Source organism: Phragmites australis, chromosome 1 (genome assembly GCF_958298935.1).
Source record: "Phragmites australis chromosome 1, lpPhrAust1.1, whole genome shotgun sequence".
Lineage (NCBI taxonomy): Eukaryota > Viridiplantae > Streptophyta > Magnoliopsida > Poales > Poaceae > Phragmites > Phragmites australis.
This window is the reverse complement of record NC_084921.1, coordinates 26,553,847-26,625,935: the sequence shown is the minus strand read 5'-3', so window position 1 is coordinate 26,625,935 and position 72,089 is coordinate 26,553,847. Positions and strand designations below refer to the sequence as shown.

At 40.2% G+C, this 72,089-nt stretch overlaps 1 protein-coding gene, 2 long non-coding RNA genes and 1 pseudogene across 7 annotated transcripts; 3 read left to right on the top strand and 1 right to left on the bottom strand.

Annotated features, from left to right (window-relative positions):
- Positions 1 to 41,738: 41,738 nt before the first annotated feature.
- On the top strand, positions 41,739 to 45,410 carry LOC133913504 (bidirectional sugar transporter SWEET2a-like). Of its 3 annotated transcripts, none has more exons than XM_062356673.1 (7): positions 41,739 to 41,930; positions 42,241 to 42,277; positions 42,406 to 42,622; positions 42,711 to 42,869; positions 43,059 to 43,178; positions 43,281 to 43,411; positions 45,086 to 45,410. In XM_062356673.1, exons 1-6 carry the CDS (start codon positions 41,846 to 41,848, stop codon positions 43,392 to 43,394), a joined length of 732 nt encoding a protein of 243 aa, XP_062212657.1. In that variant the 5' UTR covers positions 41,739 to 41,845; the 3' UTR covers positions 43,395 to 43,411; positions 45,086 to 45,410. The 3 variants fall into 3 exon arrangements, with proteins under 3 accessions (XP_062212657.1, XP_062212671.1, XP_062212665.1); XM_062356687.1 differs by having other exon boundaries at positions 45,058 to 45,410; XM_062356681.1 differs by having other exon boundaries at positions 45,028 to 45,410.
- Positions 45,411 to 46,076: 666 nt separating this feature from the next.
- Positions 46,077 to 54,047, top strand: LOC133913484 (uncharacterized). 3 transcript variants are annotated; one of them, XR_009909041.1, is made up of 8 exons: positions 46,077 to 47,383; positions 48,812 to 48,863; positions 48,979 to 49,032; positions 49,114 to 49,221; positions 49,322 to 49,393; positions 53,190 to 53,311; positions 53,459 to 53,607; positions 53,779 to 54,047. It is a non-coding gene; the product is annotated as an uncharacterized LOC133913484 (long non-coding RNA). The 3 variants fall into 3 exon arrangements; XR_009909042.1 differs by lacking the exon at positions 48,812 to 48,863; XR_009909043.1 differs by lacking the exon at positions 53,190 to 53,311 and having other exon boundaries at positions 46,078 to 47,383.
- Positions 54,048 to 55,486, top strand: LOC133913497 (uncharacterized). The gene is made up of 6 exons (XR_009909045.1): positions 54,048 to 54,084; positions 54,189 to 54,319; positions 54,399 to 54,480; positions 54,593 to 54,725; positions 54,881 to 55,032; positions 55,134 to 55,486. It is a non-coding gene; the product is annotated as an uncharacterized LOC133913497 (long non-coding RNA).
- A 429-nt stretch (positions 55,487 to 55,915) lies between these two features.
- LOC133913474 (protein kinase and PP2C-like domain-containing protein) lies at positions 55,916 to 66,425 on the bottom strand (annotated as a pseudogene).
- Positions 66,426 to 72,089: the final 5,664 nt, after the last annotated feature.

Below are 72,089 nucleotides of genomic sequence, written 5' to 3'. Positions count from 1 at the left end.
TACCAAGGCAAGGTCTCACCACTAGCCTCTGTTCTGGTTCCTTGTCACCGTGATCACTTCAGAGCTTGACCCACCAAGGCAAGGGTTTCTGTGTCCCTGCACAATCGCCTTGTCGTCGCTCCACATCAAATCGGAGAGTCAACAAGCTTGCCGATGAGTCACCAAGACTCTAAGGTGCCGACGTACCACTTGGTACAAGGTTGGATCATTCCTTGATCCACTCTCTAGGCAGCAATCACCTAGCAACACTCTCTCTAGGCCTACAAGCACTAATCTTATGCTTAATCACCTTGGATAATCACATTAAGCACTTCGGTGGCTTGGATGTCTTCTCAGATGTACATGAACTTCTCTGAACTCCAGCATCATGCCACAGCTTTAAATGATTGAGTGGGGGGGTATTTATAGTCTCAAACCCACGCACTAGCCATTAACCCAACGACTCAGAAAATTTGTTAACAACAGATGATCTAGTGAGAGCAATAGTACTAACACTGGATCATCTGGTAGTACACTCTTACAAACTAGCCATTGGAACCCCACTCAAGCCTTTGTGAATACCGGACACTCTGGTGTATACTTCATCTCCATCACCGGACTATCTAGTGAGTTATCTAAGCCATCCGAGCTTTTTTTTCTTCTCTGTGTAAATTACTCTGGTGTAAGCATCTGGTGCACATCACTTCATCATTGGACTATCCGGTGATTTGACTTCAGCCAACCGAGCCAATGCAACCCTCTTTATAAATAATGCTCCGGTGTGCATAGCCTTCATCACCAGACCATCCGATGCGTTGAACTTCGTTCTTCATCTTTGCACTGTTCATTGTCCGGTGTGTGCAACACATTGATCATCGGACTATCTGGTGTTTTGATCTTCAACTTCAATGGCTGCAACCTTCTCCAGACAAAAAGCTCCAGTGTATATCTTCTTTGATCACCGGACCTTCCAGTGAGGTCTTCAGGCCTCTCTCCCCTTTGCCAAATATGCTCTGGTGAGTTCAACATCCAGAGCACCGGACCATCTGGTGAGGCAAATCCTGGGACTTCTTCAATTCAGTCCAACTTTGTCCCAGATGCGGTGGTTTCTTCATGTATTGCATCCATGAGACCTACTAACATATATTCTTGACAAACATGTTAGTCATATTGACTATGTTATCATTAATCGCCAAAATCACAATCATGTTCTAATAAGACCATTTTTGCTACACCCTGGTGTCTAGAGGATGCCCAAATGATCGATGGCACATATGAGGATCGAGACAGCTTCGAACCTTGAGACCAAATGATTGTTCTTCCATTCATGAGTTTTGGATCATGCACTACTAGAATCAACAGTTACCCTAGTGTTTAAATTGTTCCCTAGCATTTTACAAGCCACCTAGGGAAACTATTATTTATGAAACAACAACCAATATATCATATCTGAAGAAGATACTCTTTGGAGGAATATATTGGCTTCGTCATTGAGTTTACTACACCAAGAAGAAGAAAGGGAACATGTATACAGAGCGTGCCAAAGACTAGAGGCTGTTGCATTGGATATCTTCACTAAGAATAGGTGACGTTTTAGATGATTTCACATTTATTACATTACTAAATAATATGTTTGAGTGAGCAACTTGATTGTAATATCAACTAAGGTTGTGTGCATTGTATGATGCAAAAGCCAAAAACCTTCCTAAGAGCATCTCCAACAAATCATCCATCCCACCTGCTATTTTATCCGCATGCTAAAATTCTCTAAATCCTGTCTCCAACATACTCTCTATCGCAATCGCCATTTTAGACCAGCCACCATTCCCAACCTCCCGCACGCCAAATCTGGCGTGCCTATCTCCCCACGCCATCCCCAACTGCCTTCTCCACCCATGCACTCATGCCACCATCCAGAACCCTCGCGATGGGGCGAACAGGCACCGACACGGCTCCGAGGGGGGGGGGGGAGCACGGCGCTGCAGACGCGCTTCTACGACTGCATCCGGGTCTTCTTGTTGCTGTCCGTGCTGATTCTCGTTGTCGAGGTGGCAGCCTACCTCCAGGGATGGCACCTCGATGTGGAGATGCTGGGGCTCCTCGCCGTGGATAGGTAAGGCAAAGCAGGGCAGCAAAAATTCGATCTTTATCAACTGGATTCCTCTTCTCTCCCCCCCCCCCCCCGCTTCTGTTGTGCTTCGTTGTTGAGACCCACTTGCCTTTCTTTCTCTCTCATCCCCCTTCCAACTCCTCCTGGTCCCTGGAAAAAAGATCTTTTGGTGCAAGATTTGATATGATGTTATCGCCTTGCTGCGAAGAGATTTGCTCCTTTCTTGGTCTGTTTCTTGGCCGGTTTAGCTTGGTTGGTTCTTGGCTGGTGTGGGCAGTTCTTGATCCATGCTCTGATTGAGTGGTGAATGCTTGTTCCAAGGTCGAGGTTGCTATTTTTGGGGTGATCCTTGGTGGCTTCTAGTGGCGGTGGCCTCCGTTGATCCGTTCATCTGGGAGATTTTGGTTGATGTGGCGGTTTTGCCAGAGCTCAGTTCCCCAGTCCACCATTTTGATGAGTTCTTCCCACTGTGAGAGCAACTGCGCTCCCCCTTGTGCTACCTCCCCTACCTCCCCAAATCCAAAGTGTGTTCATGCTCCGGTGTGTGTGCCCCCTGCCACTGTGGAAGCTTGTCGGTGCTTCGGGGACCTTTGCCGTTGAGTTGTTTTGACTTTTCCCCGGCCGTGCGTGCCTCCATCATCGTGCGCGCACGTCGATCGCTCTTCTGGCCGCTGAGTTATTCGCCTTTGTGTTGACTGATTAGTTACTGCCGCCGGCTGGTGAGCCGTGTCGCCGAATGGCTAGGTTGGTGAATGGCTAGGTTGGTTGCGCTGCCGGCATGCGTGCTGCTGTTGTCAGATTCGGTACGCCGGTGCATCTCTTATTGTCGAGGTGCTACGCGTGTATGCTGAGCCTGATCTCCACATGCGTGAGTAGCCGCCGCCAATGAAGTGTGTTCGCGTTGAGACATTGGTGTGTATTGTTAGTCATAGAATATTATTAAAAAATGAGAGAGAATATGGATGGTAAAATATGGATGTACTGTTAGAGCGGTGGAGCAATATGAAAGAGAAATCTTTATAGATGGTAATTCATACGAGGATATAAAGAATGAAATATGAATATACTGTTAAAGTTGCTCTATCGGCCATCTGTGGTCCTCTTTAGCGGCTCAAAACGTGGCCATCTGGAATTGCCATCAGTAAATGGTCATAATGTACTGTACAAATATTGTTGCCTTCCAACACCTAGCTAGGCAGCCACGGCGCGAACATCGACGACGGTCGGGCGAACCAGTGCGAGGTAGCCATATATAGCACATGCTAGTAAAAGGTTTAGGTGGAGAGTGTACAAAACTGGCGATTTATTTAATGCCATCCTTCCTTGTCGATCTGGGATCATCCCTAGATGGATCTTGCATGCGCCACTGTTCAAAGTAGTCGATGCTTCAAGGAATACATAAGTACTGGCCAGCTACTTAAGAAAACACTGACTTTATTGGAAAAGGTCGATGGAAGCAACATTGAAGACACGCCTTCAAACGAATTGACTATTCATGCATTAGATTTATATATCCTAGGTTTTTGTCTGTTACGCAAACGACGGCTACGAAAGCCAATTGGGAAACGTACGTGATGCTGATCAAGCTACTGACTGACCTGAGAGACGTGGATGTTTGAACCCGACAAAAATCATGGAATATGCTCGGGCGAAAAAGGCGACGAGGCGCGTGGCATCCACAGGCAGAGCGAGCCGTAGGAGAAAAAGGATGGAAAATGCCGGCAAAAGCAGAGCGTCCACGTGTGCACGAGGAGCAGGATCACTACGACGCAGAAGCGGCGACTCGGCCGCTAGGCGACACGGGGGCAGGGAGTGCGCTTCTTCGTCATCCGTCCGTCCTAGTCACCGCAACGCCTCCAGCCGTTCACGACACCGGCCACCATGCCTCCACATGTCGCGTCATGCTGCTGCTTCGCATCCATGCATGCGTACCCATGTTTCGCTCCAGCACAGGCATTCTCGGCATATATAGCTCTAATTAAAAAAAATAAGCGTTAAATTTAGTTTTAAGAAATTTTGGATCGAAAGCTATAAATAAATTGAGAGTATTTAGTTGAATCATTTGATTTTCATTTTTAATTAAAAATACTTTATTTTATTATAAAATTTCAAATCTAATATAGATCTCGGAGTTAAAACTATACCAAATATGCCCATCTTCCAAGACTTGTTCGTGGATGGCATATTCCCAGCATTTTGTTTCTTGAAAACTCACAGCTAATGATTTTACTTCGTCAGATCTTCAGTTTAATTGGCCTTTGTAACAGTTGATCCATCACCTGCAATTGACAAGCTATGGGCAAAACAGGTGCCAAGTCTTGCGTAGCCGAGAAATAATTCACCTTCACGACGACCTTCCACTAAGTACCCTGGAAGGCTGCAAACAAATTGCCCTTCTTATTTTCCAAAGCACACATATGACAGTAGCCCAAAACATATTCTGGACACCATGCTTCAGGACTTTGGCACAAGCTGTGAGAGAATCACCATCGGTTCACCATCACCGATGGGTTTAGAGGGAGTCAGGGGTTGGCGACCGGCCAAGCGATGGGTGGCGGTGGTAACCGTCGATTGTGAGTAGGCAGGAGGGTAGTGGATAGGGTTGGAGGGCAGTACTGCGATGGTGGTGATGACTTAGTGAAGGGCAGAGTGGACGGGTTGGTGAGTGGAAAAATGATGGCATGGTGAGGTAGTGAGCTAGATGCCAACCACGGGTGGTGGAAGAGGGAGGTGGTAGCGAGGTGGGCAGCCACGGCGCATTGGCAGCAATGGTGGCCGCGTAGGGAGGAGGGGCCGTCAAGCGTGCTTGGGAGAGCCACTAGTACATGCGCGTGGAGCTCACCAACTTGGTCGTCGTGGGCAGAAATGGAGGTGAGATGAGGTGAGGCGAGGGAGGAAGAGATAAAGAAGAATGGAAGGAGAAAGACATGTGGGACATGGAGAGGTGCTTCACTAGATCCCCATCCGGTGAAGTTGTACTGCATAAGAGACCCCATGATGAGGGTCAAGCATCCAAGTTTTTGTTAGATTGTTTGCAGCTCTTTTCGTCAGCTTTGAAGTTATGCGCTAGTGTACAAAGGATTCCAATGCTTACAAAGTTGATATTTGGAAATGGCATCAAGTCTAATTTCCAACAGATCAAATAACATAAGAGTTGGGGCTTTCTACCATGGGTTATGGCACTTACATTGCATAGGCGCAATTCTCTACAATGGCAACGGGTGAATACATAGAGATTCGCCGAGTTCCACTTTCTATCTCGAAAGATTAAAGAGGTGTGATTCCCAGCAATGTCAGTGGGTGTACACCTACGATTCACCAAGTATTTTTAGTAATCCTACGTCGAGAAGATCGGACCGTTCTCCGTCTCATATGGTATCAAATTGCTGGGTTGACTCGGTTGGATCTTGCAAACTTGTTCTGCATTTGCATTTTAATTTTAAATTGATGTTGGTCATACACCAATGGTTTAGGATAGGGTTAGATGAGTTCTGAACAATTGTTTATTCTCATAAGGTTCTACTGATTGTGAGCAACCAAGTTGAAATATGTCTTGATTTACTTGTGATGAGTGATTGACGTTGGTATTTATTTGGTTTGGTGATCTTCGGTTTTGCATGAGCTTTGATGTGATTTAAATTGATTTGGGATTTCATTTGAGCATATTGATTATGGACTAATTGGAATTGGAGTTGGAGTTATGTGTTTGCTTGTCTCATGGTGTGCAGGTGATAGATGTAACTTGGTGATTGATGGCGGGATGATCGGGGCCAAGCGGAGTGCTTGGTGCCAGACGATCAAGGAGATCGGATGGAGTCAAGGGTTATCCTAGCTGAATACGTGGAGGTCAAGCAAAGTATAGAAGACAGATGGAGACGGCGTGTTGATAAAGTCAAGCGAAGGGGATGCCGATGCAAGTTACAAGGCGGCCTGAGGGATCAAGAATGGGGAGAGACTTGCCGACGGTCAGGATCGTAAGACGGAGTACACGCGTCAACATCAGAGCGCTTGCATAAGGTGTAAGCAAGTGAGGATTCACGCTTTGAGAAGAGTCCTAAGGTTTTGTAGTTTTGCCTCAAAACCGTGGGAGGAATGGAGTAGTACGTGGCACCATCACAAAGCTTGCGTCAAGGTGAAACTAAGTCGTGAAGGCGCCGCATCTGTCCGATGAATCGAGAAGAAAATAGACCAAAATACCCTCAGTGGTAGGTAAGAGTGTACTACAAGGAATGAGTATTTTGGTAATAAGGTAGGAAACTTAGGGTTTAAGTTTGCTGGACCTATAAATAGAGGGGCAGGGCTATGGGAGGAGATGAATCAGCTATTTTGAGCCCCTTGTGCCATCCATATGAGAGCCTTGTGCTAGAGTTTTAGAGGAGAGGAAGAGAAATGCTTAGCCTATGTATTAGGTGAGCTTTGTGAAGAAAAATCTTTATAATTTTTTAAATTTAGAACTGACCTCTACTGCAATGAAGTTTATTTTTCTTCATGTTATTGTGTTTACCTCTTTCTAGTTTTCCTCTATTGGTTCCCTTACAAGTTTTCAAGTTTTTCGGTTTCTAAATTTGATTTTCGCTTTGATTTTTGGGCTGAAATTTCAGCACATTGTGAGGTCATTCTTCTAGTTGCTAGATGCATAAAATTCGCATACAAACGCTTATGTAATGGGGTCTTAAATTCTGTTACCTCTAGACAATCAACTTAGAGAGTTTCATTGCTCGGTGTTCATCTTTTCTTATTTCGTTGCAAGTTGTAATCTTTCGAGTGCTAGGACACATGGATTGATCTTAAATGGAACATATGGTTCATATACTATCTGTGAATTCGTGTTGCCTCGATTTTCTCTTGTTAAAACTTCTCTCTATTTTTGCTTGTGCTTGAGTTTTGAGGTGCGTTGGGTGATCCAAATAGGAGAAGGCTATAGATTTCGCAAAAAATTTGTTGAGACGCCTATTCACCCTCCCTATAGTCGCCAATCTCATTGCTACAGATTGTTTGTGTTCATTGTTATTAGATGGATTTATGTCCAAATTATAAATTAAGTTTGTAATTATCAGTTGTATCGTAGAGTTTGTAACTTTTTTGGTTATGTGTGGTGAAAGGACAATGATATCACCTAGAGGGTAGGTGAATATGCGTTTTAACAAAATTTTGACCCATTTTACTATTTAGCCTAAACTTGTAGTGAAAATAAACTAACAGATTTTTCACACTCAACTAGCGAACAATTACCCTAAATAGGTGTGAAAGCTACAATCCTAGGGTGACAAAGATTATTCAAATCTAGCAAAAAATATGCAAGAAAACTCTAATTGAAAATCCTAAAAGCACTGGTCACCGGAAGTTCCAAAATTACTATTCACCAAAAATTCCGGGTTCAATCCAGAACTTCTGAGTTCAGACAGAGAAAGAACTCGAAACTAAAATTAAAGTACGCCTAATGAGTTCTAGCTCAAACCAAATAAAGTCATGTGTTTCAAATGATGATTCTAAGTAGATCCACAGAGAACCTACAAACAATTTCACACGAATAAGTAGATCAAGCAAATATACACAAATGGAAAGAAAGAACTAAAAAACTAGGAAACAAGATAGGAGACACAAGATTTATTTCCAGAAGTTCGCACACCTCCTCTAGAGGTTCCTATGTCTTCGTTGAGGGGCTCGGTCACACTTGGGCCGGATCTTTCTTAACCCTTTTCCTCATCAAGCTCGGTCACCCTTGATCTTGGGTTTACACTCTTGATTTCTTCCCTTCTATAGGCGAAATCGAAGTCTTCACAAACTTCTCACAGCACACCACAACGTTAGGTGCTCGCGCGACGACGCCTGGCTGCCTAAGAGCTTCAAGCTCAAAGGTGTAACAAACGCGATAACAAACTTCTTGCCAATGACTCAAGTGCTCAATAATAGAGTTTAGCTCACTAGCACTCAATCTTCCAATCTCTCAACCCAACTCACTTTTCTTCTCAAATCTCACACTAAATCAGAGTGGGAAGGAGTTGTTTTGGCTCTAGAATGTTTTTTCTTTTGTGCACCAAACAGCAGCCCCCTCAAATGGAGTGAGGGGGTATTTATACCCAGCCCCCTAAAACTAGCCATTATGTTCAAAAGTCAGTATAATCCAGAACTTCCGAATTAAAACTTCAAACCACGACAGAAAACCCTAACCCAGAACTTCCGGGTTCAATCCGGAACTTCCGGATTGTAGCTTCAAACCACAACCGAGAACCCAACATGGAATTCACCCAGAACTTCTGGGCAATCTGGAACTTCTGAGTTAACTCTGAACTTCCGGATTCAGCACAGCTGACCCTCTAAAAAATGACGATAAACTATAGATCCCGATGTTTGATTTCGACAATTTTGGACTCTATGGAAAGCTTATTCAGAGGTCCACACATCTCAACTAAAATCATGATCTCAAATACATTTGATTAAGACTAGGAACACTCCAAAACCTAATTCAGACACTTTCATTACCGAACTCCTAAAGCGAACTCTTAAGTTAGCACTACCCGGTGTTCGTGGGTGTTCACTTTAGGTTAGTTAGATACTATTGAGCATTGAGAGATGACAAATAGCTCTATGTTGCATCCTTTTTAATAGTGTGACAAACCTATAATCAAATTCAAAGATAAAACTTGTTTGAACCACTTTGAGCCTTTGAATACTTTCAAGTACCACTTCTTCAAACTTAGAGAGTTGCCAACTTTTATATCATCTTCACTCCATCTCTTCTTGATTCTTCATATGATTGATGTGAATCACTCGTAGCTTCACATGGCCTCACACAGTGTTGGCGCAAAGGCTTAACTCGCTCTTCACCACCGTATTGGTCATTCGGTGCCAAGCCATTTGCTTGCCCTTCAGCACCAGATGGTCTATCGTAGTCGAGTCTTACTTGCCCTTTACTATCTTGCCATAGAAAATAACTTTGTATCTGACATCTTCAATGAATTCACTTTATCAAATATGGAGTCCAATCTTTATTCTTCACTCTTGGCATATATGATTTCAATTCAACTAATGCCTTTTTATGGATTCTAACTCCCAATTCACCCTCAAGCATAAAGCACATAGGTCAGTATCTAAAACATAATGGATGACTTTATACCTTAAGTTACTTGATCTTCACAAGTAACTTAGCCTTCATTCTTATAGTCATTCTTCGCATGGAACCTAACTCCACTCATTTTCATGAACATAGGGTTAGTACATAAAACTCTATTGACAATGGCATACCTTTAGTTACTTGATCTTCACAAGTAACTTAGTCTTCATTCTTCAACTTCTTCTTCTTCTTATAAGCATCACTAAGATTTCAATGACTTTGATAAAATTCTTTGAACTCATGGTGTTTCTTAACTATTTCATGCTTCATTATTTATGCTTCTCCTATGAAATAATGTAATAACAATTATCAACATAATTGTTAGTCCATAGATATTGTCATTGACTTACCTGAGCATCACTTAGAGCCCATTCATCTTGATGCATATCTCTTCTTCATGCATCACCTATAAAACAACATACTAACAATTATCAACATAATTATTAGTCTATATGTATTATCATTAATTACCAAAACCATACATAAGGGCTAGATGTACTTTCAATCTCACTCATTTTAGTAATTGATGACAATCCCACTAGATGATTATATTTGAAATTTTTTTAAAGTTATAAATATACATATAATCCGAAGAACAAGTTTTGGAAACTTCAAACATAACAAAGATATTTGAGGTTACCAAAATTAGTTTTACTAGCATCAAACACTACAAAGGTTTTGATGCTAGTAAAAACCAATATATATATATAGTAAACTCCCCCACAATCTATATATGTGTGAATGAATCTTAAATATCATTGCATATATTGTCTATCTCAAATTTTGGAAGTAGTTTCCGTTGTGAAGAAAAACTTCTCAAAAAAAGAGTTGCATGGTTTTGCTTTTAAAACTCCCCCAATTGACATCCACTTTACAAAACATAACATCTATTATAAATTCTCCCCCATAAGTAAAATCCTCTTACAAAATATAACATCTAGTCCAAATTCTCCCTCAATTGACATCAATACCAAAATAGAATCATTGAAACAAATTCTCCCCTAATTTACGTCAAATTGGCAAGAAATTTGGAGGTTTTTACAAAAGAGAAATTTTCCAACAAAGCACATTAGCTCTATCCCACAAAAGGAATCATTGAAAGCTAATGCGTGACCAAATATAGTATAAACTCCTCATGATATGTGTATTTCTCATAATTTAAGTGAAATCAAATACACTTATCCAATTATGAACTATGTGAAGGGATCATGCTATACAATGGAATAAAGGGGTTTAAAAAGAGATGCCAAAAGAGATTTCAAAAGGATACAAATATACCAATTGAAGATATATAGCAATTAAAATATTCAAAAGATATCAATTGGATGCCTACAAGAAATACCAATTGAGAATCCAAGGCATATTAATAAAGAGATATCGATTGAAAATATATGTCAATTGAAACAAATTCAAGTTGAAGGCAAGTCAAGCATTAGTCCGAAATAATTATCCAAAATACAAGTGTAATGGATTAAGCTCAAAAGGTGAACATAGCAATATTCTTGACATTATGACAAATTATTCATTTATAACAAAGAGTCAACATCTCATAAGCTTACATGTTCAATAGAGACAATTTCAAGCGGACTAAAAACTTCAAGCAAAAGATTTTCCCATTTTCATCAATATTGTATATAGGAGCAACTCAAACATTTGATATGAATTATTTTGTATATTTGGGATTAGATTAATCGTAAACATAATTATAGAGTTCCCACAAAACTATGTTATATCAAATTGATTATATTTGCAATAGAAAGGTTTTTAAAGTACTTGCATGAAAAACAAATTTTCACAAGTCTTTTTAATGCTATGATGCAATCTACACAAGATTAAATCTTTGGCATTAAATACATGAATTAAGAACAAGTTACCAAAAATAACATTGGATTGATGTGGTAGATCACTATTTATCCATGCTTGGCTTTACTTTGATATGTTCCTTCTTTTAATTCTAATTGAGGTTGAAGGAGAAGATCTTCTTTATGAATACCAATTGAAAGATAAAGACAATCTTTATGAATCACAATTGAAATGATCTTCTTTTCGGAAAGACTTTCATTATGATTAATCCAAGCATCCTTATTTAAGTACAACTTGGTTTTTAAACTCATTAGGTCCTAAGAGATTAGCAAAACCCACCACATAGAGCAAACTCTCCAATAAACGTGTGCATATGAAATATATACCAATTGAAGAATTAAAAGAATATATCCCAATTGAAAGTCAAATGAACACTCTATGCACATTTTATCCAATAAAAGCTCTTTAGAGAGGTTTACTCCATATGTTGAATTAAAGAAAGCAAACATGCTATAGATATTAACATTTAAGTCAGACAAGTATGCTCGTCATTTTCAAGATCCAATAAAGATATAATTTAGACAAAATAGCTTATAAACCATAAAGATACCAATAAGAAGCAAATATAAAAAATGATGTCCAACTTATATATAAGATAAAAGATCAACAAAATGATCAATCACAAAGTTCAATAAATGAACTAAGCAATGATTGAGCACATAAATAAATGAATTGCATACATGCTCAAAAGCTTATCTCACGTAAGAATATCGAAAATGGTTCAAGTATTGAGATAGCAAGATTTCATAAACTCTATAAGGAAAGTTTTCTTGAAAAAACCAATTTTCCTAACATAGGAGATAAAGGAAATCTTTCACAAAGAAAGAAATCACTTAGAAGCAAAAATTAAAACAAAGATGATTAACAAGAATTACCATTTGTATTACTCCCAATTGTAAGAAAAAAATTTGGTATATAGAGATATCACAAGTAGGTAATTTCAACAAGGCATATGTCAACTTTCTTTCAAAGAAGCATGTGAAGAAGGTTTAGAAACTAAGCACCATGATTCAGATGCATTCTTCACAAAATCAACTATTGCAAGTAAACACATAAAACCATAGTTGATTTGATCCGAATGAGAAAAATGATTCAAATTAAAATCTTGAGATTAAATAGATCACTAGAGAAGCACCAAGAATCTCAACTTTCAATTTAAAATAAAATAAGGATCAATTAATGGAATTTGCGAGATAAAGCTTTATATGAGCTTGACATACCACATAGATGCTAGATAAACAATTATATCAATTCTAAATGGTATTGCTCAAATATTCACACTTTGTGGGTATTTAAGATTCACAAAGTATAATACTCCCCCACAACGTGATAATCCATTAGTATCTCCAAAAGAGCCAAAAAGAATTCAATGAAATGAATAGGATAAAAAACCACACAATCAACAAATAAATGTCCAATACATCCTATACATACTAGTTATATGACTTAGACATACTAGTCGACAAGGAAAGTTAGATGCGTTAGAAATAAATTTATAGCACACTTAGCAAGCAATCAAGACATGTTAGGATATGAAATAAGATCATGTCAAGAATGCAATAAAGTCTACACATGCTAGGATAAGTATAAACTCTAGACAAGCATAGATACAAAACCTACACATGCAAGGAGCTAGGAACTTTCAGATCTAATCTGGAACTTCTGGTTTCTGTCAGCATCCGAAACTTCCGAGTTAAACTCGGAGTATTCCGAATACTGTAAATTCCAAAAAACTGTGTAGAACAATAAATCTATCACAAAGATAAAAACTATGAATTTAAGGATATTATGATAGAATGTTACTTTCATAGAGTGTCATTAGATAGATAATAAATATAATTCCACATAACTTGGCTCTTTAATCACTTAGATAAATCTTCAAATAGTTTAGACAAGTCTCCAACACCCTCCATTTCACCAAGAGACTAAACACAAATTTCACTTGAAGAAAGATTAGTCTCAAAGTACAAAACATAGGATGAGCTCCCCCTAAATATGTTCATCCAAGTACTTGGACTACTTATAATATGCACTTAGTTCATTCAAGAATATAGAGGAGCTTACCCTATATTTTGAGTTAAGGCACAAAAGAAAATTACAAAGGAAATACTCGTGCCAAGAATGAACTTACTGAATGTACTAGATGTCGTCTGGAGGGGGTGAATAGGCGTTTCTTGAAAAATAAAACTTCACAGCAGATTAACAGAATCATGATACTCCGGGTTCAATCCGGAATTTCCAGGTTCTAGATGTTTCGAGCTCAACCCGGATAGTCCAGCTGGAACACGAAATTGAAACTAAGAACACCTAAGCAAGTCTAGTTGGTTCTAAACGTTACCACAGGTTCCAAAGGTTTCCTAGAGGCTTTTCCACCAAATACCTGCAGTCACAAACTCACAAACACTTAGATCGGAGCAAATCGCCTAAAATACCAACTAGAATAAGTATGAACTTGAGAAAGTAAAGGACACACAAATTTGTTTCCCAAAGTTCGGATCCAACGATCCTATATCTCCGCTGAGGTGCTCACAAAGAGCTAGTTCTCTTTCAACCATATTTCTCACCAAGCGACCACAAAGATCAATCTTGGGATTACTCAAGTGATCCTATTCCCTTGCGGAGGTGAGGATGACCTTCACAAACTTCCCGGGGCGCTCCACAGGTGATGCCTAGCCGTCTAGGAGCTCCAAGCTCTAAGAGCAACGAACGCGAATTCGACAGCTTGATGATGAACTCAAATGCTCAAGATTAAATTTGGCTCGCTTGCACTCAATCTCTTGCTCTCACACCCAACTCTTAAATCCTTGCAAGAATTAAAGCACTAGAGGAGTGGGGAGAGCTATTGAAGGGCTATCAATGCTTTTGTCTCAAGGTAGTTCAGTAGCCCAAAATATTTGGGTAGAGACAAAGACTTAGAACTTCCCGATGTTCATAGGGGTGATTTGTGTCTCTCATCTTTGGTCTAAACGGGTACTTTGAGCACTGAGACATCTTCATGTCAATCTAAATGCATCATTCTTTATAGTATGGTACACCTATACTTAAATTTAAAGATAAAATGAATTTAAATCTATTAAGTAACTACATGCCACTTCTCTTTTTTTTTTGAGGGACGCAACGCCTTTTAATATCTTCAATGGGACTAATGCCTATTCATATTCTCATTAAACTCACTAGTCCCTTAATCGTTTGTCATCAATTATCCAAAACAGACTTAGGGAGCCTAGATGTACTTTCAATCTTCACCTTTTTGGTGATTGATGACAACACGATTAAAGCTTATAAAAGATAATTGAATTAAAGATTTTGAATTATAATATATATGGTGAGCTTTCCCTAAACGTGTGCATTGATTGAAATTTGATTTTGACATCAAATGCACATATTTAATTTTTTTGTGAGAGCTCCCCCTATATCTTAGAATTTGTGGAGTGCAAAGAGTGTGAGTGAACATGAGAAACGTGATGCGTATGGCATAATATATCACATAAAGAAAGAGGTGAACAAACATTACACCATAGAATGTCATAAAGTCCTCACACTAACAACTTAAGTTTTTATAAATTTAAAGTTCGACATCAAGCACATCACACATAGCCCATCACACATTACAATAGGTCTTACATATCCAATAATGGAAACAATAAGGGTTTAAAATGATAAAGGAGACAGATTATGCCTACATAACCTGGAACCTCTAGGTCAACCCAGAGACTCCGGGTTCAGGAAGAACAGACAGCTGACACAAATATATCTCTCCCCCTTTGGCATCAAGTCACCAAAAAGAAAGAAAAGCAGAAGGAGATAGATCTAGTCACTACCCACGTAGTCCTCATCTCCATCTCCATTGACATCACTTCCATCATCATCATCATCCTGAGAGCTTTCCTTAGCACCTCCCAAGTCTTCTTCTTCTTCCTCAGTCTCTTCCTCAATGTCTTGAGCATGAGTGGATGGTCTGGTATCCCTTGCAGCAGCTTGGGCTTCATCATACCAAGCCTAAGGGTTCTCAAAAGCTTTGGGCTCACTCACTTCTTCTTTGAAGGCAACCGGAGAACATAGAGGCTCAATTCCCAAATGAGTATGAATCGCTTTTTGCCTCTCCTCAATCTTTCTCACCTCAAATTTATCTTGTCCTTGTGCTCCTTTATCTTCACGGTATTTTGAGTGCATACATTGAATATTGCCTTGAGAGCACTCTTGATAAAGGAAGGTGAGTCACGAGAGGAAGAACTTCGCCTCGGTGCTACTCTTTGTGTTGCGCTAGGTGCTATCCTTGGAGGGGAAGGTGGCATAGAAGGAGTTGATTTTGGGCTTACCAACCTTACCCTACAAGGCTCATGCTTTACTTTTTTGAAGAAATTCTTCTTTGTGACTTTCTCGATCATAAACATGATATATGGAGCATATGCACAACTTTTGCTAGGTGTGTGAGATGTAGTGTGTATTTCTTCCCAAAGAAAATCCATAACACTAAAAAGATCATTCTCCTTGGACATCCTTGTGATCCCTTGAACAGTAGTGGAATTACACTTTTGGGAGCTAAGGTAGCACGGAACAAGAAGTTGAGATATTTGTAGAACGGCTTCATGCCTTTAGCTATGCCAAAAGTCACTTCACCACGATTCTCATACATAAAGTCCATTTCGTCAGAGGAGAGTTGTTGCTCACCATGGATCTTGGTCTTGCTAGTGTCAGAGACATCGAATCCAAACAAGCGACTAAAATTTGTATACTTAATCTTGTATCTTTCTCCTTCAATCATCTAGTGCATTGTTTGGTTTTCCTCGTGATTATAGTTGAGTGTGGCATAGAATTGGGTTATCACCTCATCACTCCATTCACATTTCAAACCCATGACATTCTTGATTCTTTTTTCCTCACAATCATCTAGTGCATTGTTTGGTTTTCCTCATGATTATAGTTGAGTGTGGCATAGAATTGGGTTATCACCTCATCACTCCATTCACATTTCAAACCCATGACATTCTTGATTCTTTTTTCCTCACAAGCTGCTATGACCTCATTGAAGGTAGGATCATTTTTGTTGGTCATATAGTCCCAATCGATCCATTTCATAGGAGTGATTGGCTTATTCTTTTTTAGGATCACGCTTTCATAGAAATTTGCTTGAAAATCATTCCAAAAGTGATGATCTGCCACATTTTCTCATATTCCAAAGGATCTTCATATCTTTTCTTTTTGATCTTGCTGGACTTGTTCATGTAGTCTATCACTCTTCTACCTTATGTACTGAATCCCGTACAATTCTAGGGCTTGTGAAGCTTCAAAGGTTACACACTAGTTCTTTCTTCTTCTTGCCCCACATCCTCATCAATCTCATCATCATTTGCTCTTGATCCAGAAGCCACAGCCTTGCATTTGCCTTTTCCTGCTGCCATCTGTGTTCTTCTAGGTGGAAAAGTAGTCCCACGGGGCACATTAGTAGTTTAGCCTATCTCATCAATCCGAATCCCACCCGACCGAGATAAGCGAACCTTGCGAACAGCCGTGCGCTACGACCAACACTGTCGTTGCCGCTGCCCTCAGATTTAGCTTGCTATGAAGGAACACCGCTTTGAGCTTGCGGATCTAATCGAGCCTTTCATCCTCCTTTAATAGGTTTGGGTGTCACCCTTCTCACGACCCATCTAAAAAATTCCTAAGAAAACATGGATGATATACTTGAGATACGAGAAAGATTGCGCAAGAATTTAAAATGAGGAACATGTTCTAAAAAACTAGTGCTGGACAACCCAGACTATTCGGGTTCAACCCGGACCTTCTGGGTTGCCCGTTCCCGTGTAAGAACTCTAGGGTATGAAAGATATATCCAATGCATTTGCAAACCCTAATGAGATATGATCTAGGAGGGATATATAGCATCTTCACCAAAGGGAATCAACTCTAGAGGTAGGCATTGGGAGATCGGGAAGAAACAGTCTTTAGGTATACCTTGAGATCAACCAAAGCACCTAGAGTCAATTGGGAGGGATGGCTAGAGAATCCGACCAAGAGATGAGTTCACTTGATGAGGAACTTGGAAATCCGACGGTGAATCCTCTAGATCGCTGGAGGGGAGTCTCCACGGTGAGAGGATGAAAGGGGAGATGAATAGATAGGAATGAAGTAGTAACTCCTCGGATTGGGGTATAAGACTGGATAACCTAGAACATCCTGGTGTAACCCAGAGATTCCGGGTTCAGGCATAAATCGAAACCGCGAGGCGTCACCTTGAGGGAAACCCAGAACCTCCGGGTTGAGTGATAGAATCCGGAACATCCGAGTGGACCCGGAGACTCCGGGTTCTGTCAACTCGATAGAGACAGCCAGGGTCTGAGGACTTCCAGAATTTGGAACCTCCAGGTTAGGTTGAACCTTCCAAGTCCTGGAGGATGGTAGAACTTGGATTTGGAGATGAGATTTGATTTGGATCCAAGAGAGATTGAAAAGTTGGACATATAAGATATTTTTACCACTTGTGATTAGCCAACAAACAACAATACATAACAATGATCACAAGTAGAAAAATATGATCATAAGATCAAAGAATCAAATGTTTTAAAAAAATAGCACTAAAAAGATACTTTCACAAACTTTTAGCTACCAAAGCTAAAGACTAGAACAATCAATTGTACGCAACATATCAAGCCACATTGAGAGAATCTAGTATATTTAGCTCACTTCTCAACTTGCAAAACCTTTGCTCATCTAGTGGCTTAGTGAGGATATCGGCTAGTTATTTTTCAGTTCTCACATAGCAAATATCAATATCCCCTTTGGTTGAGTGGTCTCTCAAGAAATGGTGATGGATGTCTATATGTTTGGTTCTTGAGTGTTGCACGGAATTATTGACTATTTTGATGGCACTCTCATTGTCATACAGAAGTGACACTTTGGTCATGTTGTAGCCATAGTCTCTCAAGTTTTCTTTATCCAAGTAGTTAAGCACAACAAGCATCCGTGGCAACATACTCGGCTTTGGCGGTGGATAGTGCTACGGAATTTTGTTTATTTAAGGACTAAGACACCAATGACCTACCCAAGGATTGGCAAATCCCTGAGATACTCTTCCTATCTACTTTGCAAACGACATAATTAGAGTCCGGATAGCCGATAAGGTCAAAGTTTGAACCTTTAGGATACCATAAGCCAAGGTAAGGGGTATGAACCAAATATCTAAGAATTCTCTTAACAGTCACTAAATGGCACTCTTTTGGAGCGATTTGAAATCTTTCACACATGCTACACTAAGCATTATATTAGACCTAGATGCACAAAGGTAAAGTAATAAATCAATCATGGAGTGATATACCTTTTGATCCATGGCCTTTCCATCTTTGTTAAGACCGAGATGTCAATTTGTTTGCATAGGAGTCTTGATGGGTTTGGCATTCTCCATGTCAAACTGCTTGAGCATACCCTTGATGTACTTAGTTTGACATATGAATGTTCATTCCTTGAGTTGTTTAATTTGAAATCCTAGAAAGAACTTCATCTCCCTCATCATTTACATCTCAAACCTCTTGGTCATAATCCTACTAAATTCTTCACAAAAGAGTTGATTAGTAGAACCAAATGTAATGTCATCGACATATATTTGGCAAACAAATAAATCATTATCAATTTTTTTAGTGAAAAAGAGTAGTATCGGCTTTGCTTATTTCAAAGCCCTTTTTTAACGACAAAATCCCAAAGGCATTCATATCATGCTCTAGGTGCTTGCTTAAGCCTATAAAGCGCTTTAGTTTGTACACATGATGAGGATAATTGGGATCTTCAAATCTGGGTGGTTGCTCCACAAATACCAATTTGGAAATTGGTCCATTTAAAAATGCGTTATTCACATCCATTTGATATAGTTTAAAATCATGGTGAGTAGCATAGGCAAGTAATATACAAATTGACTCCATCCTAGCTACACAAGCATAAGTCTCACCAAAATCTAAACCTTCTATTTATGTGAAGCCTTGAGCAACCAACATTGCCTTATTTCTCGTCACTATCTTGTTCTCATCTTGTTTGTTGCGGAAGACCCATTTGGCACCAATCACATTTTGATTGGGTCTTTCCACCAAGGACCAGTCTTCATTCCTCTTGAAGTTGTTAAGCTCTTCTTACATGGCCATCGCTCAATCCGGATCTCCATGTGCATCATCTACCTTCAAAGGTTTCAAAGAGGAAACAAAAGAACAATATTCACAAAAATTTGTAATTCTAGAACGAGTGGTTACCCCATTTTATATATCACCAAGGATATTATCAACCGGGTGATCTATTTGGATGCTTTGATAAACCCTTGGATGTGATACTTGGGACTGGGGTTGAATGTCTTCCACTTCATTGTAATCAAGGAATTTGTTGGAGTCATCATGAGCTTGATCTTGATCTTGACTTTGGTCTTGATCTTGAGTTGATGTAGGTGGCTCCACTTGAGTTGATGGAGATGGATGCACTTGATCATTATTGGTCACTTGTTGCTCTTAGGGCTCTTGAGGTTTGATTTCACCTATTGCCATCTTCTTTATTGCCTCGATTGAAATTTCTTTATCACCTAAAACGTTAGGATCAACTTGCTCCACTTTGGAGCTGTTAGATTAATCAAATATCACATCATGCACGATTTCAACATAACCGGTAGTTTTGTTGAAAACACGGTAGGTATGGACAGTTGATCCATAAACAAGCAAGAAACCTTCATCTACCTTAGGTGAAAACTTAGAGTTTTTGGTTTCTTACTCAGAATGTAACACTTACTACCAAAAACTCTAAAGTAAGATACATTTTGGATTGTTACTGGTTAGGAGCTCGTAGACGATCTTCTTTAAGATCTTGTGGAGATATAACCGGTTAATGGCATGACATGCGATGTTGACGGCCTCTACCCAAAATTGATCCAAAATCTTGTACTCATCAAGTATGGTCCTTGCCGACTCTATGAGAGTCCTATTCTTCCTCTCGACAACTCCGTTTTGTTGAGGGGAGTAGGGTGCCGAGAATTCATACTTGATCCCTTCTTCATCAAGAAACTCTTCAATTTGTGTATTCTTGAATTCGCTTTTGTTGTCGCTTCTCACCCTTTTGATCTTCGCATCACATTCATTTTGAGCTCTTCTAAAAAAATTCTTGAATATGGCTTGTGTTTCACTTTTATCATGCAAAAAGAGTACCCAAGTGAAACAAGAATAATCATCAACAATAACCAAACTATATTTGTTACCACAATGCTTATGTAGAAGATTGGTCCAAATAAATCCATGTGAAGAAGCTCCAATGGCCTTGTTGTCGTCATCACATTCTTGGCAGGGTAAGGAACTCCAACTTGCTTTTTCCGCTTGACATGCACTAAAAATTCTTTTTTTTAAAGGAAATATTTTTTAGTCCTAGGATGTGCTCCATCTTTAGAAGTTTAGACAAATTACTCATGCCAACATGAGCTACTCGGTGATGCCATAGTCAACCCATGCTAGACTTAGCAATCAAACAAGTCTTAGACCTCACTTCATCCGTTGAAAAATCAACAAGATAAAGTTTTCCCTTCAAACGATCGGTGAAAGCTATTAAGCAGTCTTTCCTTGTAGAGATAGTCACACCCTCATTAGTAAAAACTCAATTGTATCCCATTTCATAAAGTTGTGATGTAGACAACGAATTGTAGCTAAGAGATTTGACTAACAACACATTTGAGATAGAATGATCATTTGATATAGCAATTTTATCTAAACCAATTACCTCTCCTTTCCCATCATCACAAAAAATGATATTTTCATGAGATCCTCTATTTTCTTCAAATGATGAGAACATTCTTTTCTCTCCGGTCATATGATTTGTCAATCCACTATCAAGCATCTAACTTGATCCACTAGAGAAGTATGCCTACAAAATAAGTTAAGCTTTTATTTTAGGTACCTAAAATTGTTTGGGTCATATCATGTTAGTCACAAGCATTTTTTATACCCACATATTACTTTTGACAACTCGATCCTTTGTGCGGGTATCAACATATAGAACAACCACTTTACCATGGTGATTTCTCTTAAAAATATAAGATGCATAAAAAGTTTATTGAAGTGTATGGCCCTTAGGTTTCTTAGCTTGTGTGGTGGGATCAACTTGCTTGTCTCCTTTGATAAACTTGAGGCACTTCTTGCTATTTATCACCACACGTTCACTTGGCTTGCGTGTATGCATATCAAACCCAAGGCTCTCTTTTGCTTATTATCCTTGGCCTCAATAGTCTTGTATAATGCATCCTTTGATTTGTATGTCTTGATGCATCCATACTTAACCAACACATTTAGCCTCTTATTCTCCTTTTGTAATGCTTGCAAGGATTGAATATTAGTAGCACAAGCATTTACATCAACATTATAGCAACGAGAGCAACCTTGACTTATGGAAGCATTAGAGAGTAAGTTGCATCATTAGAGGTGGTGCTATTCTTAAGGGCATCAATTTGCACTATAAGAATTTTATGAGTTTTATCCAAACATTTGTAATTCTCTAGAATTGTGGCGTTGCTACCCTCAAGACTAGCAATAGAGATATTGGCCAAATCAAGATCTTTGGTCAATTTCTCAACTCTCTCCTTTTCTTTAGCAAGGAGCTCCTCGAGTTCAAGGTTTCTCTTCCTTTCAAGGACGACCAAGTCCTCTTGCTTCTCTAGAATCTCCTCTTGGATCTCTATTATTTCCATGAGCTCTTTTATCTTAGACATGGCATTTTTACTTAAACCTTTAAGCAAAGATTCACAACCACTATCGCTATCGCTATCGCTATCTAGGAGCTTGGATTATGATTTTACTTGCTCCCTTTTGCCATGAAACACTTGAGAGTGTCATCGTCGCTCATGTCACCAAAAAGTACTTTTTCGGTGTAGAGGAGCGGATGGCGATGGTGGCGATCCCTTCATCAACGGAGTCAGAGTCAAAGTTGGAGTCCCACTCCTCACGATGTGTGCTTGACCCGGATATTTCTTCTTGTAGGTCTTATACTTGTCCTTCTTGAAAGGCTTGTTCTTCTATTCTTCCTTGTGTTTGCTCCTCTTGTTAGGACACTTGGCGATGAAGTGACCAACTTTGCCACTGATAGCAAGCTCTCTTGGATGTTCTTCGTTTGGGCTTGTCCCTCTTGTACTTGCTATAGCCACCCTTCCTCATGAATTTCTTAAATTTCCTTACAAAGAAAGCAATCTCTTCATCATCGGAGCTCTCATCTTCACTTAAGCTCGATTCTTCAACTTGATTGCTCTTGCTTGCATTGAATGCTACTTCTTTGTTCTTGAATATTAAACTTTGCTTGACAAGGTCCTTGACTTCATTGGCTTTCTCCTCCATGAGCTCAGGAGCAAGAATTCTACCAAGCACATCACTTGGTGTAAGCCTCTTGTAGTCTCTTCTTTCTCAGATGAGAGTGACCAATGTGGGATTTCTTGGCGCAAAAGCTCTTAGAAATCTTCTCACCACTTTGTGATCATCTAGCTCTTCACTTCTAACACCTCTAATCTTGTTTACTAGCATCATCATGCGGTCATACATTGTTTGAGGGGTTTCATCGTCTTCCATCACAAATCTTCCCAATTTCCCTTCAAACAACTCTATCTTGGATTCTCTCACGCTTGTGGTTCCTTCATGTGCAACTTGGAGTGTCCCATATCACTTTAGCCTCCTCAAGCCCATCCACCTTGTTGAACTCTTCGGGACTTAAAGTACCAAGCAATACACTTGCGGCTTGTGTATTGTGGTGGAGATTTTGCTCTTGTTCAAGAATGAGCTCTTTGTCTTCATCCGGTAGCTTAAAACTTGTACACACAATCTTTCAAATACTTAGATGAAGAGAAATTAAATGCAATTTTATTTTGTACCTCCAAGCAACATAGTGTGTGCCATCAAAATATGGCGCACACCCGGACGACACGGAAATATAAGAGTTGGAAGCATTCAATTTATCATAATTGAATTTGATTGCAACTCCCTTGCCTTTACCGTCACCCGACTTCGAAGCATCATCTTTAGGACTCTTCGGGTGTCCCGGACCTTTCAGACTTTTCTCCCCTGATGTCGACATCTTCAATTCTCCAAGCGGTGAAGCCTTGTAGGAGATTAGGCTCTGATTCCAATTGAATGTACTAGATGTCGCCTAGAGGGGGGTGAATAGGTATTTCCCAAAAAATAAAACTTCGCAATGGATTAACGGAATCCGGATACTCCGGATTCAATCTGGAATTTTTGAGTTTCGGAAGTTCCGATATCAATCTGGATAGTCTGGCTGGAACACGAAATTGAAAACTAAGAACACCTAAGCAAGTCTAGTTAGTTTTAAACATTACCACAGGTTCCAAAGGTTTCCTAGAGGCTTTTCCACCAAATACCTATAGCCACAAACTCACAAAGACATAGATCGGGGCAAATCGCCCAAAATACCAACTAGAACAAGTATGAACTCGAGAAAGCAAAGGACACATGAATTTGTTTCCCAAAGTTCAGATCTAATTAGAACAAGTATGAACTCGAGAAAGCAAAGGACACACGAATTTGTTTCCTAAAGTTCGGATCCAACGATCCTATGTCTTCGCTGAGGTGCTCACAACAAAATACCAACTAGAACAAGTATGAACTCGAGAAAGCAAAGGACACATGAATTTGTTTCCCAAAGTTCAGATCCAACGATCCTATATCTCCGCTGAGGTGCTCACAAAGAGCTAGGTCTCTTTCAACCCTATTCCTCACCAAGCGACCATAAAGATCGATCTTGGGCTTACTCAAGTGTTCCTATTCCCTTGCGGAGGCGAGGATGATATTCACAAACTTCTCGAGGCACTCCACAAGCTTGGGTGCTCTCCGGTGATGCCTAACCATCTAGGAGTTCCAAGAATAACGAACACGAATTCAATGGCTTGATGATTAACTCAAATGTTCAAGATTTGAATTTGGCTCGCTTGCACTCAATTTCTTGCTCTGACACCCAACTCTCAAATCCTTGGCAAGAATTAAAGCACTAGAGGAGTGGGGAGAGTTATTGAAGGGCTATGAATGCTTTTGTCTCAATGTAGTTCAGCAGCCCAAGAATGGAGGGGTGAAGGGGTATTTATACCCTTCCCCCAAAAACTAGCCGTTGCAGGCTTTTTTGGCCCAACCTGGATACTCTGGGTTCAACCCAGAAACTTCGGGTTTGCACTTGAACGCAGAACTGAGAACCCCTGGCCAAAATTTAACTCGGAGGATCCAGGTGAAGCACCATAACCCGGAACATCCAGGTCAACCCGGAACCTCCGGGTAAAATATTTAGACCTTAACCGAGAATCCCTGCTCGGAGCAAAGTCGAGAGACTTCGTCAACCCGAAACATCTAGGTCAACCCGGAGCATCTGGGTTGGCTTAAAAACCAAAACCGAGCACCCCTACCAGAGCTAAACTCGTAGACTTCGGCAACCCGTAGTATTTGGGTCAGCTCGAAATATCCGGGTAGAGACAAAGACTTAGAACTTTCCGATGTTCATAGGGTGATTTGTGTCTCTCATCTTTGGTCTAAATGGGTACTTTGAGCACTGAGACATCTTCAAGTCAATCTAAATGCATCCTTCTTTATAGTACAGCACATCTATACTCAAATTTAAAGATAAAATGAATTTAAATCTATTAAGTAACTATATGCCGCTTCTCTTTTCTTTTTGAGGGACGCCAACACCTTTTAACATCTTCAAATGGGACTAATATCTATTCATATTCTTATTAAACTCATTAGTCCCTTAATCATTTGTCATCAATTATCCAAAACCCAATTAGGGGGCCAAGATGCACTTTCAGTTACAACCATGAGATCATGTACATTACCACAAGATGTGAATTATAGCTTGGCAATCTACATTTTTTTCCACTCACTTTTTCTTCATTTGGTAGATTAAGTTCATCTTCCATAGCCATCACCAAGTCCAAATCCTCTAGTGTTTCTTTTACCATCCATCTTTCAAATGTCTCCTTGAACATCATTGATGGAATGGTTTCTTGGACGCTTGATGAGCTCTTGAACAAAGCACTTGAGGTGAAGGTCCAATTTTAACTTCTTTCTCCATCTTAACATACCTCCAACCTTCTGCAGATTTCGGAACTTCCGAATTTAGCCCGGAATGTCCGGTTTATGAAGATTGGAACTTTTGGATTCAATCCGGAAAATTTGGATTATCCAGAAAAGCTAAGATGCTTGGGGTTTTCATGAATCTTGATCTTTTCTTGATATTTTTCTTGATCACCACCACCAAGTATTCATTGCCTACATCACTCACAAGACTTTGCTCTAGAGAGCATTATTAAATGCACCACTTTATAATAATGTACAAGTTCAAGCAAAAACTACCTAGCCAACTTCAAGTGTTCACAATCACCAAAGATTGTGAACAATTCACACCTACACAAGGTTAAGGAGGCTAGATATTTCAAACTAGGTACTTGTTACGGATATGTCATTAGTTCTTGATATTGGAACAATAATCTTCATACTTGGTATCATTTCCACAAATGATGAGAAATACCACTTGAAAAGAAACTTGATATGAGATGTGCAATATAATTCTTCTCAAGTAAGTTAAGTCTTCAATGTATCTCTAAGTTCCTATTTAGCAAATTAATCACTTATGGTACCCAAACCATGTTAGGTCCTTTAAGGTTAGTCACAAGAGACTTAGGCACCTAAATGACCCTTGCATTAGCATGAGGTGAACTAATCACCTTAGCAATGCAAGTACCACTCTTAGCCTTTCTAAGCAAATATTGATCATTATTGGAAGAGATAGGCTTAGGAATGTTATCCTCGGGATAATTTTTACCAATATATCCCTTTTCACGGCATGTGTAGCAAATTTACTGCCAAGCCTCTTCACTTGAAGCTTCTCACCTTGATGACCTTTTGCTTTACACCTTATGTTATGTGATCTTGACTTAGCTTGGGGTCTCTTTTTTTGGTGTTTGTCATCATGATGAGAGCTTGATTGAGTTTTTGATGGTAATGGAGCTTATTCCTTCTTGTAAGGACATGATCCAATTTCATACCCCTTCTCATTGTAACCATAACACTTTCTTTTGTTGATCGTTGATTTCCTTCTTAGAAGTGTTACTTCATCAACTTTGCTATGACAACTTGAGGCAAAGTGTCCCACATTGGTGCACTTGAAGCACTTGATGTGAGCAAAATTCTTCTTATTTGCTTCTTTCTTACTCATCTTCTTTTCTACTTTGTTCAAAGGGCAATCTCTCACATGGTGTCCCTTTTTCTTGCACTTGAAGCAAGTGATGAGCCTTGATCTTCTTTTGATTTTTCCCCTTGATTTTTACATTGTTGGACTTGTTATTCTTATTAGAATTGAGTCCAAGTCCACTTTTATTTCTTGAATGCACATGATCCTTGAGCTTCTTGACTTTCCCTTTACTATCAATATAACAAGCAATACTATGAAAAATATTAGCTTTAGGGCAACAAGGATTAGTAGGCAATTCATTATTGGATATAGAATTGTAATCAATTGAATTACTAGAACTAGCACATGTCAAATTTACACTAGGCAAAGAAAATGTCCTAATGTTCACATGAGGTTCATAGGATTTTACCTTTAAGAGAATTACCTCATGAGCTATCTCTTGCTTGGTATGAGAAGCTTCAAGATTTTCATGAGTGCACAAAAACTCGTCATGATTTTCTTGTAGTTCCACGTACTTGCTAGTTAGCTTTTCATTTGAGCCCTTAGCTCAATATTTTCTTTCTTTAAAGACGTTACATGAGAAATAGAGTTAGAATTGTAAGCATCATTAATAGGAGAAATAGTGGATTTGTGTAACAGCCCAAAATTTTTTAAGCCAAGAAAATAAATAAACTTTTTTCAAAGGAAATTAAAAAGATTTTTGCAAAATTAAATAAATCCCTAAGTGAGTATGTGTGCTTTATATATATATGCATATATGTGGATATATGTGTTATGTGTATAAATACATGTATACATTGAGGGCTATATATTTGTATATATATTTGATTGCTTGATTGATTGTTTGTTTTTTAGGCCAATATAGTATAAATATGTGGTATATACATTGTATGTATAAGAATACATGTGTATATACATGAGAGGAAATAGTTTTGAAATAGAAAAGCTTTTAGAATGAAAAAGGCCAAAGCCTAGCCCGCTCTCCTCCTCTCTTCTCTCTATTCGGCCCTACTCCAGCTAGCCCAGCTCATCTGCTGGCTCAACCCACTCTCTCCTCTCTTCCCTCTCCTCTGCTCAGCTCGGCAGCTCAGCAGCATCAGCCGGCCACCGCCCGCGTAGACAACGTCGTGCCTAAGCCGGAGATCGACCATCCATCCGCCAAATAGGAACACCAAGACTTCTAGAAGCAAGAGCCTGTGTTGGATTCAACAGAGCCTGAGCCAATCACGAGAAAGCCCCAAGAACAAGTCCGCCAGCCGCATCGTATCTCACCCAAATTCGAGACATTGCGTTGGAGATAAGTTACTGAGTAAAAGGAGAAAGAATCCAATAGGCATACGCAAGCTTTTGCCCAAGAGATAAGAGCCCGAGCTCATTTGAATCCTCATAATCTCGTTTGAGCCATCGCCGCATCTCTTTTCAAATCCAAATCGATTTGGAGATAGAGTAGTCGCCCGTATATAAATATGAGACCCCAGAGCTTCCTTAGATCATTGTGTAGCTTCTGCCCATCGAGCCAAGGCAAAATCGTCAACTAGAGCTCATCGTCATCAAGCTCTAAAGCTTCAAGCCGCCCTCCACCGTTGCCAACCTCTCTGGAGCTTCACCGTTGTCGATGTGTGTCCTAGGTGAGTTCCCCGAGCCTCCCCGATTCTTTTCTGCCGCTCGCCGGAGTAGCTAGATTACCGGAGCACCGTTCCGACGTGATTTCAACGTCAGTCTCGCGGATCGTGACCTCTTCCTCCCGACGGTGGACTTCGGCATGATCCCGCTCGAGCTCGTCGTTCCGACGGGCTAAATCTGCCCGGGCGGTCTCCACAGACTTCTCGCGCTAGCTGATGGTCTCCTCCCGAGCAAGGAGCTCCACGGCCCGCCGCCACGACGCCTGCTCCAAGCGGCTGGCCTCCTCCCGCGCGGCAATAGCTTCGTCGCGCACCTCCTCCAGGACCTCCCACTCCTCGGCCATCGCGTGCATGGCCCTCTCGTGGGTTGCGCGGGCCGAGGCGATGCGGGCCTCCAGGAGCCGGCCGACCTCTTCTAGGCGCCCTCTCTCCTCGATGAGGGTGGCGCGGTCCCTCTTGAGCTCTCCTCGCTCCGCCGCCACGGCCGCCTCCAGCCGCTCGATCACCTCCCGGGCACTTCCAAGCACGTCCGGGAGGGGTTCCGCGGCCTGGCTGGACAACGGTCGGGCACTGGGTCCCCTGCAAGCCCTCTCAACAGAGGCGCTCGGGGTCCCCGATGGTTGCCACATCGGCATCACCCTCGCTGCGGCCACTTGCCCCACCCTCGAAGTGCTCATGGCAGGCTCGGCCGGTGCTGGCTTCTCGGGCGCGGCTGCTGCCCTCGGCTCAGGGCAGGGCGGCGCCTGCAGCTCCGGTTCCGCCGGCGCACTCGGCTCAGGCGCGGGAGCACTCGGCTCGGGGGCGGGAACCGACCTTGGCACCTCTGGTCGCCTCTGGTCTCCAGCGGGGTTCTTGGGCGGTCTGAAAACAGAAAAAGGTTAGTACCCTAACTTACATATAGTGACTTTATTGATGATAATCATTACAATATCCAAACTTAATCAAATAAACCGTCTTACAAAAGTGACATTCGAGGGTCGAAGAACCAATTAAATTCATTAGCGGAACTAAATGAACTACGAAGACTCTAATCCTTTACAACTCTTTCACATGCATCATCGACGTAGAAAGCATCTTAGAATGACCCAACTACTCCTCGATACCTTGTCCAACTGAGTGTTTGGTAATAGAAAGAGTAAGCACTTGTCGTACTCAGCAAGTTGTGAAGGAAACACTATGAATATTAAGGCTTGACAAGAATAAGGCTAATATGGCTCTCTTCCATAATCAGCATTTAAGTAAAAATATTTGAAAAAAATAATAATTAAGTGAATAACAAACCACCTCAAGATTCCTTCCATCTTGACTTAACCAACTAACCGACACCTCAACCCAAAGTTCCATCCACTAAGGTTGAACCTTCAATCATAGTTCCCGCCACTATGATTGACCATCCTCAACTATGATTTCCACCATCATAGTTGACCCGACTAACCAAAACATCAAGTTCTAATCATGATAGGTTTTCCATTTTGCTCATAACCGTGAGCACGGCTGAATATTCAGTTTTAACTCTACAGAGGTTGTACTTTATCCAAGAGTGGTTTCATCCTATTTTGCTGAGCATCCATTGGCGGACGGAGAACTCTTACACACTACCGAGGTGTGTGCTAGAAATCCACTACAAAGCCTTTATAATGCCCCTCTAAGCACATATCTATCAACTAAGGTTTTACTACCGCGTGATTCCACCTCAACAATGGAAGCCCCATCTTGCGCCTCTCGGATCCCAAGACATCATCCATTCACCGTTTTTCTGCCTGGTCTGCACTATGCTGAGAGTAAGCTATTGAATACCTTCAAGTACCGCTTCTTTCCTTCAAACTTAGAGAGTTGCCAACTTTTATATCATCTTCACTCCATCCTTTCTTGATTCTTTATGCGATTGATGTTAATCACTCGTAGCTTTCCATGGTCTCGCATGGTATTAGCACAAAACCTTCACTCACTTTTCACCACCGCATTGGTCCTTCAGCGGCAAGTCATTTGCTTGCACTTCACCACTCGATGGTGATGTACGTTTGCCTGATCTTTCAAAGATAATATGATAAGTCGATTAGTGGAGTTTCGATATTAATGATCCAAAGACTCCGATCAGAACAGATCAAGTATCCTCGCAACCACTACACCACTACTCCGTGGTTATCAACCGTGCCAAGACGCGGTTGACCTCATCAAGAAAGCTTTTCCTGCAAGTAAATTGAGAACACAACCAAGAACAGGTAGATGCAACCTGAATATTGCTAATTACCAATGAAGCACTCAAGTTAGGAGTTCAACAAACCGATAAACGAGGAAACTGTATTAAACAGAATAATCTAAGCTAAACCCAAGCCTAAACTACGATGGCTGCTGTGTATATATAGAGGGTGTGAGGAGGTTGACCTAGGGTTATGCAACCGTAGAGAGAGGCGTGCACAACCTGGACTCTGACTCCGACACGATTACAAAATCCAGTAGGGTTCAAAAAGGTGATAGGCACCTTTTTCCTTTGATTCTGACTAAACTATAAGGAATATTTGGTCAATCTCATATCCATTAGAAAGGGCTCGTTGTAAGCTTTCTAGAATATCCAAGATTACCTAAAACGGACTTCGTATGAGAGAGTTATACCCGTTTTACTGACGTGTTGTCATGGAACTCAACTTCGACCATGACCACGACTTTGACCACGACCACGACTAGAGCTCAGCCTTGAGTCCGAGTAGACTTGGCCTTCGAGGAGTGTTGTCTGAGTAAGGTTATGGTGCTTCTCCTATGTTCTTATGCAATAAAACACCACAAGAATTTAATAGTAATCCATCCAAGGAAACATGAACAGCAAGGGACGAGTTCACCTGGTGGTCTAATAATCGCGCATGTGCTCTTGTAATTGGATGTTGTATGATTTGAGGATTATTGGTATTATTGATCGTATTTGAAGGAGCCATGGGCTCATCATCCTCCCCCTCTTGAATTAGAGTCGTTGTCGGTGACACAGGAACCAGGGGTCCCCGAGTCCCGAGGCCAGATCAGCAGTTTGCCACGTGGCGCCCTCCCGCGGGGATCATCTCCCCGAGGTGTGAGAAGACTAAGTCCCGGGAAAGGGTGCTCATGGCCATAAACAGTGGTCCCCGAGTACTTGAGTTCCCCAATGACCCGAGAAGACCAAGTGCCGGGAAGAGAGTGCTCGGGGCTGCGAACAGTAGCCCCCGAGCACTCAAGTCCCCTGACGACGAGACAAGCCGAGTACCGGGAAGAGGGAGCTCGGGGCCGCAAATAGTGGCCCCCGAGCACCTGAGTCCCCTGAGGACCCAAGGGAAGTCAGTTCTAGGAGAGAGTGCTCGGGAACGTGAACAGTGGCCCCCGCGCACTCGGTTCCCTGAGGACCCGAACAGTCAGTTCTGGGAGAGAGTGCTCGGGGCCGCGAACAGTGGCCCCAGAGCACTTGGTTCCCCGAGGACCAAGAAAGGGCATATCCGGGAGAGAGTGCTTGGGGCTGTGAATAGTGGCCCTCGAGCACTCGGTTCCTCGAGGGCCTAAGAAGTCCTTTGCCGGTGGCCCCCACAGAGGTCCAGCGGTGAGGTGTCAACCAATGAAAGGCTCAATGCTGCATTTAAGAGGGCGCGTGGCCTGTCACCTCCAACTGCTCCTCCACACTTGCTGTCAGTCCCTACCACAGCCTGGCAGGGAGGCGTGGGGACATTTAATGCACGGGTCCCATCGCGGGACATCCGGCGCTCCTCGGGATAACATCGTGAAGCCCAAGGTGCCCCACCTGCCGCCCTGCTGTGTCAGACTCGCTCTGACCGAGCGGGCACACCGGGCTACTCAGTGGCTGCCCGGTGGGCCCTCCCCGCGGCGCCCGTTGAAGAACGGCATGATGACCTACAAGATCGGACAGGGGCGCGTTTTCAACCCTCCCCGTCACTTCGCGCAGCAGCCCATGATGGTTGCTTTCCATTTATGGCGCCTTGGAACTCGCGCTCTCCCTTTCTGGGCACGCTACCGCCTTGGCGGGTATTTAAGGCAGGACGGGCTCCCCGGAGAGGACAAGTTAGTTGAAGTTAGGCAAGACAGTTGACACGAGTTCGGTCGAGATTGAATCCTCGGAAACCGGCGACGAGCACAGAAGCTTAGACCAGCCGAAGAACAAGGAGCATGAAGCTCTAGACTAGACAAATATTCTTGTAACCCAGCAGAACCTCTGAGAGACATTCTCAGAGCATTTATAGCATACACACAGGAGTAGGGTGTTACGCTTAGTACGGCTCGAACCTGTCTAAAATCCTCCTGAGCATTTACTACTTCTGCATCCGATCCTTCCATTCCACCTGCATCGCATTTACGTCCATTTATTTCACCCGCAATATGGATTCAGAATCATCCCCCCAGCCGAATCTCAAAGGGGGTCCCTCCGGATCCCTACTTGAGGAGTTCACCCTCCGACAGTCGTCCTCGACTCAAGCTCATCTTTTTCTCCCAAATATGGCTTCAAATAAAAAATGTTAAGCGTGGGACTAACTCCAAAATCTGTAGGTAGGTCCAATTTGTATGCATTGTCATTAATTTTCTCAATTATCTTATATGGTCCATCAGCTCTAGACATCAACTTAGATTTTTTTAGTTTTGGAAACCTATCCTTCCTAAAATTCAACCAAACTAAATCACCCGGTTCACATTTTATTTCCTTCCTACCTTTACTTCCAGCAATCTTATATTTTTTTAGTCATGCTCTCTATATTCTTTTTAGTTGGGTCATGCAACTTAAGAATAAACTCAGCACGTTTCTTAGCATCTAAATTAAGTCTTTCAAAAGTAGGAAAAGGTAGTAAATCAATAGGAGCACGGGGGTTAAATCCATACACTACCTGGAACTGACTTACCTTGGTGGTGGAGTGTACCGACCTTTTGTAAGAAAATTCAATATGTGGTAAACACTCTTTCCACATCCTCAAATTCTTCTTTAGAACTACCCGCAACATGGTCGATAATGTATGGTTGACGACCTCTGTTTGACCATCAGTTTGGGGATGACACGTAGTAGAAAACAACAACTTTGTCCCTAATTTATTCCAAAGTGATCTCTAAAAGTGACTCAAAAACTTTGTGTCACGATCCGAGACGATAGTATTAGGCACTTCATGTAGTTGAACGATTTTCCTGAAAACCAAATCAGCTATGTTTCTAGCATCATCGCTCTTGTGACAAGGTATAAAATGTGCCATTTTAGAGAATCAATCCACAACTACAAATATGCTATCCCTCCCCCTCATTGTCTTAGGAAAAAATCCATAGAAATATCCTCCCAAGGTATACTAGGAACAGGAAGAGGTATGTAAAGGCCATGTGGATTTAAACGAGACTTAGCTTTATTGCAAGTGGTGCATCGTGACACGTAGTGCTCAACGTCACGTCTCATCTTTGGCTAAAAGAAATGAGTGGCCAACACATCTTCAGTCTTCTTTGCTCCAAAATGTGCCATCAATCCTTCTCCATGCGCCTCCTGCAACAACAAAAGACGAACAGAGCTAGTTGCAATGCATAGCTTATTAGCACAATAGAACAATCCGTCATTCAACACATATTTATTCCATGCTTTTCCTTCTTTACAATGTTCAAGCACTTCTTTAAAGTCTAAATCAGCAGCATATAAGTTCTTAATGGTCTCTAAACTAAAAATCTTATGATCAAGTTGAGATAACATATTATAACGCCTAGAAAGCGCATCAACAATCCCATTGTCTTTTCCTTTGTTATGTTTTATGGCATATAGAAACGACTCAATAAATTCTATCCATTTAGCATGTCGTTTATTCAGTTTAGCTTGACTTCTAATATGTTTCAGCAATTCATGATCAGAATATATAACAAATTCTTTGGACCATAGATAATATTGCCAAGTTTCAAGAATACGAACTAAAGTATACAATTCTTTATCATAAGTGAAATAATTCAGACTTGGTCCACTTAATTTCTCGTTGAAATAAGCAACAGGTTTACCTTCCTGAATTAGCATACCTCCAATTCCAATCCCACTAGCATCACATTCTAGTTCAAAGGTCTTACCAAAATCAGGGAGTTGGAGCAATGGAGCATGGGTAAGTTTCTCTTTCAACAACTTGAATACTTTTTCTTGTGCAGTCCCTATTTAAAAATTACTCTTTTCTTTGTCAACTCGTTTAATAGAGCAGCAATGGTGCTAAAATCCCGCACAAATCGTCGATAAAAACCCGCAAGACTATGAAAGCTTCTTACTTGAGTAACAGTCTCAGGAGTCAGCCAGCTCTTTATGGCTTCAATTTTTGCTTCATCCACCTCTATTCCCTGTAGAGTAACAACATAGCTAAGAAAAGAAACTCGATCCGTGCAAAAGGTACACTTTTCGAGGTTACCGAACAAATATGCATCTCTCAAAGCATTAAAAACAGCATGTAAATGATCAAAGTATTGTTCTTGTGACTTACTGTAAATCAAGATATCATCAAAATAAACCACCACAAATCTTCCAATGAAAGAACATAAAACTTCGTTCATCAACGCATGAAAAGTACTAGGTGCATTAGTTAACCCAAAAGGCATCACTAACGATTCATACAAACCAAACTTAGTTTTAAATGCAGTATTCCATTCATCTCCAAGTTTCATTCTAATCTGGTGGTATCCGCTTCGCAAGTCAATTTTAGTGAAAATTATAGAACCACTCAATTCATCAAGCATGTCATCTAACCTAGGGACAGGGTGATGATATCTGATAGAAATATTATTGATGGCTCTACAATCAACATACATACGCCAACTAACATCTTTCTTAGGAACCAAAAGAATGAGAACAACACAAGGGCTAAAACATTCTCGTACATACCCACGGTCCAAAAGGTCTTGGTCTTGTCGCTGAATTTCCTTAGTCCCTTCTGGATTGATCCTATATGCAACACGGTTTGGTAAAGTTGCTCTCGGAATCAAATCAATTTGATGCTCAATCCCTCGAATAGGTGGTAATCCTGGGGGTATCTCAGCTGGAAATACATCCATAAACTCCTGCAAAAGGTTAGCAATAGCAGGAGGCAAAGAGGTAGATATATCCTCAAGTGAAACTAAAGCATCTTTGCATATCAAAACATAGCATGATAGCTCATTATCATAAATTTCAGCAAGATCAGATTTAATGGCAAGCATAACACACCCTTTTAGTTTAATTCCATCGGACTTAGAAGTTGTTATTACTTTCTCCTTTTTGGGTGGAAAAACTTTTTCCACTACTTGCTGATTTTCATATTCATTCTCAAGCTCTTTTCTCTTATTTTCAGCTATCTCTTGTTCACATTTTACAATTTCAGCAGAGGTTAAAAATAGAAAAGTTATTTTTTTTCCTTTATACATAAGAGTGTACTTATTACTTCTACCATGATGTGTTGCATCCGTATCAAACTCCAATGGTTGTCCTAGCAAAAGAGAGCATGCTTGCATGGGAACTACATTGAAATCAACACAATCATGGTATGAACCAATAGAAAAATGTACCCTAGCTGTTTGCATTACCTTCACCTTACCGCTATTGTTGAACCACTGAATGCGGTATGGATGAGGATGTGTTTTGTCGGTCAGGAAAGTTTCTTGATCAAATCTAAATTTACCAAATTGTTACAGCTTCCTCCATCAATAATGACTCGAACACAAAAGTCCTTGACTATGAGAAACATCTAAAATAGATTATGGCGTTGTAACTGTTCCGCTTGCTCCATTTGAGTACTTAACACTCATTGCACAATGAGTGTCCTATAATTCTCCATAGCAGCTGCACTCAATTCTTCATCATGGTCGATATCCGTCTTGAGTTTGTCCTCATTACTTGCTAGGTTAGCTGCAAGAGCATATTCATCCTCAACATCACTAGCACTTACATATCCACCATCCTATGTTGCAATGTATGCTTGCTGACTTGGGCAATCCTTCATAACGTGGCCCATTCTCTTGCATCGGTGACATACAATCCCGGTCGATCGGCTTGTAGAGGCAACCGAAGAAGAGTTCTTGGCTAGACCCTGCACACTTATAATTTGCTTACTCAGGAGCGTGTGACGGTGTTGAGGGTACTGCTGAACGCGTCCTTCTCGAGAAGGGGGCAGCAGACCGTGAAGCTGAACGTGAGGCTGTTTTGTCTTGACCCGGTGTTGATTTTAAGAAGTTGAGCTTCCAAAATTGTTCCTTGGTCTCTATTGGCAATTCTTTTTCTGCCAAACACGCAAGTTGGAACAATTTAGGAACACTATCGTATTCTTTATAACCAACTATGTCCTGAATTTCACGCCTTAACCTACCATAAAAGCGTGCCATTGCAGCCTCTTCATCCTCAATAATATCACAACGCAACATACTAACTTGTAGCTCCTGATAATATTCTTCTACGGATTTATCACTTTGGTTTAAGCGCTGCAATTTCTTATGCAAATCACGTTTAAAAGAGGGTGGAACAAATCTGTTACGCATAGCAACCTTTAAAGCATTCCATGTCATAGGCGTTAATCCATCGATGCAAACTCTATTCCATCAGATGATTGCAAAAACTTTAAATTCACTAGTGGCTTGCCTAACTCTATGCACTTCAGGAACCAAATGAGCATTAAACTTCTATTCGACCGTCATCTCCCAATCTAAATACTTTTCAGCATCATAAGCACCCGCAAAAGTTGGTATAGTAAACTTAACCTTAGCAAATGGATCATCATTAACACGTGGGTTATGTGGCTCAAAATCATTACCTCTCATACCTTGACGGTTGAAGTTCAATCGATTCCATTGTCGTGCATCAAGGGTGTCACGTTCTTGCCTCAAAATCTCTTCATCCGTGACGGACTCCTCTTGTTCATGAGCTGCAACATGAGAATTCATGTCGACCATTGTTCGGTGGCAGATTAACCAATCGATCATAGCGTGTATTGAGTATTGCAATACTTTCATTAAGTCGTTGCAATGCGGTATTGGTTCCCGCAAGCTTCTTGTCAATGTCGTCACTAATAGTTTGCCGATGATCATCCAACAACATTGTGAGTTCTTCTCTCAAAACATACTCTTTCACATCCGATGTTTCACCTGCCATGGTTAGTAGTAGACAGAAGATAACAAAAGATATTATCCCTACCGACTACTAGATGGTGGAGGTGGAGTCACACACTCTCAAGTGTCTTACCACGCTCTTGCAAGTGTTCTTACTATACACAGCAGTTGGCACAACCGGTGGCTGGTTCGTGGTACCTTATCAGGTGCGAGTGAGGTAGTTGCAAGGGGAGAAACCGTTCTGATCGAGAGAGGGTGTAGCTTGGACAGGCAATATTTAGTAGCAAGGAATAGCAATAATTGAAATCAGATTAGCAAAGCTGAATAAAAGTCCACAGTACTCGTCACAGTTGCTAGCCTGAACACGTTCCTAGAACTAGCTCAAGCAAGCCGAAAACTATAACAGACATCAGCTCAATGGAACAAAATTCGCAATGCAAACTGATTCTTTATTTTAATTCTCTCTCTTCTTTTTTTACACTCTTTGCTTCTTCTCTTTTCTTTTCTTTTTTTTTGCGAATGTGACACAAACTCAAAACTCTTCTACTGCCTTTTCTAAGACCAGTGAGGTATGTGGGCCACAAACTTTTTTTCGAAGAGTAGGGGTATAAAGGTAATAGAAAAATTCTCTCTCTCTCTCTCTCTGAACTCTAGCTACCCCTGTTTCGGCTATGGTGGTCGGATCCGAGAAGGTGGGCGGAGTGACTGGTCGGACAGTGAGTGGTCGGGACCCGAGGGGTGGTCGGAATGACTGGTCAGGGTGAGTGATTGGAGTGACTGGTCGAGACCCCGAGTGAGTGGTCGGAGTTAGTGGTCGGGACCCGAGGGGTGGTCGGAGTGACTGGTCAGGACCCCGAGTGGGACACAAACTCATCTATAGCAGACTAGGCAAGCCGAGGAACTCGACGACTAAATTAGTAAAGACTCAACGCTAGAAACTAGAACACGATGACTCGACCAGCAACAAGACACCGACGATGGACTCAAACTCAACAATGCGAAAACTGAAAACAAAATTGCGAAAGGCACAAAGTGGTTTGGACAACGAAAAACTAAGATCTAAATCTTTTTTTTGGGTAATTTTCTGGACTCTGGGTAAAGGAACTCGACGAAATAAAAGGGATAACTGAGATTACCTAACAAGCAACCCAGGCTCTGATACCACTTGATGCGCGTTTGCCCGATCTTTCGAAGGTAATATGATAAGTCGATTAGTGGATTTTCGACGTTGATGATCTAAATGCTCCGATCAGAACAGATCAAGAACCTTCGCAACCACTACACCACTACTCCGTAGTTATCAACCGTGCCAAGACGTGGTTGACCTCGCTAAGAAGGCTTTTCCTGCAAACGATTCGAAAACACAAGCTAGAACAGGTCGATGCAATTTGAATATTGCTAATTACCAATGAAGCACTTGAGTTTGGGGTTCAACAAACTAATAAACGGCGAAATTGTATTAAACAGAATAATCTAAACTAAACCCAAGCCTAAACTATGATGGCTACTCTGTATATATAGGGGGGCGTGAGGAGGTCGATCTAGGGCTGTGCAACCGTGGAGAGAGGCGTGCACAACCTAGACTCCAACTCCAACAAGATTACAAAACTCAGCAGGGTTCAAAACGGTGATGCAACATTTTGTTCCTTTGATTCTGACTAGACTATAAGGAATATTTAGTCGAGCTCATGTCCATTGGAAATGACTCGTCGTAAACTTTTCAGAATGTCCAAGATTGCCTAAAACGGACTTCGTATGAGAGAGTTATGCTTGTTTTACTGACGTACTATCCTGGAACTCGACTTCGACCACGACCATGACTTCGACCACAACCACGACCACGATCATAAATAGAGCTCAGCCTTGAGTCCGAGTAGACTTGACCTTCGAGGAGTGACGTCCGAGTAAAGTTATGGTGCTTCTCCCACGTTCCTATGCAATAAAACATCATAAGAATTTAGTAGTAATCTATCCAAGAAAACATAAACAATAAGGAACGAGTTCACCTAGTGGTCTAATTGTCGTGCACGTGTTCTTGTAATTGGATCTTGTATGATTTGAGAATTATTGGTGGTATTGATCACATCTGAAGGAGCCATGTGCTCATCAGATGATCCATCACAGTGGAGTCTTGCTTGCCTTTCACTGTATTGCCATAGAAAACAACTTTGTATCTCACATCTTCAATAAATTCATTTTATCAAATATGAAGTCCAATCTTTGTTCTTCACTCTTGGCATATTGGATTTCAATTCCACTTATACCTTCTTATGGATAATAACCCCTAACTCACTCTCCAGCACAAAGCACATGGGTTAGTCCATAAGATGTAATTGACAATTTTATACCTTAAGTTACTTGATCTCCACAAGTAACCTAACTTTCATGCTTATTATCATTCTTCATATGGAACCTAACTCCACTAATTTTCAAACACATAGCACACGGGTTAGTTCATAAAACTCTATTGACAATGAAAAACCTTTAGTTACTTGATCTCCACAAGTAACTTTGCCTTCATTCTTCAAACTTTTTCTTCTTGTTATGAGCATCACTAAGATATCAATGATTTTGATGCAATTCTTTGAACTCATGGCATTTTTCAACTAATTCATGCTTCATTATTTATGCATCTCTTATGGAATAAACTAATAACAATTCTCAATATGATTGTTAGTCCATAGATATTATCATTGACTTACCCAAGCATCACTTAGAGCCTATTCATCTTGATGCATATCTCTTCTCCATATATCACCTATGAAATAACCTACTAATAATTCTCAACACAATTAGTAGTTCATATGTATTATCATTAATTACTAATACTACACATGAGGGCTAGATGCCCTTTCATGTGGTCGTATCTATATTGGGATGGCACCATGATTGGTCACAATTTTGAGTCTGTCATTGTCGTCATCAACTTCGTCATTGACCAAAGCTTCAACAACCAGCATGAGTCAAGACAACTCATTTTGAAGGAGGGGAGAATGATGGGGATCAGGCAGCCAAGTTCTTGTTAGATTATTTGCAAATCTGTCTGTTGACTTTCTGAAGTTATTTGCAGGTGTACAAAGGATTCCAAGGCTTACAAAGATGATATTTGTAAAGCTTATTTGATTGCCTACATAGTGGATTTGGTTCTGGCCTATGTTTTCTTTTGAGTGCACCATAATATCCAAGACAAACTGACAGAAGAAAGTTTAGACTTTGTTTCTTCGAGTACAAATTGTGTAAAGAGTTTCTTTCATGTGTTTAGGTGTCCTGTGATGCTAGACAAGCCCGTCCATGTAATTTGAACTCAACGTTATGAATATATTTAAGTTATAAATTACTCCTATGATGAGGGTCTCATGTCCACCCTTCTTATGATTAGGCGCAGCTAATACAGAAGAGACTAGAGAGTTTATCAAGATCATTCTTACTTTTCTGTTGGGAATTAAGGGTTCGGTACTTATCTTCGAACGTGTGTTCAATGGATCTAAAGGCGCAAGCCCCTATAATGACCGTGAGTGAATGCCTATGGACTTGGTGAGCTCTACGTTCTATCTTCGGCGGATTAGTAGTGCATGTACGCCTACTATTTTAAAGTACCTTCAGTGATCGTACATGGAGAAGATGAGGTCATCTCTGTATCACCCCGAATTCGGAATACTTCTTCAAAAAATTACTCTACTGATAGAAACATAGCCAACACCCTCGTCCATGGACCTAACTTGTCCATGATTCACCTAGTTGCATCATGACCCACCTCTATAAGACGTGAGACACTGAACCGCCCAAGGAATACTAGCGAGATATCCATAAAACAAAACCACATGTGTTGCTTGCATTGACAAACAAACACCTTCTACTGAGGGTGGGCAAAAAAAATCAAACCAAACCAAAACAACTGTTGTTTGGTTTATCCAATTTTTGGTTTTAGGTTCGGTTTTTAAAATTGCTTGGTTCAGTTTTTGTTTTATTTTTTTATTTTCAATTTTAAAAAATTGTACTAACCTAATAAACTAAATTATTTTATACCCCACTTACCCTGTGACATCATCTCCAAAATTGGACTATTTGAATTAGAGTGTTGAGTTTATTGTGAATTTGTCATATTTTATGCATATATGACTATATTTGTATTACAATGATGTGTGTATTTGCCTTTTGCATAGTTGATTTTTTTAAAACACCAAGATATATTGAAATGTTTACAATTTTAGTGCAAAAAGGAAAAAAAAAGTTGAAATATATCAGTTATTCAGGTTTAATTTTTTATTTTTTTCTTGGCTATTTTGGTTTCTATTTTCTAGAAACCAAAATATTATTACACTTAAAAACAAAACTATAATAACCACATTAATAGATTGTCCACCCTAGCTTCTGCAACCCTGACAAGGAACCGAGAAGGAAAACACCGAGCAAAACAAGCTAGAAAGCTCTGGCATTAGCAAAACAATTCCACCATGCCTAAATTTTACCTGACATCCTTTCCTCACTTGTCTGTCAGGGCTATCACGTTTGCCCCCAACCGGACCGTGATCGTCTGACTTCACAGTGATTTCATTCTACCGTGAGCCGTTGAATCCAATGTGAATGGACATGGTTGGATGCTACATTGGTTTGTGAATAGTAAATTGTCACATCTCCGTTGCTACATTAACAGCGCTAGTGATCGACGTCAGCATATTGTTCTTCATCTCCTCACCTGTCTGTTAGGGCTATTACATTCGCCCCCCACCATCGTCTGACTTTACGTTGACTTCACTGCGCCGTGAGCAATTGAATCTGATACAGATGTACAGTATTGGATGCTACAGAGGATTTGGATACCACGGTGGCACGCACCGGCAGCTGTTGGGTGACAACCTCTGCTGCCTGCTGCTCCGATATAAATATACTAGTCGATTCATTGAGAAGACTGAAGATAGTGGTGGGGGCAGCATGGATTGGAGTGCTCCCGCATTGTTGAGCTCCGTATCCGAGTCCTCCTTCCGGAACCTCTGCTGCTATGGGGCTGGAATCGCAGGTTAGAAGTACACGATCACATGCTACCAGCCCTTCTCTGTTCTTGTCCACCTGTTGTCCATCCGGAGAGAAAGCCAAGCATTTTTATTGGCTTCTTCTTTGTTCTCCCCATTCTGGTTCTTGTCCTGGACTCCTAGATTGGGTTGTTTGGGGGTGTTTTCCTTTATTGGCTGCTTTGGTCTGGTTCCTTACTTTCTTGAGGATGGGAATGGTAGGTTGGAGGGTTGCAAGAAGAAGATGGCTGGGTACCCTTGATTGGCAGAATTCTTGGCGGTTCCTTTTCTTATCTTCTTGTTTGTGATTCGTTTCAGGGAACGTTTTTGCCTTCGTGCTCTTCATCTCCCCACTGTGAGCTCCCCTTTTCTTGATTGAGTTGATTTTCTCGGTCAAATTACTCTCGAGAACACAAGATCTTCCCTTATGTCCCTCCTCAATCGATCCAGCGCTGAGGAAACTGCAATGTCCATTGCTTGCAGGCCGACCTTCAGGCGGATCGTTCGGAATGGATCGACAGAGCAGTTCTCGGCCATGCCGTACATCTACTCGCTGCTCAACTGCCTGATCTGCATGTGGTACGGTCTCCCCTTCGTCTCCTACGGCGTCGTACTTGTCGCCACTGTCAACTCCATCGGCGCCGCCTTCCAGCTCGCCTACACTGCCCTCTTCATCGCCTTTGCGGACGCCAAGCAGAGGGTACCCGCCACTTGTCCTTGATTGGGTTCTTCTTTATGTTCTGCACATTCGCATACTGATAGAATGGGGTTGTGGTCTCTTGATGCAGTTGAAGGTGTCTGGTCTCCTGGTCGGTGTCTTCCTGGTGTTTGGCCTGATCATGTATGTTAGTTTGGCATTGTTTGATCACAAAACACGGCAAACATTTGTCGGATATCTCAGTGTTGCGTCCCTCATATGCATGTTCGCGTCCCCCTTGTCTATCATTGTGAGTTCTTGCGCATTGTGATTAATATTCTTCACCCTGATTTGATAATCCTACTTGTATTTCATAATCACATAGAAAAAATGTAGTTGGTAGTAGGCATTGTGCAATTTGATATTCTTAGCCTTGATTTGATTTTTAGGCCATTTCGATGATCCCTATTCCCTGGTTTCTTCCATTCTTGTTTAACAGAATATGGTGATCAGGACGAAGAGTGTGGAGTACATGCCCTTCTATTTGTCATTATCTATGTTCCTGATGAGCTTATCATTCTTTGCATATGGGGTGCTACTGCATGATTTCTTCATATATGTACGGTTCTAGTTTTCTATTGTTGGTTGTAGCTTTTGTTTGGAAGGGTGTATAACTTTATGTTTGTTTCCTGTGTTCATGTTTTTGGCGTCATGACTTAAGATTCCAAATGGGATTGGAACCGTATTGGGTGTCATACAGTTGTTGCTATATGCCTACTTCAGTAAAGGATCAAGAGAGGAAGGCAGGCGGCCATTGCTTGTCACGCATACTTGAGCATGCAAAGGAGCAAGGTTCGACAAACAATTTACTGTTATCTCTATTCCCAACTTCTGTTCTGTTTACTGCACCTCTATATAATAATCTGGAATCATTATTCTAGTGATTTTTTGTAATTGTAGTGTTGTTTAAAAATTTTGAATTCCTACTGTAAAAAAAATTGGAGGGAGAGGGACTTCATTGATGGAAGGGAAAACTGCAAACCCCCCCCCCCCCCAAAAGTCACTTGGATTTTGACTTTCCCCCCCAAAAGTTGTTTTGTTGCAAAAAGCCCCCCAAAAGTTTGACTTTGTTGCAAAAAACCCCCTAAAAATTCAAAAAAATAAAAAAATCATTAAAAAAAATTCTAAAAAAAACTAGAGACAATTCTAAGACCTTCTGTGAAATTTGTTTTCAAAAATAATATCCTTTGCATCATATTTCATGGAGAGGAAGTTTGGAAAAAAAAAGAAAAATATGCAGCTCATTTATTAACTCATGTTATTTTAAATTTGTCATGTCTACCATTATTTTTCCTACACAAATAATTATTTAAGTAAACTAATAAAAGTGGTTTCACTAATTTTGGGGGTGTTATGGATTAGTTATGAATTAATCTATCTGCAACCCATCTACTGAATCCTGCACGTTACAATAACTATTTCAAGATTTCATGTATTTTTACAAGATAGAGGATCATGTAAGAAGACTAAAAAATTTTGTTTCATGATTTTTGGATTAGTAAATAATTAGCTATGCATTTAACTCGAATTAATAAATGAGTTGCACGTTTTTCTTTTTTTTCAAACTTACTCTCTATGAAATATGATGCAAAGGATATTATTTTTGAAAACAAATTTCACAAAAGGTCTTATAATTGTCTCTAGTTTTTTTTAGAATTTTTTGTGATTTGTTTTAAATTTTTTTGAATTTTTAGGGGTGTTTTTGCAACAAAATCAAACCTTTGGGGGGTTTTTTGCAACAAAATCAAACCTTTGGGGGGTTTTTTGCAACAAAACAACTTTTGGGGGGGAAAGTCAAAATCCAAGTGACTTTTGGGGGGGTTTTTGCATTTATCCCTTGATGGAAAGCTATCAGTAATTTGTTCTCTTTGCTGAAAGCAACAATTAACACGGTACAAGACTGCACTATTTTGTAAAGAAAAACGATCTTTTCTCCTTGCATACGCTGGGTCTAGACCACACAAAACGAAATACATCATATCATCATAGATTTATTTCCAATTGAATAATTTTGCCTACGTTCAGTAGGAAGCCTGTATAAACCTAAAATTTAGATAACCTGCAAGCAATCGCATGTTTATTAAATTAAAAGAACTGTGGCTTCCATAAAAAAAGTAACTTCGTCGAAGAAGGATAAGAAGCAACTTCAAGTTAATACATGTTGTTAATATAATAGAAATGGCCAGTCAATGGAGCTATCTTTTCTTGTTGTCACTTTCCCGCAAGATATTGCTGTCTGAGTATTGTCTGCACGTTTTGTTTTCATTTGAACACAATCACATGGCTACAAACATGGCCCTCGTCAACATATTCTAACTCCCAATCCAGCATAATTGATGGTGCGACATCATAGCTAACATTAAATTTATTCGGTTTTTTCTTTTCCCAAATTTCATGTTCCTTGTCAGACTTGGTCCAAACTCTTAGGGCTTGTACAGTCATCGCTGTATTGTTGTATGCCTGCAGCTTCAGGATACAAGAAGTTCAGAGGAGAAACTTGATCTGTCGTTGGTGAATGGTGACATCTCACTTTGACAAATTCCAGGGCCATGCTATCTGAAGACTGAAGACTTCTAATTGCCGTGGTTATCCAAATTTTTTCGTCTCTGTGAAAAGCTTTTATGTATCTTTACACGCAACGCAAGTCATAGTTTTGCTGTATATTCCAGATTAGATGATGTAAGGTTTTCGTGTCATTTGTTCATATGAAGTTATTATGTATATTGTGTATAGCATTGTTATGCAGACTTCGTCAATGGATGTGGCCTCCTGCACGATGGTACTCCCTCTGATCCGAAATAAGTATGGTTTTTGATATTGACATGGGTTTCAAATATAACTTTGACTACTATTTCTTGTTGTAATATGTTGATAAAAAACATAGCAAAAGTATACTAATATGAAAGTTTTTTTGATAAATCTATCCGTACTATTTTTAAGTATCTAAACTCAATATATAAAAAGTAATTTATAGTTAAAATTTGAAATAGTTAACTACATACAACTCAACAATATTTATTTTGAAGGGGAGAGATATGTTTTGTCAATCTTATCTTATTTGTCTTGCCTCTCGTGACGCGATGGGATAGGTTTATACTTGCATAGTATTGTAGGGACGTGGCAGAAACGATTCGCTGGTTGCAACCACAGTTTAAGTAGGTTCAAAGAAAGATCGGAAATGCAGTTCAGGCGCACAAATATTACTACATATGAAAGCGCGGAGCGTCGGTGGCTAGCGTCCACCTCAATAAAAAAATGCTTTCGTCGTTCGATATCCATCGTGTGGCTAAGCTGGCGCGCGGATTCCCCGACGTTTCTGACGTGCGCCCCCCCCCCCCCCCCTCCAGTTTGGGTAGCGTCGTTGGATTGGCGCATCCCCGTTGTGCAGTCTACGCGTTGGACCAATGCGTGATCTTAGCTCCATGTTTGTTGTGCGCTCTTGTGGAGGCGGATCAGTCGCACGGTAAAAAAGAAAAAAAAAAGAAACGAAAGAAGAAGATAAGGCAGGAAAGACTCTCGCGTCTTCTCTCTTGTCCCTTCGCTTTCGCCTTCCTGCGAGTTCCACGGTGCGCCTCTGAGCTCCTCAAGCCCCTAGGGTTGCCGCATTTCTGCGATCTAGTGCTTTCCCCGCGTGACGAAAAGGAGTTTTATTTCACCTATACTATGGTTGCCTGGTCGCTTTACACGTGATGTTGTTTATATCTTCGGCTCTTTTTTCCCCACCCTGGTTGACACCACATGAAGTGATTATCGTTTTTTGCTACTTTTGACTGGCTGGATCTACAGATACCTCCCCCCCTTTTTTTGGATTTCTGCTTCCCTCGTCGGCAACATCGACATCGCCTGCCTTGTTCTTCCCCCTTCCTCACCCCCCCCCCCCCCCGTTCTCTACACATGAATATTCTTTCTTTGGTCTGTCACTTTGATTGTTTTGCTTAGTTCCTGCTCTTGTATTTCTTTGTTGGTTTCCCCCTGGAGCTGTTGGGTCCATGCGGATTGCTATCATTGTCTATTTGCTTTTTTAGGCGGGATCTATGGTTTTGTTGTTACTTCGGTTAGGTCTATGGATTTTTTCCCTTGCTTTTCTCCGTTGCTCACGTTTGCTGTCATGCTTTCTAATCTACCTGGTACAACAATGGGATGTGGTTCTTGCTTTGCCCTCCTGCACCCGCTCGGCCATTCTTCCTGATCGTCCATGTAGATGAAGGAGGGGGGAAAAAGGCAGAAACTGGGCCTACTCCGTGATTTGTTGGTTTTCTTTCGGGTTATTTTTTACCTGATCATCTGGGCAGAGGAAGGAAAGGGGGGAAAATAGACGAAATTTGGACTTAATCTATGATGGGTAGAGGAAGGAAAGGGGGGAAAATAGACCAAATTTGGACTTAATCTATGATTTGTTGGTTTCCTTCTGTTTTTTTATTCGGTTCAAATCTACGATTTGTTGGTTTCCTTGCATTTTTCTTGCAGTGATGGACAACCAAAAGGGATTGGTTACGACCTGCTTCCATTCGGTGCATTTAGTACATCATTATTAGTGTTTTTGCTTTCTCCCCCCCCCCCCCCCCATAGGGGAAAAACAGGGGGAAAACACACACACACCCGCACAGAGGATGGCCGCCATTGTTTGCTCATTGTAGCAATGTGAGACTATTGCTTTTAATTGTTTCCCCTTTTTCCCCTTTTTGCTCCAGGTTAAGTTTTGTCCCCGGCTTGTGACATCGCTTGATCATGAAGTACTCTGCAGGGTTCCACTGTATCATCGCAGTAAGATTTATGAGCCCTTTTCTAACGATCTCCCTTTGAAATACATTGATGCTTATTGTTTGTATGTGTGTTCGTATGCTGCTGATTCTGATACCGGATCTTGCTTACCATACGTGAAGAAATATGTAAATGCATATATATGTGTGTGTGTATGTGTATATGTATATGCATATGTGTGTATGTGTGTATGTGTATGCTTTAACTTTTTTTCCTCCTTTTCTTTTGCTCCAGGTTATGTTATGTCCTGCCTTGTGACATCGCTTGATCAACGTGAAGTGCTCCGCAGGGTTCCAATGTGCCATCACAGAAAGATCCATGAGCCCTTTTCTAATGATCTCCCTTTGAAATACATTGATGCTTATTGTTTGTATGTGTGTTCCCATGCTGCTGATTCTGATACCCGATCTTGCTTACCATACGTAAAGAAATATATGAATGTATATATACACATGTATATACATATATATATATGTATATATGTATGTATATATATGTACATGTATATGTGTGTATGTGTATTTAATTTTCATTGTTATACCATTCTTTAGTACATGCCGTGACTACTGACACACTTTGGGTTTTTCCCCCTTTTTTCTTCTCTCCATTTTACTCCTTTACGGCCTTCCTGGAATTTCCCTTCTTCCATTTTCCTTTTCCTTCACCTTTTTCGAAAATAAAAAGAACTAAGCAGGACAGAGTAGACTGAACAAACCATATGTTTGTCATCAAAGCGTCGTATGTTTCCCTCCTCCAAGCTGTTGTGGCTCGGTGCCACCTGCCATATGCTTCGTTGCTTTGTGAGGTTGCTGGTGATGGGAGTATTATTTATGGGGTAGAAATAGAGATACCCTTTGTGAGTTCAAAGGTGCCTCACGACAAGTTTTTTTCTGGTCATGTGCTGAAGAAGGATGCACAGTTGCTTATGAACAGGCTGCTCTCCAGGCCGTCGCTTACCTACAAGCCATATATGGTTTCCTTATAGTTGATTATAATTTTCAGGGGTTAGTTCTGCATAGAAGAATTGCTCAATCTGCATTTAGTCTGGCTACTGGAGCTGTGCATCTAGCTAGTATGGCTGCCACTATTAGAAAGAGTGGATTCCAATGCAGTGATAGCCTAGAGGCACAATGCCGCTGTTTTTTAAAAGAGATTGCATCTCTAGATTTGCTTGTTTAATTTCCTTTAGAGTTAACTGCGCAGATTTCCTTCCTGTTGTTGTATGTGTTCTTTGTTAAGTGTTGCAGTATGATTATTAATGAATGTGGATTATATTATTCACTGGTGTGAAAAAAAAGATGAAACATTGATTAATACCCCCCTGTCCCCCCTGCCCACGCGTGCTTGTCCGGATTATAACATGATGACCCATTTCATCTGTTGTTTAGTCGCCTGCTACCATTTCATATGCATTCCTATTTGTTTCAATAGTCAATGCAGCCCCATGCAATTCAAGCGTACCAGGACAGTGATCCTTCACCGTGTATGTTCATTGCTTTTTTTCCTTTGGTGCTACCCTTGTTTCGCACATTTAAAATATCCTTACAAAATTGAAAGCTTCGTTGCTATATTTTTCCTACTATTCCTATAACATACAGCATCTTCATCTACACACCACACGTGATCTAGGCATGGACGTCGCAGAGGTCGAAGTATGTTTGTTTCCCATACGTTTTAAGTTTACACCATGAGTTGCTACAAAGCCTAGTGTAACTATTTGTTGTTGGTCTCAGGTGGTGCTGCAGGTGATTCTGTGCATCACTCACCTTTAGTTATGAACCCAGCTGAGTGTTGATGCAAGCAGCGGAGATTATTAGATCAGCAAAGATTGGCGCTAACAGGTGCTTAGTACCATCTTCTAGGATCATAAAATTTCCTAAGTTACCTGCAGTGATATATATCTTCACTGTGTAAACTGTTATTGTTGCTTTGCTGTTGTAGCAACACTAAATGGTAATAGAATATCGCTAGAATGTGGCCACTTCAACCAAGATTACATCGACGCTCTAAAAGGTATGTGTAGTTGCCATGTTACGCCAGTGGCCTCCACAATGTCATCGTAGAATGCCCTGTTCCATGCTATTATATATATATATATGTATATATATATATGTATGTATATATATATATATATATGTATGTATATATATATAACTTTAAAGCTAGATTTGCTTAGTTGCATCCTTCTTACTGACTGATTAAGCCTTGTTGTTGCTTCCTCTTGGATTGTCACCACCTTCATTTACCATGCTACATCTGCTTCGCATATTCTAATTTAAACATTTTGTTATATAGCCTCTTTTCCTCATTGTTCCTATTTCGGGCCACCTGAATATGAATGTAGATATTGTTGTGCCCTATTTTGGCTTGGGGAAAGAGTTAAATCTGATTCATCCATAAGAAACGATTCAATCATTTACAATTCTTGCTGCAGAGGAGGCAAGATTAGTATACCACCTTTTAACAACGACCTGAGCCACTAGCCAGCTTAGCTAAATTCGACGATGATGCTCGTTGTAAAAAGTTTTTGAAAAATATACGCCAATACAATTGCTTATTTGCTTTAACATCAATGGGAGCGAGCATAGATCGCTCTATGAATGATGGTCGAGGCCCACCTGTTTTCAAAAATAATGGTCAAGTCCATCACCATATTGGATCTTTGCTTCCACATGATGGCAACCCTCCTAAATTCATACAGCTATATATATATGATACCGCCAATGAAGTAGAAATAGATTACATGCTTTAAACCCAAATGAAAGGCCTATTGACCCTCTAGATCCATTAATAGTTGAAGAGCTAATAAAAAAGCTCGATGTGCATAATCCATTCGCAAAAAAAATTAGGCTTGCAAGAGATAGACTAGCATATCATGATGATGAATAATTCATTATTAGAATAATAGGAGCGAAAGAAGGTGATCCAATACAATATAACTTGCCTACAACTGATGAACTTGCCATGCTTGTTGTTGGTGATTTCACACTGGACACATTCAAACGAGACATAGTGATACAGACCCATCTTGGACAACTTCATCAAGTATATGCATTGCATCTTGCTTTCATGTCGCTTCAGTACCCTCTCCTTTTTCCATATGGTGAACGTGGTTACCAGATTGATATACCTTATACCAATGTCGATCCATTCCATGAAACAACACGCTCTACAATGACGAAGCAAGAGTATTTTCGCTATATGTTCCACTATAGAAAGAACCATCCAAACCCATATTTATGATATAGCACATTGTCCAGCTAAGATAAAGTTGATGCTCGTGCTTGCATAGACGAAATAAGGCTTTGGTTCATACTTAAAAACCAAGCTAAGCTTAGAGTGGAAAACTTACAAGGCATAGCTGATGATGTAGGCCGTGGGTGCATAGACGGTAACCACATTGGAAAAACTGTATTGCCAGCTTCCCACACTGGCGGGAGATGCTACATGATCCAAAATTACCATGATGGAATAGCGATATGTAGAGTATATGGACCACCAGATTTCTTTATAACATTCACATGCGATTCCAAATGGCCAAAAATCTCTGAAGCATTAGTTTTTGAGCCTGGCCAAAGATCCACAGATAGAGCTAATATTGTTGTACGAGCATATAATATGAAGCTTGAAGAATTTCTGAAGGACACAAAAAAGGGTGTGGTTTTTGGTCCAATTGATGCAGGTATGCATCAATATTTACTATATCCTTATTTTCCAAAGTTAGACTACCTTCATTACAAATATGTTTATACTAATTTTCTTCCCCTCTTCTCTCCATCCACCCCCTCTACCACCCGTGATTCCATCATCCGTTATTAGTCTTGCATACTATCAAATTCCAAAAAACGTGGCCTCCCTCATGCGCACATTATTATATGGATCTCCCACGACACCTCACAACCAACATCTTCTGGTGTTGCATCCTTGCTATTGCCAGGTGGTAGAACAACGCATTCTAGATTCAAAATTTCTTGTGACATAGATAATGCCACTATGTGTGATATCAAACGAGGAACTATGCTAGCTGAACTTATTCAGGAAACATCATTAGTAATTTGGGATGAAGCTCTCATGACACATAGACTAGCATTTGAAACACTAGATAGAACGTTACGTGATTTATTATCAACTCAAACACCCCATGTAGAACACACTCTTTTTGGTGGTAAAGTTGTTGTTCTAGGAGGTGATTTGAGGCAAATACTACCTGATATTGAAGGTGGCACCAGGGCACAAATTGTAAATGCAGCAATTGTAAATTCACCGCTTTGGAAAAATGTCACGATTTTACCATTAGGAAAAAACATGAGGCTTTGTACCCCAAATTTTTTAGACACCCAGGCTCAACAAGAAATTTCCGAATTTAGCACTCGATCCATGGCACCCAACATCTTGCACTACACGTAGATCAGAAAAAGACTCTGTTTTCTTTTTCGTCAATCAAAGGGTCCAATTACCTTTCCGAATGATCCGAAAAAAGCATATGAAGACAAAACATTAAAACATACACACATATATACCCATTTGCACTAGCAGCTGGTCCACAATATGCAAGAATGATTTTTCCAAGGAAGGCGGATTTTCTTCGTTCCGCAGCACGAACAGGGTGTACAGAGCTTTTTGGAAGCATACTTAGATGCTAAATCAACAAGAAATGTCTTTCTTGCAGAAGACTTGGGAAGAATAAAGTAGCGGATCAAGTAGGCAATCTTAGGACACCACCGCCCGAAGCAAACCCCTTCTTTGTGTTCGCGAATTGGCTTGGTGGAGAGGCAAGATTCGAACCTACGTAGAAAACCTTCAACAAATTTACAGTCTGTCGCTTTTGTGGTTGTACCTGTACTTGTAGGGATACGAAAACTTGCTATTCGCACCATGCTTGATTTCATGTTGAGCCGACTCCAGTCCGACATCAATCCCCGGGCGCTAAGGAGCAATGCGTGTTAGATCTAGGTGAGGGAAAATTGCAAGCAACAATAAGAGAAGGTGAACTAGAGCTTACATGAATAAAAATACCCCATGACCTACTTCTTATGAATGACAATGACAAAATTGCCTGCTTGATCAATGCTATATACCAAGATTTAGAAACAAAGTTCTCTAATGTTTCATACCTTCGTGCAAGAGCTATATTAACACCAACTAATGAAGTAGCTGATCAAATTAATTCACATATAGTATCTCTTATATTTGGTTATCAAAAAGAGTATCTAAGTTGCGATAAGATATCTAAGGCGCAAGGTGTCCATGATTCATATGATCTCCTATACCCTATTGAGTTTTTGAATTCGCTAAATGGAAACAATTTTCCTCAGCATAAACTAATTTTTAAAATAGGAGTTCCAATAATGTTACTTCGCAATCTGAATCAATCTGGTGGCTTATGCAACGGAACACGGTTGACAGTGACAGCTATGGACGATACGATTATTGAAGCACAAATAATCACTGGCACACACGCAGGACAAACTGTATCATTCCTCGTATCTGTTTAATGCTAAAAAACTCAAAGCTTCCTTTTGTTCTTAAACGCTATCAATTCCCTGTCTAAAAGCCAGGGTCAAACACTTGATAAAGTAGGCATCTATTTAAAAAACCCAGTTTTCAGCCATGATCAACTATATGTTGTTGTCTCGCGTGTAACTTCTAAACATGGTCTTAAGATACTAATAGAAGACGGTGATGACAGGTGTACTGATACTACCCGAAATATAGTTTATAAGGAAGTCCTACAATCTATTCTTCCTACATCTACACACATATAGAAAACTTCTATGTGAATATAGCTTGCGATGTAAATATTTTGTAGAAGATTCAATTATGCTGCAACATCACAGAACTCAATATGTTGCTGTCCAAAATCACATTATACCATGTTGCATTACTACTCACTAAGAGATGGACACTATTTTGGATGCAATCATCCATATGGTAAGCATATACTCCAATGGCTATGTCCTAATTATTGAGCTCTGTCCATGACTATTTCAGATATTTACTTGCTGCAAATGATTTATTCCCATTCAGTAATACATGTTAATTCTTATAAGCTGACAACTTTGATTAATACATATGCAGAACTGCAAGATGCCATTTGATCTGCTCCCAATGTTGCATCCAAAGTCTAAACAATGGACAATCGACGCGTGTCATGCAAGTGGGAATACCGTGGTGGCACCGACGATGGGCCAATAGCCCATATTGACCTTGTTCTCGCAAACGAACAGGTATTGCCACAACTCCTTACTCACCCTGTAGCTATATAATCGCTACTCAACTTGCATACATACCTCTAGAATACTCACTTTGCAATCTAGAATGCTTATTCAACTTCCATGCATGTCTCTAGAATACTTACTTGATAGTTTAGAATGCTTATATTGAAATTTTAACTACAGGGTAATGCCATATATGCTGAAATACCAAACTCAGAAACAAAAATGAATGACACTTTGCTTGAAGAAGGTGGTATCTACATTATGAGCCGCTTTAGAGTCTACAATTGTAAATCCCTATACAGGCCAGTCGATGCACCTTATATGATTGAAATTACTTGCTACACCAAGATAACTCCAGCAAGAGATCCACCAGAAACATTCCCAAGATATGTCTACAAACTCACACCCTTTGTTGAACTACCTCAGTATGCCGGTGAAAACAAGAATTTCCTCTCTAAGCAGAGATGTCATCCTTAGGGACCTTAGGTAAGCAATGCATTCTTTGGAAACTCAAGCACTAATATTCCTAGCAGTTTATCATATATTCAATCAATAGAATCACATGAATAAACAACTCTATTTATATACAGCAATGTTGAGATTAAACTAACACTATGGGGACAGCGAGCTGTGGAGTTTACAATCGATGGAATTTATAACGAAGAACAAGCTACACCTATTGTTATTCTTGTTGTTAGCAATCTCATGAAAACTTTTGCAGGTAATCACAACTCCACTTGCAAGAAATACTCGTACCTAACAACTATACATCATTAACTTTGATTCTCCCACTTTAATAGGCGAAGAATACCCCAGTGGAAACACAGCGTGCCGTTGGTATTTCAATCCTACTATTTCAGAGGCGGAACCATTTTACAACACGTATGTGAAATCAATACTGTTATACAATATCTCATAACATTCTCATGCTCCCCCTCATAACACTAAGCATTACACTCTTTTTGCCTGGTTTTTTACAAATGTCTACATATAGTATTCAGAACCAACGGTTGGTAATCAAACGCACTCCTGCTCCCACACAGCAAGCAACATCGGCAAAGAAACCAATTCAACTTGAAGATAAATAACTCCAGGATTTAGAAACAATAAATCCGTACGACTTTCCGGTATGGATCATACATACTACTGCTACTACCATTCATCCCAATGGTTACTCCTCACACAATAGTAACCTTGGATGCCTTATAATAATACACCACAATAAATTACCTCATCTTTTCTTATCTGTTGCCTAACAGTTATTAGCAAAACTTGATTATAGGAGAACGGATGCCGCTGCACTGTGACAATTGCTCGCTTGGTCCAAACGACAGCATGGTGGTTTGCATCATGCAACAGATGCAATTGATCTTGCATTCCAGATGGCACCGGATATAGATGCAGCACGTGTTCTTGCACAGGCTATCGCTTCAAGTACCTAACAGTTACTCTTAGTTCCTATATTTTTTGCCCAATTAAATTTATGTTGATTACTAAAAAACAAAAAAAAACTAACCATTGCTTCACCTTTGCAGATAATCAATGTACCTATAGCATTCTGACTTCGAACAAGTATTTGTGTTTTGCCACAAGAGGAAGCCAGTTTGTTTTTTTTAACCCTTTTGATCCTGTGTTGCCCAGCCTCATAACAAATCAGATTGCAGGAAATGATGCTACATACTTCCTGTTATCACCTTCTGTATAAAATCATATAACTGTGAGTACTATCTAGGGCGCTAAGCGCCACCACCCTACACTCAGGACACATGCTAAAATATATACTCTAAGCAGGACGTGATCTTATATTTACCTAGGGTCCAATAACTACTACATATCAGCTTACACCCACCAAATGTGTACCGAAAACCAACTGCTCTTATCTTTTGAAACGCCCTATAAGATAAGCAGCTCAAACAGTAGCTACAATCCTTTTCATTTGCATACAATCCCATTGACAATCCTTTTCATTTGCATACAATCCCATTGACTGTCGCAGCGCTCTAACAACCTGGTTACCTAAGTGATTAGCACAACTGATATAAACAACAGAATTATATTTACCGCCTCATAAAACTGTCCAGCGCATTGAAATCAAAACACCACAACATCTGCTGCTATCTATACTCAATATGATATAAAAGTGCCTGTCTCAATAATTATATCGTGCAATATTCTCAACAACTGTATTATCAATCATAAAAACACCTTTTACCAACCTAAGTCAGAACTGGAGCAAGCCAGATCCCAAAATCCATAAGGTTCCATGAATATTAGGAGAAATATCATCAACTGTACACACCTGGACCTCAAGTATTCAGCTAGTATACTTCTGACAGAGACATCATTCATTGTTACAACGGAAAAATCATTTCTTTGCTATGCTTATTCTTTTAGCTCGTATAGTGTACAAATGGATAATAGTGACACCACTGAACCAAAAAAAAAAAAAAAACAACGGCTGCTATTTGTAGAAGGCTTGTTCTTTATTGCCCTGGACAGGGTAATCCAATTGTATACAAATCGAAGAACGAATTAGTAGCTTCTTTTCTTCTGTAGGGATGTAAACCGAATAAAAAATAGTGGGTTGATAGCCGAAGGCGTGTAATATGGAAAAACTTAAGTTACGGGGCAAGGGCTCGATGCTCAGTATATTCGCTCAGCTGTGGAGACAGGGCGAAGGAACACAACGATGACAGTGATAATTGTCCTTGCTGCCCCGCTCAGCAGCCTCGGTAGCCAGCCTCTTGGAGCACATCCCAGGATCTTTTACTGTGTCCTTGATTATCGATAGGACATCCTCCTTGCTTACCACATCCCACAATCCATGGCTAGCCATCACCTATAGGTAATCAAATGAAGTTCTTGTGAAACCAAGCAATTCTATTTCGATTGACGTCTTGATACTTGATCAAGCACCAACACCAGATATTTGTTATAGTGGTCTAAAGTGATCGATTGTAATAATAATTCCAAAAGAGTTAATGAGGAACAAAATATCTTTTATTACATTCAACAAGGTTCAGTTGATGTAATTGAGGAACAGTTAATGAGCTTCTTTCATAGCTAACCATCAAGAGAAGTGTGTATGTGTCTCTTCAATGCATATATGTAAAGCAACGCAAAGAAAAGAAGTAAATCGGGCTTGATATTTCTGAAAACTTGTAAGAGCACATACACATGATTGGATTAACTACTAAGTTTTGGTTGAGGTTTGACAAAGTATTCTTTCTTTCCCAGCTATCAGTTTAATGTCAATCTGATATGTTACCGGCACAAACCTGTGTTTCTTTTTCTATTCCTTTTTTGCCATTCAACTTCACATCCTCTAGATTAGGGTCTCAAGTCCAAGTGGGTAACTGGTTACCCTGCAGGGTACCCGGAGAGCAAATACAGATCTGGTGGCATTAAATATAATTTCAAAACTTTTGAATTCAAACTAACAAGGATCCAGTCAAATTAAAATTTGCATTTAAAACAGCCAAATCAAAACCACCGGAAAAATGCAGGTGACTAGCAGTGAACTGTTACCACCTCAGGTCAAAACCAGAATTTACAAACCTGCTCTAGATAAGCTCTCTGTCTCTCTCTCTTTCTTTTGTGTGTGTTGGGTTAAAGAAGATTAATATAGTCAAAACGAACTTGCAAACTAATTTCTAGACGTGTCTTACAAAGGTTGAACCACTCGATTTTTTAAAATTGTAGTACTAAGCTAGTTCAATTGTACCATAGGTGCTTCACATTAGACTATGCATAGTAACACAGTCAGGCTGTATCATTTTCTTTAGAGTAAATTTCAAAACATATAACTATTTTGACACATGTTGCAAAAAACTACAACTTCTAATGCTCATTTCAAAAACCTATAACTATTTTGACACATGTTGCAAAAAAACTATAACTTTCTCACCACAGACCCATATGTCATCCTCTGGTAACAAATAGGTTCACGGTTAATCCTCCTACTACATGCTATAAAGAATGGCAGGTGGACTTATGGTGAGAAAATTGTAGTTTTTTGCAACATAGGTTAAAATAGTTGTAGGTTTTTGAAATAGGCACCACAAGTTGTAGTTTTCTGCAACATATGTCAAAATAGTTGTAGGTTTTTGAAATAGGCACCAGAAGTTGTAGTTTTCTGCAACATATGTCAAAATAGTTGTAGATTTTTAAAATTTACTCTTTTCTTTATTAGACAGCATCTATTATGGCTAGGGTTCACAAATGCAACGAATATCGGTCCAAATTCATGAAATTCAACCAATTCGAGCCGCATCGAATTCCTAAACCGAGTCAATTTCGAAATTTGAATTTAAAAAATCACAAAAAATTCTAAAAATACTAGAGACAATTCTAAGACCTTCTGTGAAAAAAATCAAAAATAATATCTTTTGCATCACATTTTATATGAAGGAAGTTTGAACAAAAAGAAAAATATTGAAATGGACCGTATGAACATGATGATTTGGTCCATCACGTTAAGAAAAAGTTTACCATGGAAACACATATTTTTCTTGTGTAGGGCGTATCTTAAGAAGATCTTTAAATTTTGTTTCACTTCATTTAAAGTTTTATTAATTTCTCTATGATTTTTACAAAGTTCACAAACATAAAGTGAACATGTTAATAAACAGCACTGTAATTAACTTTTTCATGTCTACAATTATATTTCCTATATAAAGCACAGTATAATTATAATTAAACTAATAAAAGTGGTTTCACTAATTTTGGAGGTGTGATGGGTTAGTTATGAATTAATCTAGTTGCAACACATTTACAGAATCATACATGTTACAATAACTATTTCATGAGTTCATGTACTTTTAAAAGACATAGGATCATGCAAGAAGATTAACAAAATCGGTTTCATGATTTTTGGATTAACGAAGAATTAACTAGTTTTAGCAAATACATTTTCTCACAAAAAATATTCAACTTTTTCATGAATATAAATACTTTTATCATGTAGATCATGTTATAATGAAACCAATAAATTTTGTTTCACTTGATTTGAAGCTCAGATGAATTAGTTATTGATTTTACAAGGTTGAGTTTTTTTCTTTATTGAACTTCACTGAAATTCGAGAAATGCTATCGGTAAATCGGGAAAACTAAACAGTTTTTAAAGAATTCAAGCTATTTTCGACATTGATCGAAATGCGATGAATGCGATCGAATATCGACAAAACCAGTCGAATTATTGAGAAAACCGGTCGCATTTCGAGAGTCCAATTCAAGCGTTTTTTGCCTTGGTCAACTGGGTTTAACAGCACAAATTCGTTCAAATTTTTTGAATTTTCGCTCGTACTTCATGTATTTCGAGAATGCGTGGGGGTCGCATTTCGACCCGTCGTCGCATTTGTGAACCCTGATTATGGCAGAATAACCTACTTATTTTCCATACACTTTGAAAGGATAAGCAGAAACTGCATACATCATTGAAGGAAAAACAAGAAAAAAATTGTTATCCTAATTTTACAAGGGAATGTGAGACCTAAACAAGCAATTCATATCTTGTGAGCTTAATATTCCAATTTTCTTTTCTTAGGCACCAAGAACAGTGGGAACAAAACATTCTCCTCTCCGAAATAAGAAAAATGCTCATATTCCAATTTAATACAAGGCAACAGGTAGATGCCGGTCAAAGAAACAAGTGCATCATATAGTTTTATGCTGTATCAATGTAAGGCCTGACATTCTACATGATTATATCACATTGATTTAGGATAAGAAACTGCAGAGAGCAATATAACTGAAGGTAAGAGGACCTACCAGGACCTCATCATCAACCGACAAAGCAGTTTCAATAACCTCAGGTCATGCTGTGACTGCTGGCTTGAGATCATCATCACCAATCGACCTCGTGACCTGTAAGAAAAGCCTCATTCCTAAATCTCGAACCATTATTTGTAATTAGGCCAATTCCAGTGCAGCATTACTTATACAGCTTATTGCCAAAACAAATCACAAAAAAAATACAGAAATGCAGATGCAATATTTTCTCATGGACTTAGTTTCAATCTAATGATTTGTTCATTTCAAGTATAGGGATCCACAGAAGAAAAATGAACAGAGTAATTCACAATCTGCCTTAAAAGGTTGGTAGGACTGTACTAATAAAGAAACAACATAATGTGCAAAACTACCAGAATGATACTATGATGAAATTTGCAAGGTGCTTATATTATCTGCTAAGGCAAAACTAATTTGAACTGAAGTCTAAGGCACTGTTAAACATTTACAAGGCTTTGTTGCTGCTGTTTAGTCTTATTCTTCTTCTTCTTCTTATAAGCAATTGTTAATTTCTTATTTTATTATATATGTATATACATGTATCCCCGTACCAGTGTTTTTGAAAAAATGGCGCATCGGAGTATCGACGTATCGCGCATCAGTATCGGGGTATCCAAGTAACATACCGCAGCACAGCAACTAGTTAATTTCATATTATGTCAGAAATAGTTGTAAGGTTATGAACAAGTCCTTTCTTTTTTAGCTAGGAAGGGGCACAAGTAAATTGCCGAGAGAACATATTAGATGACAATGACAGCATGTTGAGGCTAGCGTTAGGGAAAAAAAAACATCTATGGAACCGAGGACTTTAAAAGGATGCTGTCGCAAACTATGAAGTATAGGTTCCAAGCAAATACACAATCCCATGACAAAAGTTATAAGATGGGAGCAGAGAAAAGAACTCAATCTTCACCACTTTTTTAATCCACAAAAGGCATGGAGCTTATTTCACTCAACCAAACAACCCTGGTAGCTTCAAGGACAGAGTAGATGTCTAGGTAGTTGGAACCCTAAATGGATAAGTCTGAAGTTTGCTACCTTCTTTAAGCCTGTTGTATGCCTGCTAAAGATAAGTGCTAAACCATACCTCCAAAATGGAGCTGCATAAATTCTGGAAAAGTTCCAATAGCCAGTTATTCAATGTGTTATTCACCAAAGAAAACTGTCGGTTTCCAATATTATCATGGACGAGTACTTTCTTCTTGCATGAACAAAAAAAAAATGCTGCTTTGACATTAGCATTGGTAATTTCAATGTACGCTCTAGTTAGTGCATGCCACAAAAAGGTAAATGTGACTGTGAGCACCTGAAGAGCAGCTGCACCGACTCGCCATGTATCTAATTGCCATTTGACTCCAGTTCCTTCCTTTATAACACGCTCTCTATCCTTTGGACAACTAGCAACATGATCCTATCAGGCAAAATGGAAATAAAGTTGCGTAAGATATACTAAAAATTCCAAATTGCATTAATGGTAAAGAAAGAAGAGTAAATTTTGTAAAACTACAAATACATTGACAAAATTATCGCAAAACTACATATTTAAGCAATAATTTCACAAAACTACAGATTTAGTATCAATTTTATCGCAAAACTACAGATACTTTGACAAAATTATCAGAAAACTATATATTTAAGTAATAGTTTCACAAAACAACAGATTTAGTGCCGATTTTATCGCAAAACTACAGATACTTTGGCAAAACTACCGCAAAAACTACATATTTAAGCAACAATTTCACAAAACTACAAATTTAGCGCTGATTTTATCAACAAAACTACAGATTCTAGATGAGTTGTTCCCAGCCCTGTTACCATGACGATTGAGCCCCGCTTGCAGTCTCACAGCAGCTGCCAGCTCATGAAACAGACCGACCGGGAGCTCATGTGACTGCAAGTGGGGACCATTTATCAGGTTAACAGGTTTGCGATAGAATCTATAGTTCTACGATAAATTGGCACTAAATCTGTAGTTTTGTGAAATTGTTACTTAAATCTGTAGTTTTGCGATAAAATCGGCACTAAATCTTAGTTTTGTAAAACTATGTCTTAAATCTGTAGTTTTACGATAATTTTATGCGATAAAATTAGTACTAAATCTGTAGTTTTGTGAAACTATTGCTTAAATATGTAGTTTTACGATAATTTTATCAAAGTATCTATAGTTTTGCGAAATTTACTCAAGAAATAAATAATTCCAACCTTAGTCATGGGAAATGGTTTGCTAGCATGGCTCAGAATTGCTCGGCAATCACCAGCGTTTGCTACAAAAAGCTTGTTTCTCACTATCAGTGTTGTCACTCCTGTGCAACCGGGATGCCAGTCTTTCCGGACGATCTGTGGAGAATTAGTTTTTCCCGAAATGCTATGTCAGTCCTTACAAATGCTTCTGAAAGAGCATCGGTTGGGCTGCATAGTACACTAACTCAGATGGAAATATTAGACATGGAAAACTTTTTCAGATGGCTGTGTTCAACCCAAACCTTGTATCGAGACCAAATTGCTTGAGAAACCCAGGGACTGCTCGGACAGAGAACTCGGCAACTGCTGAACCTGTAGAAACTGTTGTGTAAGATATGCTAATGTAAAAGATAGTAAAAATCAATTGAAGTACTTTTTGGCTAGTGAACCTCTGTGGCCATCAAAAATGCCAAAGGTATAGACATCCTTTTTCTTCACTCATATGGGGAAGCATAAAATGGGTGTCTTCCATTGTTTCCCTTCGGCTGCATGTTGCAAAAGAGCCCCAACTTAAAGTTGGACAATACTCCGAGGATTGATCAAAACAACCAGACCAACGATTCACTGTATGATCTAATTCATTTGCTTTCTTCAGAACAGCTCCCCTTGGTTGAACCAGTTCAATGCTTCTTGATAATGGTGCACTTCCATGTTGCCATTTTGACTTCTTCTCACAGAAGTGGATGATGGCAGGCAAGCATTTGGAACTAAATGCTTTTGGATTATATTTAACTCTTCAATTATATATTCAAATGATGGTCTCTGTTGAGGATCAGGATCCCAGCAATGCTGGATGAGTGATAAAAGATTTGGTGGAGCACTAGATTCAGGAAGGGCAAGAGCTGGACGCAATCCTTGAGAAACAATTGCTGTTGAAAGTTGTTGTTCAGTGTAAGTCATTTCAAGGACGGGTGTGCCTAAAGAACATATGGTTTGCTGTCATTTGTACACAAAATAAACAGATGCCTCATGTTAGATATGAATAACTGTAATATTGTTATGGGCTTTGGGCCCCTTATCCCGGTCCTCAGACCAATCCACATCAAATAGGCACAGTTGTATGAAACTAATTAAAAATAAAAGTTTGATTATACATCTGAAGTTTGATACTGAACGAAATATGGACAACTTAGAATAGGAACTATTCATTACAACCAAAAGTATAAATTTCTGCGAGTGGTAGAATGGCAAAGCAATTATGCTATTTTTTTTTTCTTTTAGGCGTCATGGAATAAATTATGTTGATAGTATGATTATGGCTCATAACCTGTCAAGCGAACTTTTTCAATGAAACGACATTAAACAAGAAAACTTGATAATGTTATTGGCACTGACAAACCAAAAATAAAGATAAAAGAACAATAAAATACCTGTGCTTCTGCTCGCAGATCAGTATAAGGCACCGCACCAGTAAGAAGCTCACTGTAAATTGGTAAAATAAAGCAAACTGTTTACCTCTCATGACTAGTGAGTAATGATACTAGCAAAATACTCTCTTTGTACTGAATTGTTTTTAACATATGAAACGAAACCACACAACTAAGCTTGAAAAATGCTAGCAATACCTCTTTATCGATCACATGAGCATTCAAATCAGCAGACATCATAATTAATAGTTAAAATGGATTTGCTGGGTGAATTATAAAGCTATTTAACAGCCTGCCCTTTCAGTGCCATGTCCGTTCCACTACCATGCTATTGCTGGTGGACCCAGCTACATCCATGCAATTCACTATCAGATCAGTAGGCTGAGCAATGCAGATTAATTGACTGGTGCGACAACATGAATGCGTGTAACCTTGGTCAAATTGCCAAACACCAAGTTGCAAGGCTCAGGGCACAACTAGATGTAGATATGGTGGAAACGTATTTCTCAAGAGAATTACTGATAAGGCAACACCACTGTACATATAATTAAAAAGATGTACTCATTTTTATTCTAACAAACCTTAGTAGCACATTTTCGTAACATAAATCGAGAAATCAAGTTTCCAAACGCAATTAGGAAATTTAGCATAATTGATTTTTTAAGCTAAACATGCTAAAATCACTGTAAGCCATACATCAAAATGAAGTATGCAGATCTCGTTTCACTGTGACAACATGACAATGATTACACGTGAGAAAGAAGTATTGTGTAGGTTTCAGTGTCAAACACATGTTGAACATGGGATGTATCACCTAGTAGAATTTTCCATGTATTCTATTCGAGGGCTACATGGGTAAGCCACTCCCTGCAATACAGATATGGCATCTGCCTTGGAGGTGGAGCAACCATCTTCCTATAAGTGGTTGAAAGGACTGCTCTTATACGATATATAGAAGCACTATGGCAAAGTATACACTGTAATGTTATGGAAAAAAAACACAAAACCATTGAAGACAGAAATGCCTTACTTGATAGATATGTATATCCTTTCTCAAAATTTGAGGTGCCATATAAATTAGTGTCCCAACCATATTCTTTTTATAGAAACCACCAGTAGGCTTGCCAGATGATTTCCAGTTTTCAACTGAAACACGCTTAATATCCTTCTGGAACATGGCTAAGCCAAAATCTGCTAGATGTGGATGGAGGTCTTTGTCCAGCTGTACAGAGTTGAGCTTTCATTAATGTATGGGGGAAAAAGATGGAAATTCATTATGCTCAAAAGTATGTGATTCTACATAGATATAAGAAAAATGCTAGCACCTACCAAAATATTTGCAGGTTTTATATCTCTGTGCACTACCCCAAGGATGTGTAAGTATTGGAGAACCTTCGCTGAAAAGACACCGTGCAATGCAATGTCAAACTAGTATTTAGAAACAAAAGACACGCAAGTAAAATAATATCCAGCAAGACCATGCTATCTGACAAGAGTAAACAAAATACAATCGTGTGTTATTATGTGACCACTGATGATTCTTTTAACCATCGTTGATACTTGGTCAGTGGAATTTAAGCTGATCTTATTATACCATCTTTATACCTGAATTTCAGGAGCACTGATTTTCCTTTCTAGTTCTTTAACACTAATCATTCAGTGATATATTCATCATCAGTTCCGACATTAGAAACACTTTTCTTGTTTACAGAGCACCGTAGCAGAATGAATTAGCACTTTAGCAAAGAATGCAGGTTGTAGATTCACCATATGCCGAAATCTTTGAAAGGTATCAGGGTAAGAAATAACACAAGCAAGAGTCTGAAATTCAACTAAGTGAATATACAAGCCATATATTTGCGACAAACATTTTTGTTTCATTCACTCCTTGGACCAAGAATAACAGGTAAAGCTAAAATAGAATTCCTCCAGGTAAATAAAGGGATCTTACCATCTTAGGTGAAATAATTTATATGACTACCTGGCTACTAAATCAAATCAACAAATAAAAGGATGTTGAACAAGATGGAAATTTAAGGGTTTCAAGTCAGGAGACCATATGATTACAAGTCATCATTGTTTCAGGCTAATAATTGGTTATTACTTCTTAGTTAAAGACATTTTGCTTGAAACAAGTTGTAAACTACCAAATGTGAATATGTTAAAATCGGTCCTCCAGTTTAAACATTATACATCTATAGTAATTCCTTGGACAAGGTCTGTACTTTATTATGATTTCTGAAAACAGGCTATATATCACAACATAAAATCTCAAGAAAAAGAAAATGAAATGTAGCGGGCTGGAACCTAGATCACTGGCAATGGCAACCACTTGCTGCACAGAGGGGCTCCACTCCTCAATGTGTATCTTGTCCGCATGGTTTGGAGGCTCAAAGAAATCAAAGAACATCAGATAATTCGGAGGATGTGCATGTGCAGTGATCAGCTTTGCCAACCCTGGGTGATCCAGCTCAGTGCATAAAAATATGAAATCCCCAAATTAAACAAACAAACCAGCAACAAGATTTGTCTCCTCTTCGGGATCCAAACCCTATTTATAACTGACAGATCATGCAGCAGGGACAAAAGGCACCATTTATGTCTTCCATACATAAAGTGTTGGCTCACTGCATGACATAGTAAGAGTGGCAGAATACATCCAGGAAACGAAATCCTCCTTGCTTTCCTCACGAGATTAATGCTTACAGAAGCTATGGGTTGGCAGCTTTGGTCCTACCAAAATTGTGTTCCTTTGTCGGAATTTCCTGCTACCGTGTTATCCCAGTTGAGTATGAGCTCCTAATTACTCTGTAATACTCTTCTATTTCAATTCACCTTTTTTTGGTCTAAACTTTGATCACCTTAAGCAGTGAAACAATGGCAGCACAGGCACAGGGTCCCCATCCCTCTGGTTATTCCCGATCACACATGTCCAACAAGAACACTAGCAGCAGCTTCTCCTATTAGTAATTAGATAACTAAAACAACAATAGAAATGGGAATTCGAGAAGCAATGAAGAATGTGCCTACGACAGAAGGAGACCAACCAGAGGAGCTGGAGCTGGCAGTGGAACTTGTCGACGTCCTCGGCCGTGGACAGCACCGGCTTCTTGGCCGCGGCGCGCTCGCTTCCCAGCCGCGCCTCGCACACTGTGCTCTCCAACCCTGCACAGTCCTTCCCCATTACCACGCGCCATTCCTCCACGGAATCACCACCGAGAGGAAAACGAGAGAGGGTTAGCGTGTGCACCTCGCGCGATGGGGGATGGAGGGAGAAGGACGCAGGCGGAAGGTGGAGCGGGATGGCGGCACTGCGGCAGCACCCGCGCACGCACCGGTTGGACTCCTCAGGAGGCATCTCCAGCCCCATCGCCGCCGCCGGGAATGGAATCGATCGGTGTGGCCGCTTCGCTTGCCGCCCCTTTCTTGCCTGGGTGGGGGGCGAAGCGACGAGGAGGCCAACGGTTGGATCGATAAGCGGTACGAAGATCCGTTGACTCGTTCTCTTTTGGGTGTTATACGCTGCGTAGGGTTGAAAACGGAACGGGACAATCCCGTTCTGTCCCGGTGCCGTATCCCGTATTAATTCGCTCGTTTTCGTATTTTCGGTTCTTATCCGAAAACAGGACGAAAACGGTATAGGTCTGGCGAAAACAGTACCGAAAACGGTTTGAGAAATTTTCGTACGTTTTGTTATTTTCCCGTATTTATGCGGGATATTTCCGTTTTTCTCCCGTTTTTCTTTCGCGGGATAAGGCCTGAATGGCTGAATACTGCAACCCTAGCCCACTAAGGCCCATGTGTCGTTTTCATACGTGCTCTGCGCCTCTGCTGCTCAGCTTGGTGAATCCGTCCGCCGCCCGTCCTGCCCGTCCAGCCGCCGCCCGCCAGGCCCTCCGTTCCACGCAGTCGCGCACGCCACCACCCGCTAGGCCCTCCGCCGCGCCGCGCACTCCTGCAGCCAGCCGTCGCCCGCCTGGATTTTCGTTGCTCCGCACACGCCGTTCCGCTGGAGCAATGCGCAATCGAGAAGGCAGTAGCCGGCCGCCTGACTGGAGCTCGGCCGAGGCGCCGACCGCCGTTCCGCGCACAGCACCAGCAGCCGGCCACTAGCAGCCTGGAGCTCCGCTGCTCCACGCAAGCCAGTAGGCAATAGCCGGTCGCCGCCCGTCGCCCGCCGCCCGCCTGGATCTCGGCCGAGGGGCCGACCGCTGTTCCGCGCACACCACCAACCGGCTGCCGCCCACCTGGAAGTCCGCCGAAAGCCGCTCTGTGCACACCGCTGGCCGGTCGCCGCCCGCCGAACGCCGCTCTGGTCGATTCGTGCTCCTGCTCCGCCGAACGCCGCTCTGTGCACACCGCTGGCCGGCCTCTCGTGCTCCTGCTCCAATCTCCACGGCTCCACTCCTCCAGAGCAACAGTCGGCAGTCGGCAGGAGTCAAGTTGGTTGCTGTCTTGCTGACTTGCTGAGGGCCGAACTGCCCAAGTGCTGACTGCTGACGCCCTCCCGACCCCTGCAGAATGCTACCAACTGGAGAAGTTCCATCTGGCTCGAGGCCACCGGAGACGTACCCGGGTTTGGGCCGTTTGCTCCTAGAGGCGGCGCCGCCGCCGCCGCCTACAGTCGATGGCAAGACGGACAACTCTACTGCAGGTACCATCAATCCTAGCAATATATATTTGTAGAATTGGTTATATTGCTCGTGGATAGAAGATGACTTGTGACGAAGTGTTAGGAAGTGTTCAGTGTTACAAAGTGTTCTAGTCAGTGTGATGAAAATGAAATGATGACTTTAAGAAGTGTTCATTCGAATTTAGCTCGGCATTGGTGTGAAATTTGCTGCACACTTGTTAATTTTTTTCATGTAGTAATGGTGTCATATGAGACCAAGCACATAGATTCACATTTTATATCATTCCCCATGATAATGATATAATGTCCTTTGTTCATTTATTTGTATCCAATTTATTTGTTGTGTCATCAATTGTAAAAACCTTTTATTGATTCTTGTATTATTGATTCTTGTCAGGACCAAAGAGAAAGGCAAACGAAGTTCAAAGTGTTAGCTCGAGTGTACATCTTGGTGTGTCAGCATCATCTACAACACCTGCAGTTTAGAGGGTTTCTATTGGCACCGATGGCAGTGGCACACATACACAGGAGCAGGTGATGATGTAGCTCCAAATCCTAATGTTGTTATTGTTGATGATAGAGCAGAATCTCAGACAACTACAAAGCGGCAGAAGAAGTGCACATCTGATATCTGGCAGTACTTTACCAAGAAAACAGATATAGTAGAGGTGAATGGGAAGAAGTATGAGCAGTGCTGGGGATATTGCAACTTTCCAAATTGCAAATCCAAATATAGGGCTGAGAGCTATCATGGAACATCCGGATTTCGGAACCATTTGAAGTCAGCTCATAGTATAGTAAAAGGGCAGCAATAACTCAAAGTGGAAAAGGATCATGGAAAAGACATTACTGTTGTTGAGCCTTACAGGTATGATCAGGAAGCTAGTCTTAAGAAATTGTATTTGGCAATAATCATGCATGAGTATCCTTTTAATATAGTTGAGCATGATTACTTTGTTGAGTTTATTAAATCATTGCGCCCTAATTTTCCAATCAAGTCTCGTGTTACTGCTAGAAAGGAAATCATGGACATATATTTGGAAGAAAAGGATAAATTGTATGCACAATTTAAAAATGTTCATTGCCGCTTTAGTGCAACCATGGACATGTGGACATCATGTCAAAACAAATCATACATGTGTGTCACCATTCATTGGATAGATGATGATTGGCATATTCAGAAGAGAATTGCGGGTTTCTTTCATGTAGAAGGACGACATACTGGTAAGAAGTTGGCACAGACCTTCTCTGAACTTATGGTCAAGTGGTACATCGAGAAGAAATTGTTTGCATTAACTTTGGACAATGCTAGTGCAAATGAAGTGGCAGTTAACGACATAATTACTGATCTCAAGGATGTTCATGCTTCTTTAGTTTGTGATGGTATATTTTTTTCATGTGAGATGTGCTTGCCACATACTCAATTTGGTTGCTAGAGATGGTCTAAGTGTAATTGCAAAAACAATTGAGAAGATTAAAGCACTTGTACTATCTGTAAAGGGCTCTCTGTTGCAGTGGGAGGAACTCATAAAGTGTGACACTGAGTGTGGGTCGGATACAACAAAGGGTCTCTCACTTGATGTTTCAACTAGGTGGAATTCAACCTATTTGATACTGAGGGATGCCTTGTATTACAAGCCTGCTTTTGTGAGGCTTAAGTCCTCAGATCGCCGTAGGTACGAGAAAATTTCTCCATCTTCTGATGAATGGAATATGGCTATAACTATTTTTCAGTGCTTGATGAAATTCTACGATCTTACTGAACTTCTCTCTGGTACTTTATATCCAATTGCAAATATGTTTTATAAAGGTTTCTGTGAGATAAAAGAATTGCTTGGTAAATGGAAAGTTAGTGAAAGTTTCAGTATTAGTGAAATGGCAACTGCTATGGATACAAAGTTTGAGAAATAGTGGAACAAGTCTAGTACTGCTCTTGCAGTGGCATGCTTTCTTGATCCTACGTACAAGAAAAAGCTTGTAGAATTTTACATGAGAAAGTTCTATGGTGGTTTGTATCAAGTTCACCTTGAAGAGTTTGTTAGTCTTGTAAAGAAGGTGTATCAATTTTACGCTAGTTCGGCACCTATATCTTCAAAGGCAAAGAGTAATGTGAATGAACCTACAAACCCAGTAGATGAGCTCATGGGAAATAGAAATGATGAACTAGAAAGTTTCTTATATGATGATTGTGGCCCTGATAGAGATGGCATAAGTGAGTTGGAGAAATACATGGCAGAGCCACTTTTGAAGCAGAGCCAATTTGATATTTTAGCATATTGGAAGAACCATATATAAGATTACCCTATTCTTTCACAAATTGCCCGTGATATGATGGCCATACAAGTGTCAACGGTTGCTTCAGAGTCTGCCTTTAGTGTTGGTGGCCGTGTCATTGATCCTTATCGTAGCCGTCTTGATCCTGAGATGGTACAAGCATTAATTTGCACCAAAGATTGGGTAGCTGCAAGAAGAAAAGGTGATAATTTAAATAGTTTGCCATTTATAATTATGCAATAATTGGTTATTTTCTTTGACTGATGTATGTGTCTTTGTTTGATTTTTTAGATTCCAAGAATTTTTCTTCCATTGTGGATGATCTCGAGGTTCTAGAGACCATTTCTAATAAACTGATGCATGAGGTACTTACCGTACTTATGCTATCCTCTCATGGTACAAGGCTGGAGGTGCATAGAATCTCTTGGTCATTTTGATGCATGGATGTCTGAAGCTGATCACACACTCGCTCTCTAGCTATGCTCTTTTTTTTTGTTCTTCATGTACATCCTGACTAACATGTCCTTTTTTCATGCATTGTAAAATTACAGGAAAAAGAAGAAGAAATAGCAAGTGATCTAGATGTGATGAATGATTATGAGCAGCTGTAGGCCGAGTGTGATTGAAGAATGTTTATGTTCATGTTTTGTTGTCCTATTATTGTCATATGTTGACGTTGTGGTGGACTAGTGGTTCGATGTTATTATGTTAAGACTTTGTGTGGTTGTATGGATATTTGTACTATCATTCACTTATTTATTTGTTTGAGACTTATTGTTTGTGTGGTTAAATATATACATGTCATCGTTATGTTATATCACATGTTATCTCACTAAGCATGGATGATGTATTTATTGTAGTCATGTTAAACTTATACATGTTGACACATCTTGATGGTTTTGTGGGTTTTTGTTTTCGTTGTGTTTTTCAAATCCCGACCGATACCGCCATTTTCCCTATCGAATTAGTTCGTTTTCGACCATCCGATTATGTCCCGACCGTTTCCATTCCCGTCTATCCCGTTTTCGTTTTCGTCCGGTTGAGAAAATGTGAAAACAAAAATGGTTAGAGGGTTTTCCCGACCGTTCCCGTCCGTTTTCATCCCTAACGCTGCGTACCTTTGCTTCGAAGTTGGAAGCTGGAGAATCAAGCGACCTCGCCAAGCGGATCTGTTAAATTTGGCTGCAACTGCCACGCTATGTTTTAGTGTATACGACGTCGGGTTTCTTCGGATGGTACTTCGCTTCTAGCACTCTGCCTAGGGTATTAGCTTAGCTCCACTAATATTTATTGTCTTTGTCGTGCTATCTTTATACTAAAATATTGTGTAAGAATTGTTTTCATACCCTCACAGAATCGATCATCATATTAATCCTCCTCACAGTATTAGTAAGAACGATCAACTCTAAACATACGGTCTTCTCCATCATTCTGTCTAAACGATACGGTCTTCTCCATCATTCTGTCTAGGTACTTGTTATTCTTCTCCTTTCAAAAATTACATCACAATGTTGTGAATTTTATGTATGCAAATATATTTTTTGTTATGCTATATTTTTTTACTTCTTCAATTACTATATCCTAAATTAATTTCACGTATGTAAAATATATATGTCTGTTTGCTAGTATTAAAAAGCAGAGTAAAACCTAAATAGGCAAAGTATAGTATTAAAAAGCAAAGTAAAACCTAGAGAGACAAAGTATAACAGTTCGACGATGCTCGTAAGAAAACAAAAGGGAAAAAAGATTCTCCTGGCATGAGACGAACAAATTGCATGTCTCCCGCGAAGCTCGTCATTCTGGCATGCTCTTTTAGCTTGTGTGGACAACTTCTCGGTAATTGCACGAATAACTCCTCATTCTCCAGCAAAGCTCCTCGACAATTGCACGACCATCTTCTTATGTTGACACCACCTTGCGTTACACTCCTTCCACCTTCCTCCTCTAGCAAGAGTCTGAAAGCTTTGATCTCCTTGAGTCAACTAGGCCGCCTATGGAGCAAGCCTGGTGCAGTCACATCTTGCAAGTTGACGATACCTTCAACCAACTCAATAAGGGTGTTGTCCATCTGGATCACATCGTTGTTATTAAGGTTGAAAAGTGTGATCAGTCATGTATCCTTTTCCTTCCAAATTATTCAAGAAGTTCTAGCTTCTAATCGATGTTTGGGTTTCTTTTTCTTCCAA

Excerpts from the sequence above, each read along its gene's own strand:
- LOC133913504 (XM_062356673.1), top strand. The coding sequence starts at position 41,846 with ATGGATTGGAGTGCTCCCGCATTGTTGAGCTCCGTATCCGAGTCCTCC. Across the intron at positions 42,623-42,710 it reads TTGCGGACGCCAAGCAGAGG|TTGAAGGTGTCTGGTCTCCT; the intron begins GTACCCGCCACT and ends CTCTTGATGCAG. Across the intron at positions 42,870-43,058 it reads CGTCCCCCTTGTCTATCATT|AATATGGTGATCAGGACGAA; the intron begins GTGAGTTCTTGC and ends CTTGTTTAACAG.